The following is a 72,089-nucleotide window of genomic DNA, read 5'->3' on the forward strand; positions in this document are numbered from 1 at the left end:
TAACAGTGTGAACAGAGCCGAATCCCATCCCTAGTCCCAGTCTGGAGTTGCTGATTTGATGGGATATTTCTACAATACACGTCTGGGAGATGTTAGTTCCAATGTAACAAAACATAACGAATATCCTATAAATGAAGGCAAGAGCGTCCACCTCCGCCGCCCTCCTCCTTGCCCGCGGATACAGTCCCGGTACCGTAGTGTCCCCACACACCCCGTACTCTCCGCCATCTGGACGAGGTTACTTTGACAGATGGCTTTAAATGCAACCTCCCCGGCTGCCGCTAGGGGTCCCTGTCGTGTCTGCTAGTACAGCGCCGCTCTAGCCTGCCAGCTCCGGGCTCTGTGCTCATCTCCGGGCCGGGCTGTTGTTTAGATCGGTGTTTGTTGTTGCGGGTAACGTAGTTCCGCCGCCCGGGGATGGCGGAGGCCGGGGTGTCGGCTGCGGAGGTGCTGGCTGAGACGAGGCGAGCAGGCGGAGCGGAGGCCGAGCCCCGGAGCCCCGGCTGGAGTGAGTCTCAGTTACGGTCATATCAGTTTCAGACCCGTCAGATCCCTCGGCTCCACCATTCAGATCCCAGGGCGGAAGAGCTGATCGATAACGAGGTGAGGAGGAAGCTACACATGGAGCTGCTGCCGGTCATGGAGGCTTCTGTATTGTAGACAGGTGGGAATGACTGGTGGGTGGCTGGGGCAACCAGGTGATCAGGGGGCCACCTCCAGGTAACCATGGTAATCACTGCACCAGGTCCAGTTAACCATGGTAATCACTGCACCACGTCCAGGTAACCACGGTAATCACTGCACCACGTCCAGGTAATCAATGCACCACGTCCAGGTAACCACGGTAATCACTGCACCACGGCCAGGTCACCACGGTAATCACTGCGCCACGGCCAGGTCACCACGGTAATCACTGCACCACGGCCAGGTCACCACGGTAATCACTGCACCACGGTAATCACTGCACCACGGTAATCACAATCACGGTACTGCGCCACGGCCAGGTCACAACGGTAATCACTGCACCACGGTAATCACTGCGCCACGGCCAGGTCGCCATGGTAATCACTGCACCACGGCCAGGTCGCCACGGTAATCACTGCACCACGCCCAGGTCGCCACGGTAATCACTGCACCACGCCCAGGTCGCCACGGTAATCACTGCACCACGCCCAGGTCGCCACGGTAATCACTGCACCACGGCCAGGTCGCCACGGTAATCACTGCGCCACGGCCAGGTCGCCACGGTAATCACTGCGCCACGGCCAGGTCGCCACGGTAATCACTGCGCCATGTCCAGGTCATCAGGGCAAACTCTGCATTACATCCAGGTCACCCAGGTGATCACTGTGCCACACACAGATCAACCAGGTAAGACTTGCCTACATCCTCAGTGCCCCCTGCAGAAAGGAGATATATCAGCAGGTTAGGTTCGTCTGTAAAGTATTACCATGTGCCCGGCCAGACCCTATGCACTGGGCCGAGCCCGCCACCCCCAGTGCACTGAGCTGGGCTGGTGCACAGCAAAAACTATGCTGAGCGTGGGAAATGTGCAGCGTTTCACAAAAGACTGTGCAACCAGGATCCTTTTGTACAACAAATACGGTTACCTTTCCACTAAGCATAAAAGTAATAGAAAAAGCATCAGTTTCTATAGAGGAGAGGTTAATGCCGACTTGTCTGGTGGAGGTGATAATAGCACATTTCTTTCTGGTTGAGAGTAATGGATGTGGGAATGCCTGCTTCTCTGTTGGCCTAACAGTAACAAAGGTATTTCCTGCTTGCCTGATGGTCTAGAGTGGTAGTGATGGTAATGCCTGCTTCCCTGGTCTTCCAGAGGAGGAGTAGTGGTGGTGATGCCTGCTTCCCTGGTCTTCCAGAGGAGGAGTAGTAGTGGTGGTGATGCCTGCTTCCCTGGTCTTCCAGAGGAGTAGTGGTGCTGATGCATGCTTCTCTGGTCTTCCATAGTAGTGGTGGTAATACCTGCTTCCCTGGTCTTCCAGAGGAGTAGTGGTGGTGATGCCTGCTTCCCTGGTCTTCCATAGTAGTGGTGGTGATGCCTGCTTCCCTGGTCTTCCATAGTAGTGGTGGTGATGCCTGCTTCCCTGGTCTTCCATAGTAGTGGTGGTGATGCCTGCTTCCCTGGTCTTCCATAGTAGTGGTGGTGATGCCTGCTTCCATGGTCTTCCATAGTAGTGGTGGTGATGCCTGCTTCCCTGGTCTTCCATAGTAGTGGTGGTGATGCCTGCTTCCATAGTAGTGGTGGTAATACCTGCTTCCCTGGTCTTCCAGAGGAGTAGTGGTGGTAATACCTGCTTCCCTGGTCTTCCAGAGGAGTAGTGGTGGTGATGCCTGCTTCCCTGGTCTTCCAGAGGAGTAGTGGTGATGGTAATGCTTCTTCCCTGGTGGTGTTATGAACACTGATTCCAGCTCTCATTTTCCAGAACCTACTTAGAAAATTAAAGCCGCAACCTGATTTTTGCACTAGTTTTGCTATGTGTTATGCCAGGTGCAGGGCCTAAAGGAGCAATGCAGAACTCAGACCTTGCACTATGTATAACACAGCTTACTAGTTATGTTATGGAGTGCACCTTTTAAATCTTGTTCACTACATCACTCACCAATGTCATTGATCATGTATGGAAAACAGTTCTATATTTCCCAGTGTACCTTCAATGACTGAAGATCAGAGACGAGTCGGCACGTGACAGGTATGTATAGCGCACCACACTTCCGGGTACACGGGTGGGGGTGGTGGGACATGGGGAAGGGGGCTATTCACAGACATAACATACATTACAAAGTTGTATAACTTTGTAATGTGTGTTATTCTGTGAATAATTCTTTACCGCCCCACTACCCCTTTAAAGGTACACAGGGAAATATAGAACTGTTTTCCATACATGATCAATGACATTGGTGAGTGATGGTTACTTTAATGATCATTTTTTAAAGTATCAGCAAGTTAGACTAATGTAACCTGCAGATATCTCCCTATTGCACAGGAGGCGCAGAGGGTGAAGATAAGTCTCTTACCTTCATCCATGGTGCTGTTCCTGTGCACTTAAGGCCCTATTCCACAGAACGATTATCGTCCGTATTCGGCCGATATCGTCCACTACTGACGATAATCGTCCCGTGGAATAGAGTGCAACGATCAGCCGACATCCTTCATGTCGGCTGATCGTTGCATTCGCTTGTTTTTCAACATGTTGAAAAACAAGCGACTGATATAGCAGCGATCTGCTGCCGGCACTCCGTTGAATAGGAGCATCGGCAGCAGACGCTGCTATATCCTATGGGCTGCCCGGACAATCAGCGGTCACCCGGGCAGCCCCCCCGCAGCTCCCTGCCGCCCCCTCCCACACTCACCTGCTCGCTGCAGCCGCGTTGAATAGCTGAGAGCGCTCGTTTGCTCCACTTAACGACCCGTGTAATAGGCCCTTTAGTTGTTCACTCGATGTTTGGGTAAGACCATTTAGAGCACTGGGTCGCCCTATAACACCGATCCGCCCCCAGGATCATCCCCAAGTGGGGCGGGGTAGTGCTCCTAATGGTCGTACCGGACTAAACTATTAAGGGCACAGCAATGGCGCCAAGGATGAAGGTAAGAGACATATCTTCATCTTCGCGTACACTTACTGGATCCACAGCAGATTTGAAGCTGCAAATATCAATGCAACTAAATGACTGAACACAGCATCAAAGCTGCACAATCAAATACAGATCCTATACATGTGAACGCACCCTTAGGCCAACATCACACATAGTATAACTGACTAAAGGCCAGGCGGTGTTAGGCATGTTCCTGTGCCCAGCAGAGCTCTGACAGCCGAAGGAACATTATTTTCCATACAGCCCCATCCGGCCCAGTGTAAATGTTTGAGGTTCATTAGAAAGGTACACTTATTCACCGTACCTAAAGTCACAGTTTTTAAGTTGGCAAGTTCAGACAGTGGTTATATGGGGTGACACCTTGAAACCCCAGTATTCCCAGAATGAAGTGGCTACAAATAACATTAGTTACATTTACTCTGCTTTATGGCAAAGAAGTAACACTACACATAGTGTAGGTAGACACTGAAGTATACAGTGTATATGTATAGTATGTTTGTCAGTGGTAAATGTATAACAGACGGGTGGCGCTCCCTGTAGTAAGGCGATGGTGGTGTGGAGATCACGAGTGTGAGTCTAGTCTCTATACTTATCAGATAAGGTACATTCTTGGGTCCTGGTTAATGAACCACTACCTGTTTCATTTGTTTAGCAAGGCTTCTAGGTTAATGTGGGTGTTTGTTACCTGATCTCAGGCAGCGCTCTCCATGTCTCCATTATCATTCACTGCACATAGATGGGTGCCTAGGTGCCACATTTATAATGGCCATGCTCATAAACAAGCCCCAGGTTTGGTCAGCATCCTGTTCTGTTATTGGTCCACATGTGCACTCTGTTCTAATCTACTATAGGAGTACGTTGTAACTGTGACTAATGTTCACAATGGATGGGCAGTACTTGGTAAAAGTTGGATCCCACCCAGCCTTCTGTTCTGTTTTCAATCTAAATAGCTGTACAAGTTATTTTTAGTGTCCAGAAAAGCAGACTAATGTATATTTATGAGAAAATCTGACGAAAGCTCCCAAGACTTAAAGGGGTATTCACATCTCATCTAATATAGTTATACTTGTAGGACTCTTCAATTTAAAGGGGAACTATCTGCAGGTTAGACAAATCTAACCTGCTGATAGTCCCCTATTATGTACAAGGTGCTGAGTATGAAGGTATGTCTCTTACCTTCATCTTCAGTGCTGTTCCTGCGCAGACACAGGATTATATTAAAGCGACTCTGTACCCACAATCTGCCCCCCCCCCCCAACCACTTGTACATTCAGATAGCTGCTTTTAATTCAAGATCTGTCCAGGGTAGGGCTGGGCGATAATGGCCTAAATCAATATCGCGGTTTATCTTACATGTAGCCGCGGTAACGATAAATTGAACAATAATTATGACACGCCCCTTTTAAAAGCCACACCCCTTTTGAAAACCCCATTTTCCAATGGAAATACAAACGTGGATTTATTCCATATAACAATGTGCAGCAAACTTCACAAGTAGTACACAACATTTTGGCTTCTCCTACACCATTTTCAAGTGCCACTTGAAAATGGTATAGGAGATGCCAAAACGTTGTATATTACTTGTGAAGTTTGCTGCACATTGTTATATGGAATAAATTCACGTTTTCATGTTTGTATTACCATCAGAATATTTTTACTAGCTGACTTGATCTAAGGTCTGGGATTCATCTGCTGTCACCCACAGTTAGTTTATTGTGCTGCCTATATTTTATCTATCTATCTATCTATCTATCTATCTATCTATCTATCTATCTATCTATCTATCTATCTACTGTGGGGGAGATTTCTCAAACATGGTGTAAAGTGAAACTGGCTCAGTTGCCCCCGGCAACCAATCAGATTCCACCTTTCATTTTTCAAAGAGTCTGTGAGGGATGAAAGGTGGAATCTGATTGGTTGCCGGGGGCGACTGAGCCAGTTTCACTTTACAGCATGTTTGAGAAATCTCCCCCAGTATGTGTGTGTATAATATATATATATATATATATATATATATATATATATATATATATATATATATACAGACAGACAGACAGATAGATAGGAGATAGATAGATACAAAAAAAGAGAAAAAGCAGCACTGCTCAATTGGCGTTGGGTTGGTGCCAGCGGACCTAGGTCTTGACTCTTGACCGTATTCAAATAGTAAGTAGTAATAGTAAGTAGCCCACTGCACTCAAAGGGTTAACGGTGCAAAACGTAGATTTATATAAAAAAAAAAACCAATGTGCTGCACTATGTTTTTTTGAATAAATCTACATTACGCACGGTTAACCCTTTGAGTGCCGTGGGCTATCTACTTACTAGATAGATAGGGGATAGATAATAGATAGATAGATATCCTATCTATCTATCTATCTATCTATCTATCTATCTATCTATCTATCTATCTATCTCTATCTATTTATCTATCTATCTATCTATTATCTATCTCTATCTATTATCTATCATTACATCTATCATTTATCTATCTCCTATATCTCTCTATCTAATATCTGCCCCCAGTCACTGTCACATGCTGCCCTGCCCCCCCCCCCCCCCCCTCCCGCACATAGTTGGGGTCAGGTATAGGTCGGCACCTCCATGCTCCCACGCTCTCTCTCTCCTGCACAGGAATCCTCTGCCCCGTCACTCAGTGCTGTAGCACATATATCTGCCGGCAGCGTCCCGGGCAGATCGTCACACACGGCTGCTTCCAGCACTGCCAAAAGATAACTAGGCGCCGAGGATTCCTGTGCGGGAGAGAGTGCGGTGCCTGGTGGGGGGAGGATGTGCCGACATATACCTGACCCCTGCAGCCACTTTATGTACGGGAGAGAGGAGGCAGGGCACACCGTGCAGCTTCCAGAGCCGCCCAGAAGCAGCAGCAGCGCTGCACACAGCACGCCTGTGCGCAGCCTGTCACATCTCCAGCCTTCCTCTTCAGGAAGATTAACTGAGGGGAGCAGAGCATGGGGCCGCAGGGTGAGAAGGAGGAGGAGGAGGGAGGGGGGAAATACCGCAGATACCGTCCTGGCAGAGTTGAGGTCGGTTAACCGACGCCAGTGACGGTAACGGTATTTTGACGGTATACCGCCCAGCCCTAGTCCAGGGGTCCATTCGGCAGGTGATGCAGTTATTGTCCTAAAAAAACAACTTTTAAACTTGCAGCCCTGTGCCCAATGGCCGTGGCCTCAATTGTGTATGCATTAGGCTGGCACAACCTCTCTGTCCCTCATCCCTGCCCTCTTCATCATTAGGAATGCTCCAGGAAGATTTTCTCCTATTCATCACCTGTGTGACCACGGCACATGGGCTGGATCTTAAGGCGCCTATGCAGTGTTCAGACAGGAAAAAATGTTATAGGGGCATTCCTAATGACGATGAGGGTGGGGAGGAGGGACAGAGGAGTGGTGCAAAGTTAGGGCACAGATACTCCAAGCCACGGACGTTGGGCACAGGGCTGAAAGTTTAAAAGTTGTTTTTAAGGACAATAACTGCATCACCTGCCGAACGTACCCCAGAACAGATCTTGGATTAAAAGCAGCTATCCGAAGGTACAAGTGGTTTGGGGGGGACAGATTGTGGGTACAAAGTCGCTTTAAAACTGCACAGGAACGGTGCACTGAGGATGAAGGTAACATACATACCTTCATCCTCAGCGCCCCTTACGCAATAGGGGCTATCAGCAGGTTAGATTCATTCATAAATACGTTCATTCAGCAAACCTTTCTCCTTCTCTTGATACGCTGCTCTTTCCCTCCCATTGCTGACAACTTGTTGTCTAGGCTACCGATCACCACTCTGAAAGCAGTGGTCTGGCTTGTTTATGATTAGCTATAATGTAGATGTATAGAGATATATAGTACTACACTGTAATAGCTAAAGCATACATTTGTACATATGTATGCCCCCCAACCTTGTATATTTTAGCTTTCTGTAGATTTTTGCTATAAATGTTACACTGTAGGATAAAATCTACTGCAAAACCTGCATGTAATGCCAATGGACTGCTGCAGAAAAGACCTTGTCACAACTAGGCACACTCTAAGGCAGGGGTAGGGAACCTTTTTGGCTGAGAGAGCCATACAATATGTTTTATAACTAAATTAAAAGTAAGGGCCCTATTACATCAACAGATTATCTGGAGTAGACAGTATAAACAGAGAACAGGTCATAAAGGAGATTTCTCCTCTTTTTAAATCCATTCCTGGCTTTGGCTGAAAAAATCTGTCTGGTGTAATAGGGCCCTTAATGTGTGAATTTTATGTAAGACCAACACTTTTAAAGTACATTAAGTCTCTGAATCCTTTTTAATACTGTAGTCATGCTGCCTCTACCAATGAAGAATACTTGCTATACTTACCAGAAGTACTTCTTATTATTAATGTGACTTCTGGTGCTGATGGTTTTGTAGTCTCCACCCCCCCCCCCCCAAATCCCCCCTCCCCCCAGCGTTGCCCTTATACACATTATATGCAAAGCAACAGCAGCAAAATCAAACCTGGCCTTGTCTCGTGTACCAATGCCGGCTGACCACCTCCCCCAGCAGACCTCTGTAGCACCCGGCATGCTCCTACATGTACAAGTTGATTGGATGTGTGCGCCATGTTTGGCCGCAGCGGTGCCACGCTCCTGACCCGCCTCTGTAAGCAGGGAATTTCTCACAGGAGAATTACTTGTTTGCAAAGCGTGGGGCCGGCCATGGCGCATGCATACTGTCACTGCGGCCCCGGTGGGCTGTGGGCAGGCTACAAGCCAGATGCAACCATCAAAAGCTGTTCACGTGATGACTTTTACTGATCGAAAAAGCCATGGGTTCAGAAAAGAATGAACAACAGACTTTACTCTTCAGATTGCTGTATGCTTCCGGTTTCCATGCAAGTACAGATATATAATTGTGAACACCCAAATTTCTTAGGTGTAGCAATAAAAAAAAAAAAAAAAAAATATGGATTGAAATCCTAAATCTTTGCTGTTGAGTAGATTGGGGGAAATGCTATGGCCTATAAATATATGTGACTTAGCTGGGAGCTCTGTGTGTGCTGACAGTACTGTGCAGAGCATCTATGGACTGCTGTAAAATGTAGCCATGCTGGGGGGAGGAAAGCATGTAGTCTGAATACACAACATGACTGATGAGTGCCAGGGCTGTTCTGTCACGTAGTCATGAAATTACACCAACACTTCCTCAACTGTAAGGACTGTCAGCTGTGGTTGGCTCTGTGCTAGTTGTGGTCACATATGTGTAAGTAATATATCTGTAAGTATATAAACCACATAAACTTGTGATGCCACTATGGAGGATTCACACACAGGCTGCAAATTGCCATCTTAGATTTGGTCCTATTAAAAGAAGTGCTTTGGGTCATGTTCAATTCATTATGTTAGTAATGGCAGAACCAATAGCAATATAAGAGAATGTCATTAGGAAATGACCTATTATTTAAATCAGTTTTTCATGTTAACCCTCTCATATCAGTCATACATACATACATACATACATACAGGCATGCTCATATATCTATATATAAGTGTGTGTGTAATGGCTCCCACTGCAATTGTCAGGAGCAGAGCTGCAAACTCTTTAATGCTTTGGGCAACGTCCAGCATTGGTGACAGATGCAGGGGTCTCCCTCTGTTTTGTGGGGTGCTGATGATAGCCATAGTAACTGGAGCCCTGAGAATGGCCTCAAAGGGGTTATCCAGCGAACATCTTTTTCTTTCAAATCAACTGGTGTCAGAAAGTTATAGATTTGCAATTTACTTTTATTAAAAAAATTTCAAGTCTTCCCATACTTATTAGCTGCTGTATGTCATGCAGGACATGTTGTTTTATTTTCAGTCTGACACAGCGCTCTCTGCTTACTTTTCTGGCCGAGACAGGAACTGTCCAGAGCAGGAGAGGTTTTCTATGGAGATTTATAGAAAACAGAGACAGAGTTCCTGTCTCGGCCAGAGATGTCAGCAGAGAGCACGGTGTGAGACTGAAAATAAAGCTACATTTCCTGCATGACATACAGCAGCTAATAAGTACTGGAAGACTTGAGATTTTTAAATAAAAGTAAATTACAAATCTATATAACTTACTGACACCAGTTGATTTGAAAGAAAAAGATTTTTGCTGGACAACCCCTTAAAGTCTGCCTGCTACGGAAGGTGACCAGGCTCTCCTTGAGGCAGAGTATGAACGGCTTTACCTATTGGTGTAATAATGATGGCATAAAACCCTGCAGTACAGATCTGTACTACAATGTTTTATACCTGTCATCATCAGAGGACTGCACAGTTAAGCCCTCTAGTGAAACAATTTAAAAAAAAAAAATTGTCAATTTCATTTCCATAAAAATAAGCCACATATATCAACATCAGTCAGGCTATTGCTCAGCACAATGCATGTATGGATTGCTCGTAAATGCTAGATGATGGTACTAATTCTTTATTCCCCTTCTTTATTGGACCAGGAGCCGGTGGTTCTGACTGATACCAATCTTGTGCACCCAGCACTGAAGTGGGATTTGGATTATCTAAAAGAAAATATTGGAAATGGGGACTTTTCTGTGTACAGTGCCAATAGCCACAAATTTCTTTATTATGATGAGAAGAAAATTATTAACTTTAAGACTTTCAAGCCTAAGTCAATTAGACAAGAGATGAAATTTCCAGAATTTGTAGAGAAGCTTAGAGATATAGAGCAAAGAGGAGGTGACGAAAGGTAAGGAAGCTTTTTGTGACTGTCCATCCAAATATTTTTCAGGACTACACAGTACTGCACTTTATATTTCCCCTGATGATGTATTGCCATCTATTTTTACGCCCATTGATGGTTAAAAAACTCTGTTTGTAGAAATCCTCCATGAGAACACGACTGCAGTTTTCGTCCTACAACCCCCGACCCCTCAGAAGTTTCCAAAACCTAGGTGGTGCTGTCATGGAGGATTACTGGGGGAAATTCTTATAAATGGGCAACCTTACCATGATGGAGCTGTTTCCGCATTGGATGCACAATTTGAATCTCTATATATAGCAACATAAAGTCATTTATGGCCCCACCTGTTTAGTAGACAGAAACCTGCTAGAAATGTATGTTAGAAGCCTTGATATGTTTACTACCCTCGATTGCAGTCTATGAGAATAATGTACATGACTGAAGGTGGATAAATATGTAGGTGACACATTCCCCAATGTCGCCTGCTGCTTTGTTAGTGTGTACTACACATGTCTAGTACACCAGTAGAGTTCTATAGCAGCCATCTATTCAGCCTAGGAGGTAACTAGGTTAACATGCTATGGATTCCTGGTATCTGTCATTGCTGAGTCATGCTATTTGTCAGAGTGCAGTGTCATGACCAGTGCATGTGAAAAGAACCAATTGGGTAAGAAGAAGTCAAAATCAATTTCATATTGAAATATGTTTGATAAAAAAAACCCAACAGAACACCTTAGGTACGTTCACACGTACCGGATCCGCAGCGGATTTCACCCTGAGAGTTAGCAGCGAAATCCACTGCGGATCCGGTAGTGTGAAGCTGAATAGGTCCTATACACGCAGCGGATCCGCTGCGTGTATAGGACCGGGCCCCTTTAACCCCTGCAGTCCGCTGCCCCGAGCATACATTACCAGCTTGGCGCCGCGGCTCCCCTCGCCCCTCTTCAGTCAATCGGCGCTGCCGGGAGCCTCACAAAGCCGGCGCCGAGCTGGTAATGTATGCTCGGAGCCGGGGCTGTGGACTGCGGGTGGGATGGGGGGGTTTGAAGGGTCTGGGTCCCATAACGCAGCAGATTCGCTGCGTGTATAGGACCCATTCAGCTTCACACTACGGGATCCGCAGCTGATTTCCCTGCATACTCGCAGCGTGAAATCCGCTGCGGATCCGGTACGTGTGAACGTACCCTAAGGGTGCGTTCACACATACAGGATCTGCAGCAGATTTGATGGCGCAGATTTGAAGTTGCAGATTGAAAGCAAAGCAAATCTGGGCCATCAGATCTGCTGCAGATCCTGTACGTGGGAACGCACCCTTAGGCTATGTTCACACTAACCAAAAGTACGGCAGTTGTTGCCATCGGCAACAACGCCTGTACTTTGTACGGTGTGGAACACTGCCTTTACTGCTATGGGATCACGGCCAGAGCGTATACACATAGTATACGCTCCGGCCGGGATCCCATACGGCGCCGCAAAGAACTTTCTGCGGCCGCAATTCAGGCACGGAACGGCCGGTCTTTCACATAGTGGGAACGTAGCCTTAGGCTAGATTCACACGCACCAAAATCCATTGCGGATCCCTTGCCTGTCACTTTCATTGAGAATGCATACTCGCAGTGGGATTGACCTCCCACTGCAAGTATGTAGGTGACAGCCCCCTTAACCCCCCACCAGCTGGAGCATACATTACCGGCTCCACGGTCCGGCTTGCTTTGGGAGCTCCTGTCGTCTGGACCTCCCGCGCAGCACACTGATTGGCTGAGCAGGACGTCCAGTCGGGGACCCCCGAAGAAAGCCGCAGCGTGGACATCATTTTTTTCCAAGGATAGACTGTCAGGTGCCAGTTGTTTCTAGTAAAGTAATTGTTCAGTGTATTATCTGGACTGGTCTGGATTGCAACTGGCATGATGTCCAGGGCACGTGTTCTGGTTATCTCTGGTTTGACTAACCCTACTACTTTTCGATCATATGAGAACTACTAACACTGGCTCCCATCACCTAACAGTTGGATGTCATGGCCAGATTCCCAATGGCACAGATTGTAAATGGTTATTTTTCTGTTTCCCTTATGTAGGTTGTATCTGCAGCAGACGCTTAATGATACAGTAGGTCGTAAAATTGTGGTGGATTTCTTGGGATTTAACTGGAATTGGATTAACAAACAACAGGCGAAACATGGCTGGGGCCAGTTAACATCCAACCTCCTGCTGATTGGCATGGAAGGTAAAGAATTGGCAATGTCCTAGAGTCTGCCTGTATATGATATTGGTAAAACTGTCCTGTGGAAAGTCTACCTTCTCCAGTCATGCTTTCACTATAATAATGTGTGATTTGTGAGCCAGAAAACATATGGCCGGACCTATCCATTGCCATCACTTGGAAAAATGTAGTGTAAAATTGCATACTTTTGGTTGTTTCGCCTTCTCTACATGTGTAAACATGTTATAATTTTTTTGAGGCAGGATAGAAATGCTTTTCTATCGAAAAAAAAAACATGCTAACAATATTCATAGATATATACCTATAGCACCAGCTTATTCTACACAGCTTTACATAGTTTGTCATCATTCAGATCAGTTCCTGTCCCCATTAGGGCTCCCCATCTAAATTACAAATTCAACTACATGTATGTCTTTGGCTTATAGAAATGATAAGCTTAATGAGGGAGATTTATCAAAGGGTGTAAAATATATAGTGGTATAAACTGGCCATAGCAACTGCACAGCTCCGCTTACAGCTCTGGTAAAATGAAAGCTGAGCTGTGATTGGTTGCTGTGGGCAGTTTATACCAGTCTATATTTTACACCCTTCGATAAATCTGGGCCTATGTTATATATGATAAAAAAGAGAAAAATTGGCAGCACATCTATGACTCTGTTCACACTGCAGGTTGCATGCTGCTTGTGGCTTAAGTACAGACAAAAAAATGTTTCTATTTGATAAAGTAAAATTGTCCCCCCCCCCCCCCCCCCATACTCTAAGTGTAGTTCTTCACACCATCCACAAGCTTAGATGCTGCACATTCAATATATACCTGTATTAAACTTGTGTGGGGCGTCTTTCTGCTCTAAAAGCTGCACAGTTCACTCTGTATTGTACAGGGGTTTCAAACTCGAATACACAGGAGGCCAAAATTAAAATATTGGGACAAAGTTGCGGGCCAACCTTGATATTTATTAAAGCATGTGTGCTGTGTTCTTGACACTGTCAGGGAGGCGTCCACGTCACTGCCGCATATACTGCCCCTGATGCATCGGGAGTGCTTGGGAGGGGTAGGATGAAAGAAGTAACATGCTCTCACCTCCCGCTCTCCAGCACTCTGCCAAAAATTGCCCCAACCCCTTGTTCTCCTGAGTAAAACAGGCGGAAATCTTGCCTGCATCAGTGTACCAATGGGATGATTTGCACGCCTCTGCTTCTGCCACTCTCCGCTTAAATAAATGACGTGTCATTTCTTTGAGTGGAAATCGGCGGAAGCGGAGGCGTGCAAGCCTTCCAATTGACACACTAAGGGTACTCTAAGGCAGTGATTTTCAACCTTTTTTGAGCCGCGGCACACTTTTTATACTTAAAAAATCCCGGGGCCCACCACCAACCAAAATGGCACAAAATGACACTAAAACAGTACATATTATACATATAGTTAAAAATATAGATTCTAAATGTATTTATACTCACTCAGTGTGAAACCTGGGCCTGTTTTCTTCTCCCCCCTGTGCTTCTCTCCACCATACTTCTCCCCCCCTGTGCTTCTCTCCTGTGCTTCTCTCTACCATACTTCTCCCCCCTACTTCTCTCCTGTGCTTCTGTCCACCATACTTCTCTCCCCCCTGCTTCTCTCCACCATACTTCTCCCCCCTGCTTCTCTCCTGTGCTTCTATCCACCATACTTCTCCCCCCTACTTCTCTCCTGTGCTTCTGTCCACCATACTTCTCTCCCCCTGCTTCTGTCCACCATACTTCTCCCCCCTGCTTCTCTCCCCTGTGCTTCTCTCCACCAAACTTCTCTCCCCCATGCTTCTCTCCACCAAACTTCTCTCCCCCCTGCTTCTCTCCGCTGTTTCTCTCCCCCATCCCCATGTTTCTCCCCCCCCTGCTTCTCTCCCCTGTTTCTCCCCCATCCCCAGGTTTCTCTCCCCCATTGTTTTCTCCTGTTTCACAGGGGCACCATAGTTTGGGGAACTTTCCCCGCGGCACACCCGACCATGTGTCGCGGCACACTAGTGTGCCACGGCACACTGGTTGAAAATCACTGCTCTAAGGGTACTATTACACCAACAGATTATCTGACAGATTTTTGTAAGCCAAAGCCAGTAGTGAATTTGAAAAGACGAGGAATCTCAGTCTTTCCTTTATGACCTGTTCTCTGTTTATAGTCCATTCCTGGCTTTGGCTTAAAAAAATCTGTCAGATAATCTTTTGGTATAATAGTACCCTAAGGCAGACAAGATTCTGCGAGGGAGAGCTCTGCCACGGAATTCCGTCTGTTTTACTCAGTGTGAACATACCCTTAAAGTAGTTGTCCCAACACAGCAGTTACTCAATTATTCACCCCGCTCCCCAATAGTGTCCCATACGGTTGTTAAAGCGAGTGTACCATTTCATAAGTTACAAAAAAAAAATGTTTCCACTACCTTTTCAGCGTCGTCTGCGCGGAGATCCAGGTGGCATGTTCCATTTTTCAAAATGCAGCTTGGTTCCCGCACTTGGCGATGGTATCCTTATGTGCACCACTGGCCCACTTTATGCACTGGTGGGCTGGACACCCCTATTGTAACGATTTCCCCAGTGGTAGCAGCATGTGTGATGATGTCACCATGCTGCCTGTGCCAGGATGTAGCGTTCTATTACAGCTCACTTCTAGGCCACAGGCAGCATTAAACCTTCAGCCTAGAAGTAAGTTGTAATAAAAGCCGGTGCCACATCCTGGCACAGGCAGCGTGGTGACATAATGACACAGAACATTACAATATGGGCAGTGCAGACTACCTATATTACATTTAGCTGCGCAGTCCTGTCAGCGGGCCAGCTCTAAGAAATTAATTGATTTCCTTTGGGCCAAAAATAGTGGCACCGTGGGCCGGAGCTTGACATGCCTGGTATAGAAGAATATACAGTACACAGAAGGAATGGGATCCTCCTCTGTATAACACTGCTCAACAGCACTAGAGCAGGGGAGGTCATCGGGAACTGCAGGGATTATAACCATGTAGTTCCCAACCCAAACAGTGGTTGCAGCAGATGGGGCCGAAATATGTAACTACTTTTTTTTAAATGTATTATTTTGCTCATTTACAAAGTAATATAAATTAAAGCATTGTATTTAAAAATGTAGTACCCCTTTAACCATTATCAGGTTAAAAAAAAAAAAAAAAAAGATATTAGCAATAAAGTGATTAACAGTGACACCTTTTGTGTCTGAATATTTATTTTGTAAATCATGAATAGTTGTCATTGGATTCAGGTAGGCGAGGGGAGCACTTTCTCCAGATTTCTATTATGAGAGTGTTGGGATGTCTTAGTCTTCTGTGTACGTGTTTAACCTCATGTCACTGTTTCTGTGCAGGGAATGTGACTCCGGCGCACTATGACGAGCAGCAAAACTTCTTTGCCCAGATTAAGGGATACAAACGCTGTATCCTCTTTCCCCCCGAACAGTTTGAATGCCTCTATCCTTATCCTGTTCACCATCCCTGTGACAGACAGAGCCAGGTGAGAATCATATTCTGGTCATCCTGCCAGCATACCACACCGCAAGAGCCTGATGCCTATGTGAACATACCGTATGTTCTAGTAATCATGGGCAGAAACTTCCAAAGCTGCTTTTTCTATCTGTGTTATGTCATTAACCCCTTCCATCGTTGTTTCACATGTTTCATCCATGAAACGCTTTGGGGGAGACTTATCAAAGGGTGTAAAATTTAGACTGGTGCAAACTGTCCCCAGCAACCAATCACAGCTCCTCTTTTATTTTACCAGAGCTGAAATCTGAGTTGTGATTGGTTGCTGGGGGCTGTTTGAACCAGTCTAAATTTTACACCCTTTGATAAATCTGGGCCTTTGTGTTCCTTCTACAAACATGTAAGCAGACATATTTGTTGTGGGACAAGTTATATCTATTTAAAGGGGTTCTGCAGAGGTAAAATAAAAGTTTTTTTATTTAAAGGAGAAGTCCGGTGAAAATTTTTATTAAAGTATTGTATTGCCCCCCAAAAGTCATACAAATTACTAACATACACTTATTTACGGGAAATACTTATAAAGTGCTTTTTCGCTGCACTTCGACTGCATCAAGGCTTCACTTTTTGGATAACATGGTGATGTCACGACCCGACTCCCAGAGCTGTGGCTGCTGGAGAGGATGGTAGCAGGGGGACACTGAGGGACACAGGGCACTGGAGGGACACTGAGCATCCCCCTGTCGGGTCGTGACATCACCATTTTATCCAGGAAGTGAAGCCTTGATGCAGTAGTAATTGCAGGGAAGAAAAGCACTTTATAAGCATTTCCCAGAATAAGTGTTTATTGGGGATTTGTATAACTTTTGGGGGGCAATACAATACTTTAATAAAAATTTTCACCGGACTTCTCCTTTAACTGCTATCAGAATGTTATTCAGATTTGTAAATTGCTTCTATTTAAATGTTCAAGCCTTCCAGTACTTATCGGCTGCTGTATGCCCTGCAGGAAGTGGTGTATTCTTTCCAATCTGACACAGTGTTCTCTGCTGCCACCTTTCTCCATGTCGGGAACAAATCACTATAGAAAACCTCTCCTACCCTGAACAGTTCCAGACATAGGGGAGATAGCAGGAGAGCACTTTGTCAGACTCGAAAGAATATACCAAGGTTCCCCTTTAAGGGTTTTTGTCCCTCGAGTTACAGTATTAAAACATACAGTGGTCTTTCCTGGACCATTGTAACCTGAGACCATGATCAACACACAGTGCTGCAGACAGTCTGAATCTGTGACGTGTGTATGGCTAGATGATCAAAACTGGATTGTTTTTCATTTGTTACTTACTAATTTGTTTTTAGAGGATGCACTCACACATATGCACGCTAAGTGCATTCTCTATGTAGCTCTATGTAGCTATTCTCTATGCTGATGTCCCATAACTGAGTGTAAAAGCCCTATTACACAGAGATTATCTGCCAAATCGGGCCGATATCTGCCTGTGTAATAGAGCCAGCAATCAACAGCCTAGCATGCAAAAATTCTAGGTATAATTTAGAATTATGGCCAAGAGGAATTTAATTCCTAACTCTCTTAAGTAAGGATTTACATTGACCAGCTGCAGTACTATTGCATTACCTTATGCAAACACTGGGTTACCGCTTGAACACCAAAACAAACCTGTGCATTAAAATAGCTGTATCATGGTAAGGGAGTTCTTTTTCCTTGCAGCCATGTCAGTCCGTGGCTTCCCTTCAGTTAGCAGGGCCAGGAATTCTACCATTCTACAAATGCAGTTGTTATACTTTGTGGCGGCTGTTTTTTTTACTAAGGGCACGTTCCATTATTTAATATCTTTACATTTTTCTGCTCTGTCATAGGTGGACTTTGAGAACCCTGATCTAGAGCGATTTCCTAACTTCAGAAATGTGCATGGTTACGAGACCGTTGTTGGGCCTGGTGATGTTCTCTATATTCCAATGTATTGGTAAGAGGTTTTCCTTTAAGCCCTTTGCTAATAATTTTGTCCTTTCAGCTGTAATGTTACTCATGTGTTGTTTATAAAACAGTTTCTCAGTGTGTCTCAAGAAACCAAATGCATAAGCAGGATATCTTTACTGACAATAAGAAAAAAACTGTTCCTATTGATTTAATAAAAAGAGCTCAAACAGTAATTTAGCTTCTCTGCAAAACCTTGGCCTGGCGGTGAGTCAGCTGGAGAGTGTTTCTCTGTAAACAGTGCGCATGTATGTATGTATGTATGTATGTGTGTGTTCCTTGTGACCTCACTGTGTACTGCCATACACACAATACCTGACAGTAGGCCCCCCATGTGTCAGTGTATAACCGTACAGCTATACATATTTTACAACTTGGCCCCAGTATTAGAAAGCAAAATATACAGCATGCTAACAGTTACCAGCTTATCAGAGCCCCAAATGACCATCTTCTGCCCTCTGTCTGGGGAATTGGGGCCTGGTCGCTTATGTGCCAACAGCAGTAAATAATGTGCTTTGTCAGTGCATACCATACAAGAATAGGACAGCAGGCTTTACCCAGTAGCAGGCATGACACGCTATGTCATTGATCTCAAGGACTACCTGATGCATACAGAAACGTTGATGAATCATTAAAATTTTGCTCACTTAATAAAAATAAAGTATTTTGTGTGGCAACCACTTACTATTATAACCACTTTATTACTATTACAGGTGGCACCACATAGAGTCACTTATGGATGGAGGGACAACAATTACAGTCAATTTCTGGTACAAGGTATGTTTTATAAATGTGTAATTTGCTGATCAGCACTAAATGGTTTACCTGTGTATAGGGGCAGCAGTCTGCTGTATTGCTTGGCTGGACTGGTGTCTGTAAGATGTGCCTCACTGGACCTCTACCATAGACCCCTTCAGCCAGGCACTATCTGGTTACCATCTTCAGAAGTATATTAAACCTATTGACCTACCAGCAGCTAAACAGGTGGAAAAATATGCCCCTGACTAGACAACTGTCAAAATTCCAGACATACTTTTTTTCTATAGTCCTTACAGAACCAAGATACCAAAATAAATGAAATTAAAATAAAGCTCACCTGCCCAGGGGTTGTTTCCCATCGCTGGCAGAGCTCATAGGTACCCAACCCACTTGCATTTACCCCCTTGTATTGACATGCAGGAAGGCAGGGAATAAGGGGGACAGACAAGCTAACTCTGGACCCTCTTCCTGCTGGGAACGCCTCATTTACATAATTAGAATTATATGTTGATGGGCAAAAAAAAGATGAGAAGCCCTATCTAGCCATGGGCTTATTCACCCATGTTTCGCTGCTGACAGATCTGCGATAAGATTATTGTCCAAGCTAATAGTGTACCACTTCCATAAACATTATGAAGATTGTCTCATCAGGACAGCCCATGTCTACATGTGATATTAGTGCATATAGATGGGGTTTCCCTACTCACAACTTCCCTCTGGGAGCAGCTGTGTGTTAGCTGCTTCACACACTAGTGGGTCCAGACCTTTCATGTATCATATTAGATGGTCTTTTATTTCATTTATCAGGGAGTTTATAATATTGCTGGTTGCGGTACATACTGACTGTTTGCTAGGGGCCTTGAGAGCTTGACCTTTTGCGGTAAGCCGATTGCTTCAGTAGACAAGGCCATTATTGTAGTTTTTTGATTAGATATGCCATCAGTGTCTAACAGGGTTGTCATCACCTGATGCCTGGAAGAAGGGTCTTTTTGGCTTTCAGTATTCATGAATTTTGCCTTCGCCCTCTGTCTTTATACTGGAGGATAACATCTCCAGATGACATTTCTTTATGCAATAGTATTTTCTTAGCTTTTTAACTATGGTTTAAATTTAAATAGGGTGCACCAACTCCAAAAAGAATAGAATACCCACTTAAAGCACACCAAAAAGTGGCGATAATGAGAAACATTGAAAAGATGCTGGGGGAAGCTCTCGGAAACCCACAGGAGGTAAGTGACATACTTTCCTCTGGCTTTTTTTTCCTTTTACAACTGAATGTCAAGAAGCTTTACATACAGTGACACTAGGATAAGTGTCTGCCATCTTCCCTTACAATAATCTAAAGTGTGACTTTTAGTGATAAGTGGCAAGACTAAGTGATAAGACAAAGTGGCACTGTGCCCCCATAGTCCCTCTAGTTCAATAGTTACTGATGGGAGTAGGAAAGGCACAATGCAGAGTACTATGAAAAGATGCTCTAGTATTTAATAGGAATAAAAATATTTTTTACAAGGACAAGTCATCTTGAAAGAGTTGAGGGGCTAATCCATCCCATGTTACTTCCTGAGCAGCTCCTGTGCTGGAAGTGTGACGACGCGGCTGCGTTCCAGCGCTGCCATTCTGTGCCGTGACATCAGCTGGAGTGGGTGCCTCTTCCTCAATGTGCCCTTCTCATCTTCAGACACCATACTCTCGCTTCAGATAATTGTGTGCCGCCCTCATCTTCAAATGCCTGTTTATCACCACAGTACGACACACAAATTGTCTGAAGATAGTGAGGCCCAGAATGACGGCGCTGGAATTCAGCCGCGCAGTGATGTCACACTTCCATTGGCACAGCTGCTCAGGAATTAAGATGGACCAGAGTACCCATTGTAACTGTAAATTATCCAGTGTAAAAGTTTGGAGAAAAGTACTACTTGGTTCTGTAAACTCGCCTCAAACAATCCCTACTAGTAAGTTAGTGACTCTGCATAGTGAAAAGCATTATGCAACGCTCAAAATGCTCGAAATGGGTGATAAAGGGTTTATCCAGGATTAGAAAAAAGGCTGTGTTTCCACTGTGTAATAATATCAGGAAAGGCGGCTGCCTTGTAATATGAACGGACAATGATCATTGGATGGCCGCCTTCTGCCGATATTATTACGCAGTGGGAACATAGCCAATTAGCCACTTTCTCACAAAAACAGCGCCAGTCTTTAGGTTGTGTGTGGTATTACAATTCCATACCCAAACTGAGGACAGGAGTGATGCGGTTTCTGGAAGAAAGTAGCTATGTTTTTCTAAGCCTGGGTAACTCCTTTAGGGCTTTATCCTTTTTAGAGCTAACCAAGAGGGATCATGTGATATACCCTGTGACTGTACATGGAGACAAGTCAGGATTTTTACAGCTGTTTATGGCAGAACAGGAATATTCTCTATACACAGTGGAGGGGGGGGGGGAAATCACAGACATTGCCGCACATCCACCTGGGTCACACTGACCATCTGCTTCTCAGCACTATTTAATACCAACATCAAGAGTTAGTTACAATTTGATCAAAGTGTATAAGCCCACACAGCACTGCAAGGTTGCTGATTCATGTTGGTCTCCACTCTGACCACCTTCGCCACAACAACAGTGCCTGAGGTGGGAGTGACCCAGGGATCAAGCAGACCCACTGCCACCAGAACTAACCCCCTGGGCCTCTCCACCCCACTGACACTAGGCAGAAGAAACAATGGCCACTTCACAGAACCACACATAAGCAGATAGACTAGCTCACTATATGCTTTCAGCCAAAGGACTGTGCTAAGTACAGACCCTATATAGAATCTCTGATTAAAAACACCTGGTTATAGGAGGAGTGCTGGCCAGGGCCAGTGTTTCCTCAGCGCGGTGTCTGTGGAGTGGTAGGGCCCAGAGGGTTGAGGCTGGCGGCAGTGTGGATCACTGGGTCGCTCCCTTCTCAGGCCCTGTTGATGTGGTGATGGTGCCATATTTAGGTTAGGAAACCTTAAAGCGCTGTGTGGGCTTATACATCTGGATCAAATTGTAACTAACTCCTAATGATCGTGTTAAATATTGCTGAGCAGCCTATGGTCAGTGTGATTTCGCCCCCCCCGATTTCGCTGAATTCCATAGATTGCTAATACGAGCAGAGCTATCGGCGGGGATGTCATCAGCCGGACCCCGACTGATATACACTTCTGACATGTAGCTATGAACGGCCAATAATCGCTTCATGTAATAGTACCCTAAGAGTTTCTTTGCTTTTTGTGTAATTTATATTTATTTTCTCTTTTAGGTTGGTCCTTTGTTAAACACCATGATAAAAGGTCGCTATGACTAGTGCTGGCTTATTGAGCAGTGACAATGTATGTATAAGACTGCTGCCACTTTCTTGATTCACTTCCGAGATGACTGACAAGAAATAATGCAGATTGGAAGCACTTAACTGGCCAACTGTTCCCTTGTACTTTGGTTTACACCACTCACTACTGTGTTTATAGTAATTTTTACCAGTTTTTCTTTACAATGCTTTGGTCAGCAAAGAGGAGGAAAATCAACGAAACAATGCAACATCTTAGGTTGTTTTTTTGCACTCTGTACAGGTAGTGGACATTAGGGTTGGAGTGTGTGACCCAGCCTGTCTGCGGACAAAAAGTGTTTACTTCATCCTTTCACTGCATCAAGTACAGTATCCAAAGACCTGGATATGATGACCTTTTGCTTTAACCAAGGCATTCTTCATAGACTTTTTTTTTTTGGTGTTATGTTTATAAAGCAATCCACGAACATTTGTTTTTTCTTTTTTGGAGTGCGCCATACAGACTTCATGAAAAGTAAACGGTTTTAAAGAAGGCAAAGATGACTACTCAGGCAATTATTTTTCTGCTACCAACTTGTTACCTTCACCATTTGCAAGCACACATTTAAAGTTTCATGGCTTCGGCTGCTTTACTGATTCCTAGGACCTTTCATTTCGAGTCTTCGATGGAGTCAGAATTTTTCAAAATTGGGTGTTTGTCAGGTTGCAAAGCACTTGCCGAGTGCTAACAAAATCCTTGTTTATACCTCTCATTGCTGCTTTGAGGTGTTTGTATATCAGAATACAGTGTGAATGGGTATAGGCTTTTCTATGAGAGCAAATCCTCCTCAAAACACAAGACAGATCACTATACCCATAACCCCACAGGAGTTAATAGGGAGACACTATGCTTGGTTAGGCCCCCTTCACATGTCAGAAAACTTTGTCCATTTTTCTTATCAGGAATTCCTGTCAGGATTTCCTGGCCCATAGAGTTGCATTGAACACTGACACCCATCAGGATTTTTCCTGAAGGGTGTCTGTTCAGGAAAATAGGTCAGGAAATCCTGATGAAAATAGAACAGGTTCTATAATTTCTTGAACGGTTGCCCCCATAGAAGCCTATGGGAACTCACAAAACCCTGATGCTTTCCTGATTCTTTCCTGATGCGCTTTCGGAAATCCTGAAGACACTGATGGTTTCCTGAACATAAAAACTAATCAGAATTTCCTGACAGGAAAAACTGACACTGACGTGTTAATGGGGCCTTATGGTTGTGAAGGTTTTTAATGCAAAGTAATGTAGTCAACCAGCGGGAAGACTTTGTATAGTAAAACATCGCTGTTGGCTTTTACAGAAACTTGGGGAAGCCATTTTTGTTGGAGCAAGTACTCATGGGAACATATGAACCGGTTACAACCCATAGCCTCATGGATTCCAGTCCAGCTCTACGAATGTTCGTTGTAAAGTGCCTCATTGGTGTCAGTAGTGATTTGGAAGGAAGTTTTCCCATAAGTATTGGTCCATTCCATAAAATGGCAACTGTTTGCTGAAATGAAAAGAAGCACAGCACCTACAAATGTTTAATTTTGCAGTGAGATAGATAAGGTAATTGTATCTTGCCAACTCGGCTTGCCTCTCTCTGTCCATTGGATATGTTAGACAAAGACTGGTTGCTAGGGAAATGCTGTCTGACATATACGTAGTAGAGATGAGCGAACCTGGAGCATGCTCGAGTCTATCTGAACCCGAACTTTCGGCATTTGATTAGCGGTGGCTGCTGAAGTTGGATAAAGCCCTGAGGCTATGTGGAAAACATGGATATAGTCATTGGCTGTATCCATGTTTTCCAGACAACCTTAGAGCTTTATCCAAGTTCATCAGCCACCGCTAATCAAATGCCGAACGTTCGGGTTCAGATTGACTCGAACCTGAACCCGGTTCGCTCATCTTCTAATATTTAGGGGATCTGGTTGCTAGGCAGTGTTTCTCTAACAAATTGACTATTTGACTGAGCAGGAATGGGGGCAGACAGGCAGCAATCAAATCCCATTTAAAACTGCAGATTATTCCAAGATTTCTAAAACTATAGTATATCTTCTGCCAAATCTTTTTAACTCAATGTGCCCAAGCCACACCTTGTGCTAGTCTTCCTATACATTGTTGTTTTGTACTTTGCAGATTCTTCTTATTTTTTGTAACCACACGTTTGCATTCAGTGCATATTGAAAGGTATTCTGATGTCATTTACTGTGAAATAATGGGGGCTTTAGTTCGCTGTGCAAATGTATTTCTCTTTTGGTGACTGTTGATGGAATCTTGGCTATAACCCTCTTAGGAATGTGCGTGAGTCTCTGTTGTGTGAAAAGCCACCACCAATGCATCAATAAAATTCTCTGTTTTTTTAGCGATTGAACAATTAATGTTGTGAATGCTTTGCTAAATGAATCATTAGTTCATCACTATGTATATTTTATCATTGAAGCTTTTCTGCCGCATACAGATATAGTGGTATATAGAACCTGAAGTGATAAGCTGGTTGACAATGCAGAAGTCAAAAATGAATGTTTTACTATCCTCTCCACAAATATTACATGAGAAACTCCATCAGCCTGTGTATGTAGGTAGTTTTCTAATCAGTAGTCAGATGTATTAAGGATAGACGGTAGATGGGTAGGAATCCTGTAAAAGGAGACTTCCACCCCTAAAATGCTCTTCTCATAAGCCATATGTATAGGAGTCAATAAAACTAATATAGAAAGTATCGCTTTTGTTGATTTTTGGACTTGCAGATCTATAGTTTTATTAAAAAAAACAACGAAGTAACTGCAGTGTAGATGCAGAGATAGCAAGTACCCCTCAACCATAGTTTTGTAGGGGTTTGGTGATCCTACACATACCCTTTGGTATAGACGCAACCTTGGCAGTCAGCTAGTCAATGCGCAGGTTCGTCTCTTGATGATTTTGCCAGGGGAAGTCACAGCTTTCACAGGGAAGTGTAGTACTATATGGCAGCCATTTATATGAATTTTCTATCCATTTAATACATGGACTGCCCAGAGCAAGAAATGTTGCTTTCTGGAGGCTCTCTGCTCTGACCCATTGAGGGTGGTTTTTAGCAGGGGTGCCTCTCAATGGTGACCACTGTTTACATTATCATTGGGACATATAAACGTCCTATTGGGACAAACACTTTCAAGTGCAGTGAAGCCTGATTTTCCAGGTATGACTGGAGGTGTTTGCCATGGACCCTACCACTGAGGCTACACTGTGAGCTCCTCCATGTGGCTTCCATTTGCACTGGGCTACACGGTTACCCAGGTCTAGAGACAGTATCTACGTGACTTTACCCTGTATTCTTAACTATAAATATGCTCACTGCTAGCATTGATTCCTGGCAGCAGTGCATCAGGTACTTGTTTTTACGATACTTACGGTAATTGCCTTGAGAGATATCATATAGAGTAAGTAACGCAGGTACAAAATAAAAAAAAAAAAAAAAGCTATCTTCCAGTGTACAGTTGCTCTAGAATACTGCCCTGATCACTGCAGCTCTGTGTCAGTGCTTGCTCTCATTGACTTTGGGCTCCCAATTACATTGGTTTAATGTGCACATTTATTTAATGTACTTTTTGTATTAGATTTTCAGCCCTCAATGTTAGCAGCTTTTTAATGTATTTTTGATTATTAAATAATTAAAAAAATTACCCGGACTCTTTGTAACTGGAGGGAAACGTTTTGTTGCCTTTTATATCTACATGTGTTTGGAATGCATTTCTACCTCCTATAATAAAATGTTTGCAATGTATATTCACATTTTAACGCATTTGATTTTTGTCTGAAACACTGGTACTGGTACAGATGTGTCGCACTACAAATTCAACATATCACATGCTAGCCAAACATGCTGAAATTCACATTACATCCATTGGGTGACCTATGGAAAAATATATGAAGCATACATGTTTTCTCTAACAATCCCTCAAATATGGTGGTCATACACCAATAATCTTAAGATATTTGGAGCCAAGCGGAAAGGTGAGGAAGGAAATGTCTATACTTTTTATACATACCAAATTGTTAATGATACTAATGCCATGGTTCTTAATCCATCTAAGATAACCTTTTTACACCGGACTAAATAATAAAGCAAGAATTTTTTGGGGGGTTTATAGTTTTAAGTAAAGTAATGGTGGTTGCACAGATCGATCTATTGGAGTTAAAGGGAACCATTTACCTAATACATCCCCTAACACACTTTTCAATCATATATCTATAGCGCCATCCATCTCTACCCACTAAGCCCCAAAAATATACTTTGATCTTTACAGGGTGTTTGTGAATAGATTGTTCTGTAAAGCACAGTCCGAGGCTATTTTGGACATATGCAGTACAGCGGGGATAGGATGCTGCCGTACTGCACATGTCGGCCAGAACGAAGATGTTGGAGCGGCTATGCATTGCCAGGCCAGTTTTCTGATTCTGTGAGACGGCTGAGAATCACACTTATAGAGCTGTGATAACAGAGAAACCCAGTCCAGAGACTGTGACTAGTTGCCCTTGAAAAAACACCCGAATGACTAGATGATATCAATAAGCATACAGCACAGGAATAGATTAAAATATGTTTTGGGGTATACTGGGCAGGGACAGACACTATACATATATGTATAAATTGTGAGTGAGCTCACTCCCCCTAGATAAAAAAAAAATTCCACACATGAACGGTCTTGGGATGCTTTTTTGTTGACATAGTACACATGATAGCACTTAGCTTTTCTTCTACAGATGATCATTCTTCAAAATGTACCAAACAGTCTGAAGGGGGCTTCTTGAAAGAACCTTCAGTCCAGTTCCTACTGGGCCTTAACCTAGTAAGGCAAGCCATACCAAACCTAAACTAGAAAGAAACACGTCTTTGTATATCACATAAGGCTATGCATTTAACTTGTCATTTAAATAGGTACCATCACATTACACCATTGTCAGCTACGTAAGGCACCATTATTCCACTGCTTATGACAATGCCGGCAGTTCAATCATTGTGGACATGAGTGAAAGCGTACATTCTGAATCTATGAAACCTAAAGGTATTCTTAGATTAATATTCTATGTATGCCAAAAAGTGGTTATATGCATTTGATAGACTGATCAAGCATTCACTACTTTATCTGAATTTAAAAAAAAAACATGCCTCTGAAAGTGGCAACTATTGTCTATATCAGGGGTCCTCAACTGGCGGACCGCAGAGGCCAGCTGTCCGAACCCCTGCTGCAGCTCAGTATACCTGTATACTAAGCTGCGCTCTGCACTGTAACTAGGAGAGCTCGTAACAAGCGCTCATAGTTACCATGCAGCAGCACTGACAGAGAGAGCCATTGGCTCCTTCCCTGTTAGTCACCCCTCACTGGCCGCAGCGGTCACAAGAGGCTGCTCTCTCAGGGGAAGGGGAGAACAAGGGAGAGAGCGCACAGGGGGTCTATATGGGAGGGGGAGAGTGCACAGGGGGCTATATACTATACTACTGGGAAAAAGCACACAGGGGGCTATATACTACCGGGGGAGAGCGCACAGGGGGGCTTTATGCTACTGGGGGAGAGTGTACAGGGGGGCTTTATACTACAGGGGGAGAGCGCACAGGGGGGCTTTATACTACAGGGGGAGAGCGCACAGGGGGGCTATATACTACAGGGGGAGAGCGCACAGGGGGGCTATATACTACAGGGGGAGAGCGCACAGGGGGGCTAAATACTACTGGGGGAGAGAGTACAGGGGGGGCTATATACTACTGGGGGAGCGCACAGAGGGGTTACATACAACTGGGGCAGTCACCTCCTTTTGTACCTCATTTAAAATGGCTGGTGAGAGAGGAAAAATGCCAGTTTTCCCACTAATAAGCATCAATTCTGTTTGTAAATAATTCAACAACGTTTGTGAAAAGTAACAAAACACGTTTACTACTGATGTTAAGCTCGGACCTTCACCTGACAAAAGACCCCGGTAAGTGGACCTTCACTAAAAGTTGTTGAGTACCCCTGGTCTATATGCACCATGAAAATAGAAGCCACAACAATATATGGTTATTTTATTTAAGAATTTGTGTACAACACACATACTGTACAGTACCTTAGTTTACCATTAGAGGGCAGAAACAGCAAGCTCTCAATGCTTCTAGTAGAGTAGACAGATCTTGCTTCTTAAAGTAAAAACATTTCATGCCATGAAGCCATGACTATACAATTTAGCCAGAATAATAATGGCAGATACTAGAAGCTTCTTGAATGTTAGAACATTGTAAAATATTTTCTGTTGCTAGACCCTATTTTTTTTTTTTTTTTAAATACTGCATATAAGCTAGTTATCCAACGATTTGATGGGGCTTTTGCACAGTTACATCACTTCCCCTTAAAAATCATTTGTCACACTTGTATTTTTCAAATCGGACAAAAAACAAAGCAGAAACGTCACATCATACAGAGAAGCAGAGTGGTGATATCTAGGTTGTATATACAGTAACAGCTACATGCTGGAAATTATATCAATTTATAAACAAAACAATGGTTTGTTATGTATATTGGTTACCAAAAAGTGCAACGTTCTAAATAGTAGCTAAACCATGTTCTTATTCTATCTACAAATGGACAAATAAACCCAAACAAGATTTCTTCAATCAGTGAAGCAGCTATATACATACCATACAGAACGCCATACCAACCAGGAGCTCATAACCATTAACCCCATAACAACTCATGATGTTTATTTCCATTATGGAGCCATTAAAGGGCTATGGAGAAGGTGGCTTCTGGCTATAACTTGGGGCTGCTGCTAATGGCCAGCATGGAACAATTGTTTTGCCACCTATTCAGTCATTTAGATATAACTGTCAACGTTGACAACATTTAAATGGCCCTAAAGGATGTCATTGGTGTTGCAGTAGAATGATGTCAAGACAGATTGAGGTCACTGCTAGACTTTCCATGGCTGTCAGTTAGGGCCCTATTCCACGGGACGATTATCGTTTGCATAATCATTAACGATCTCAAACAACCGCTATTGCGAAAGACCTGAAAACGTCCACTCATTTCCATGGAACGATAATCGTTACTTATGATCGTAATTGCGATCGTTTTTCTTTGCTATTTATTCACTGTTGCGTTCGTATCTATTGCGAACAACCGAACGATGTCTTATTCAATGCGAACTATTTGCGAACGTTTTGCAAGCGAGCAACGATAAAAATAGGTCCAGGTCTTATAAACCGATCAACGATTTCTCGTTTGGTCGTTAATCGTTAGCTGCATTTTAACCGACTGATTATCGTTTAGATTTGAACGATTTAACGATAATCCGAACGATAATCGTCCGGTGGAATAGGGCCCTTAGGCTGTATCAATAAAGCACTGATCTAATAGATCAATACAGTAGATTAGTACAATGCAGTAGATTTGAGTGACTGCTCATCAAGTGTAAAAAAACAAACAAATAATACGTTTTTAAAAATATAACATTCTCTAATAAATGTTTAATCCCCCCCCCCCCCCCCCCCCATTTCCCATTTTTTTTTTATTTTAAATTAAAAAAATACGAACATAAATATAAATGTTTGGCATCACTGAGTGCAGAATTGTCCAAACCATTAAATTATAACATCTCTGTTAAACTCTAAATTATTCATTTTTCATTACATCACATAAAAAGTTATAACAAATTGGTACTAACATACAGATCAGAAATGAGCCCTCATACAGTCCCATAAACAAAAAAATTGAAATGTTATAGGGGTCAGAATAGAGTAATTGTAATCAAACACATTTTTTTAAAAAAAAAGGGAAAACTTTTTAAAGTAAAAATATAACTAAAGTTATATGATTGGAAATTGTTGTAATTGTACTGATCCACAGAATACAGATAACATGTCATTAAAGTTAAGCAAGTACTAAAATGCTCAAGTGCACATTACTCGAGTCAAGTAATTTTCATTGTTTAAGTGCTCAACTTGAGTAACGAACCTCACTAAAATATATAGGACACTGGAGCATTTAACCAGTTACTCCCTGCTCAGCAGAGTGGAGAGTGCCCGTCTTAGTTATTGCATTTTAAGTTTTAATTTTTATAAATTTGGTGGATGGTGGTTATTGGGGGTTGGTGAGGGGTGGTGGTGGCTTTTGTTGGCCAGTTGTCTGTGGTTGGTAGGGGTGTGGTGGTGGTTGGTGGGGGTGAGGGCAGGTTGATGGCTAGTTTGCAGATGTTGGTAGGGGGCTGGTGGCAGTTGTGGGGAGGGAACTTGATGGCTCCTTGGCAGTGTTTGGTAGAGCATGGTTGTTTTGGGGAAGGGGGTATGGGATGGGTGGTGTTTGGTAGGTGGTGGGCAATGGTGGGTAGCAATGTGGTGGGAGCTGTGATCTCACTTAAACAGTCTGTTAAACACACCAAGGGTCTTGTGTCAGGCTGTGTTAAAAATCCATCCACCACATTCAAGAGGCATGTTTGGCATCTTAACATTTGTTTGGGAGGAACACTTTTCATGGCATTTAGCAAAGTTCTTGAAAGATATTCCTCAGGCCCCAATGTTGTTTTGTTTTGCTGGAAATCCAATACCTGTAGGTGAAATTACACAATTTACTTAAACTCTCAAAAAAATGGAATACACTTTTTTTTAAACAACTAATTTACTTTGTTTTACAGCTTACCCTGGCTTCTATCTGGCTACCCAACTCTGGAGGTGTGGTAGTTTTTTGACGTCTTTGCTGAGTTGGTGTCACATCAGATGTGTCATCTGGCGGGGATAGCATCTCTCTCCTAGGCTCTGTTGCTACTGTACCTCACTGGGTGTGGGAGGCTTACTGGAAAGAATGGACTCCTCATCTGCCTCCTTTCAGATCCTGAAGCATCTCCACCAAGATTATCAGAAGTTCTGTAAAAAATGTAAATATAATAAATAAAATGTAAAAATAATAGTTAAATTGACTGATGGAGGTATGGTAGGCTGCAAGTAATAGGTAACACGGAAGACACCAAAATCATTAACCCCACTGTGTGGTACATCATATTAGATTACTTACGTGACAAAGTCCATAACATCCGGGTTGTCCGAGTTTTTTTTTTTTTTTTTTAAATAGCACTGTTTTGCTCTCTGTGGGCGTTGTATATTCTATACACAGTTTTTACATTTTTTATTTCGAGCTCTTATTGTGATTTCAGTCTCAGGCTAAGTTACATGATCACTCTGCCCGTGTTTCCTTCACTTCCTGGGATGTCATGTTCCCTTTCTTTTCCTGTTCCTTCCAGTGAGGGAACAGCGAGTCATCAGGAGGGTATGTGGTTATGCCCCTACTTTAATTTAGCCCCACCCCTGTAGGAGGAGCTACCATCTGAGGCCAGTAGAAACTACAGCAGTAAGTAAAGGCTCTCTGGTTGTGCCACGCTCTGTCATGCCTCCTTCTTGGTTCCCCCACCTCTTTCCTCTTTTGTAAATAATAACTTCATATGGGCCCTTCAGTTCCCACTATGACACATTTTCGCCAACATGGACAAAAGAGTTACAGGTACCATGTTAAATAGAGTGCTGTGACCTATATAACACTTGGTCAGCAACTTGGGTCGGGTCCGAGTGCCACAGATTCCCTTTCACAAAAGAAGGTAGGGGGTGTTGTGAGAATACTGATCCATGTACATACACAGTTGCCAGGGGGTGGTGTGGGAATACTGCTCCATGTACATGCAAAATGTGGAGGGAGAGGTGTGGGAATACTGCTCCATGTACATACCAATCCTTATATTCTCCACTCATTTGTCCCAAAGACATCTAAGCTCCTGGATCAGCAGGATCAGCTTTTCCACATCCATTGTGGAATCCTGGAGCATATGTGCAGCTATTTCCTGCTTAAAATGTCTACCAGGTGGAGCTTGGTGATGTCAGAAAAATGCAGAACACAATTGGGGATGCTTTTGCGAATTGCAACGTGCTCTCTGCAAAATGCGCAGTTTACCACAGACTTCTGTAGGAGTGTCCATAATGCAACTGCGGACCGCATTACAACTAGTCCTTTTTTTTACATTGCGGTTTTCGGTATGATTTACACCATTGAAAATAATGGGTTGCAAAGGAATCAGTGTTTGCTAATAGCAAATACGGATAAATTATACTGATGTGTAAATGATGCCTAAAAAGGAAAGTGTCACCTTGGAGAGCTGATGCTTTGTAACCTTGTATTGAGGCCTAATATGTCTGTGTCATTAGAGAATATGTATATAACAAGAATGTTCGGTGAAGTCTACCAGGACATTTGTGTACAATAAAAATAGCAAGCATTGTAAAAAACAAATCAATATATCATATGTATATTAACTAGCTGAAGTCCCTTTCCCAATATTGAATTCTTTTGATATAATTCCTTGATTGTGGGCTTTTCTTTTTGACAATTCATCTCCTTGTTATAGCCAGGAATATAAACTTGAGTTGCCATCAACGTCTGCTCATTTTCCAGAGTGAAAACCGAACTCAGCAGTTTCTCCGCCTCACTGCTTCTGTTGTCCTATTGCTACTGCCATGGAGCACAGATGTGCATTGCTATGCAGATCCAATTTACACAAAATAAATCACGTGTCCACAGATCCACAGGTTTCTAAAAAATGCATCTTTATTTTCCTTGGAAAACTTGTTTAATATGATCCAAAAAAGTTCAGACCTGGGTTTTATCTTTAGATAAATCATCTTGGGCTTTATTTTAGTTTAAGGGAAAATGAATGATTCCTCACTGGTTAATACCATCCTTTAGTTAAATACTGTGCTTAAGTTGTCCTCTTTAGCTGAAAAATAATAAAAAAAAACCTTTTACATTTTATTATATCGGGGAAATCCGGTAAAATTTGGTCCAAAAAAAGCTATTTTATGTATGTCTACACTTAAGATATCCCACGGATTCCACGCAGAAAATTTAGCTACCTATTGAGTTTATTGGGTAGAAAAACTTTACACTTCATGAGTTGGCCCATGAAATTTAAGGAGTTAAACGGTGATGCTGTGCCTCACCACTTACCTCCACAAGACATGTGTTGCAGTGCATAGCACACTGCTGTTAAGGCAGTCAGGAATTCATCCAGAAAGTTTTATGTGGTGACGCTGTGCATTACCTTTTAACTCTATTGGGGCTGTATTTACCCATGCAGCAGCACCCCCAACACCTACCCACCTACATACACACTCTCATTGGGGTGAGTACATTGTAATTGGCCCAGTGAGGAAGTGCAACCTGCATAGTGTGAACAAAGCTAATGGAGTGGTGGCCATTTTTGTTTTTATTTTAGTATTGTTAATATTATCACCATAAAAAATGCACTGGCCACTTAGCCCCAGATAACTGTTAAAAATACACTTACTTTTTCCACTCCTGTCAGGCCCAGACTGACCGTTTAGTAATCTATAAAGTGCCACTGGGTTTTCCCTCTGTAGCCTCTAGTGATCACTAAATGGTCACTAGAGGGCACACAGGAAGGCTGGGTTCACTTTGCATTTTTGCAATCTGTTTTTTTTTCATCCATTTTATGCAAAAAAGGGATGATCCGTCGTTCCATTGACTTCCATTTAAAAAAAAACCTGATCTAAAAGCATCTTTTTTTTTTTGTTTACTGTACATAAAACCGTGTTTGACCACATTTTTGTGTACATTAAAAAAAAGGATGCATTTTGACCCATTTTTGTTCCTTTTTTTTATATAATAAAAGTCAATAGAAAAACAGATCAAAATGAATGTACACAAAGGCATTTGGTGTATAATCCTTTGCACCCTAAGCACTGCTGACTTATTTATAAGTATTAGTACTTATTCATTAGGAGTGCAGAGCATCTGGCCCAACAAATCTAACAGTACTACAGGAACACATAAAACATTGCTCATTTACTGTTTATAAGTGGAGCAGGGGACTCTTGTCACAGCCTCTACTCTTAGGGCCTGTTTACACTGCAATGGAATCCCTCCTGCCTCAGTGTCAGATGGTGTCTCTGTGTGATGGCTCGCGTGCCTCCACTTCCATCGTTCTCTGCTCAAAGAATTGACGTTTTAATTCTTTAAGCAGGAAGTGGAGGCATACCAGCCATGCCATAGAGACACTGTGTGACACTGAGGCAAGCGGGATTCCACTGCAGGAGGCTCCGCCATGAAATTCTTCCTGTTTTTATCAGTGTGAACATACCCTAAGGGCCGTTCATACTACGGAATCAGTGCCGAATCCAGCCTTCTGTCTGTTTGAATGTCAATTCTTTGAGCGAGAAGTGTGGAGAGCTGAGGTGCACAAGCCCTCCCATTCAGATAGATAGAAGGCTGGATCCGGCGCTGAGTCCACGCGGACAGGTTCCACGCTGAATTTGTGCACCGATTCCATGGTGTGAACGGGTCTTAACACAGTAAACAATGATGCACTATGCATGGCTGTTTACTGTATGGGCCACAGAGGTTAGTGGCAATGAACCTGGCCCAAGGAGGGTAGAGTTTGCTGCTTGCTTTTTGACAGTCTCTATAAAATTTTCTAACTTACAGGAGTCACCACTGTATTCTTTCCTCCAATTCTGTGCTTGTTGCTGCCCTAACTGCCTCTGTGCCAGCAATGTAGCTACCATAGAGGCAGGCCAGGCAGCTGCTATGGGGTCCATGCCGGAGGGGGACCCAGGGATGCACTGAGGAAATAAGTACCAGCCTGTGTCCTCCTGCTTAACTCCTTATGTACTGCTGTGTGTGACCCAAAGTTCAGCACAAAAAAGGGCTAAAAAGAAGAATACAAGGAGATTTTTGCTTCACTGCTCTGATAACCCCTGGCCTCTGCAGAAGCTCCTAGAACAGAGGTCAGGGGTTATCAGGGAACAGCAGTGAAGCAGAAATCTCCTTATCTTTGACTTTTTAACCCTTTTTTGTGCTGCAGCATGTAAGTGAATGTTGGGTCACTTACACACAGTGGTACATAAGAGGTTAAGCAGAAGGTAGTCTGCTCCTGCACCTAATTATATAACCATAAGGGCTCCTAATAGGACCTTATAGTTAAATACAGTCGACTGAAAGAGCAAGCAGCCATTGGCTCTCTTCTCTGCTAGTCACTCTTGTGGCTGTAGGCAGGATTCTGCCTTTGGCCAAAAGATATATAAATATAGTGCTTTGTGTTGTGCATAGGGGGGCCCCGTACAGTTTGCTATGGGGCACTATGAATCTTAGCTACGCCCCTGTTCTATGCCATGTTACACAACACAACACAATTATGTAGCTCAGAAATAATGGTCCAGAATAATGCTTCCTCCTCACAGACATCTATTTATGTTCCCTCTCACAAACTGCTTTCTCACACAGGTTGTTCCTTAAAGGGGAACCCCAAGTAGAGGTAAAAAAAATCTGTCTAACCCAGGTTTGAAACTACCAAAAATCCATTTTTTGGGGGGTGGGGGGCTGTTCTGTATTGTGTGGCTGTACTGCCTGGTTGAGCAGTTGTACCTAGTACTTTAGGTTCCAGAATGCATTGCTTTCCCTCAGCTGTTCATCACAGTCCTCCACCCTGCCCATTCCCCGCCCAAATCTGTTGCAGAACATCTAGGCTGTGTTCACACATTGCAGTTTCATTGTGTTACTGAATTAATTGCAGTACTTTGTCTTTTCATTGTCTTCCCACCCACACCGGTGGCGCCAGTGGGTGGAAACCCCCGCCCCTCCAAGTGATTTTAATGAAGCTGCGTCATAGAGGGGTGGGGATTTCCTCACACTGGGGGTGTGGCGGCCTACCTTAGGGAGTCTTACCCAAGTCTTGGGGAAGAGAAGACGCAAAACAAGACAGTCCCTGCTGTGGTCCAGCTGGGCCTTGGCTTTGCCAGGTCCACCTCTCCGGTCAGTCAAGTGTAGTCTAGTCTAGTGTAAGGTAGTGGTTAGATTCACATGGGAGACACAGAGACTTTTTCTTCAAAAGCTACACCTATTCCTAGTATGCAGTGCTAAGCCACTCAGGAGAGGACAAGTCAGAGAACACTCCAACCCACACCGTGAACACTTCTAAAAGGGCAGGACAGTATCCTGAAACAAGAGGAACTGATCCGGATAGAGCCAAATTGCTACTAGCCTACATACTCACAGCGCAGGTGTAACCAGGTAATTTGGCCACCTTGCTCAAATCAGGTAACAAGGTCTGAGGCTTGTGTCAATCTAATAAGACGGGTCACCCGACACTATAGGGCAAGAGGGGTATCACAATAGCAAAGGTCGAATCAGGGGCACAAGTATACTTCTACTTTCAAGTATTCTTCAGTAGAGATGAGCGAACCTCGAGCATGCTCGAGTCGATCCGAACCCGAACTTTCGGCATTTGATTAGCGGTGGCTGCTGAAGTTGGATAAAGCCCTAAGGCTATGTGAAAATCATGGATATAGTCATTGGCTGTATCCATGTTTTCCAGACAACCTTAGAGCTTTATCCAAGTTCAGCAGCCCCAGCTAATCAAATGCCAAACGTTCGGGTTCGGATCGACTCGAACCCGAACCCGGTTCGCTCATCTCTATTCTTCAGTAATCTACTTCTAAAGTTCCGGCAGAGCACTCTTCTACCCTGGGTTGGGACTCTCCGCACAGACTCCTCTCCACTACTCTGAACTTGCAGCACAAACTCTTCTTTACTGTTCTCAGCTCACTCTACTTCTCAGCACGTAACCAAGTCACATCAGCTCTTTTACTCCAAAGGCTCTTAGCGCAGATTCTGTTCTGTCACGTCGACAGTCTATGATCAGCTATTGTACAAAGTAATCTCACAGTAAAGAAGATTTTATTTATGGACTAGAAAATGTACCCGGCGCTGCCCGGGTATAAAGTGTCAGTGTGTTAATTAGATTTGTTCTAAGGTGCCCAGGAGGCCAAGCTAAAGGTATTGTTTCATCTGAGTTAATCAGTGGAATTAGTGTATACCTGTAGTGCATAGTTGGAGGGGTTCTGTATACCCACAATGTATAGTTTTTAGGGGTCTCGCATATCTGTAGTGCATAGTTGGGGGGGCTGTATACCTATAGTGTATAGTTGAGGGAGGTCCTGTATACCTGCAGTGTACAGTTGGTGAAGGTCCTGTATACCTGTACTGTATAGTTCGGGGGTCCTGTATACCTGTAGTATATAGTTGGTGCTGTATACCTGTAATGTATAGTTGGTGAAGGTCTTGTATACCTGTAGTTTATAGTTTGAGGGTCCTGGATACCTGTAGTGTATAATTGGTGGAGGTCTTGTATACCTGTAGTATATAGTTCGGGGGTCCTGTATACCTGTAGTAAATAGTTTGAGGGTCCTGTATAACTATAGTATAGAGTTGGTGGAGGTCCTGTATACCTGTAGTGTATAGTTTGGGGTCCTATATACCTGTAGTATATAGCTGGTGGAGTTCCTGTATACCTGTAGTATATTTGGGGTCCTGTATACTTGTAGTATAGAGTTGGTGAAGGTGCTGTATACCTGTATTATAGAGTTGGTGTAGGTCCTGTATACCTGTAGTGTATGGTTTTGAGGTGCTGTATACCTGTAGTGTATAGTTTGGGGTCCTATATACCTGTAGTATATAGTTGATGGAGTTCCTGTATACCTGTAGTGTATAGTTTTGGGGTCCTGTATACCTGTAGTGTATAGTTTGGGGTCCTGTATACCTGTAGTATATAGTTGGTGGAGGTCCTGTATACCTGAAGTATATAGTTGGTGGAGGTCCTGTATACCTGTAGTATATAGTTGGTGGAGGTCCTGTATACCTGTAGTATATAGTTTTGGGGTCCTGTATCCCTGTAGTGTAAAGTTTGGGGTCCTGTATACCTGTAGTATATAGTTTTGTGGAGGTCCCGTGCACTTGTAGTGTATAGTTTTGGGGTCCTGTATACCTGTAGTGTCCTGTATACCTGCAGTGTTGTATTTACCTGTATTTACCCGTGTTATTCAGTCACAGTGTGTCGGTATTGGTCATGTCTGGTATGGGGGTGTTATCCAGTCACAGTATGGCGGTATTGGTCTGGTATAGCGGTGTTATCCAGTCACAGTATGGCAGTATTGGTCAGGTCTGATATGATGGTGTTATCCAGTCACAGTATGGTGGTATTGGTCAGGACTGGTGTGGCGGTGTTACCCAGTCACAGTTTGCCGGTATTGGTCAGGTCTGGTATGGCAGTGTTATCCAGTCACAGTATGGCGGTATTGGTCAGGTCTGGTGTGGCAGTGTTATCCAGTCCCAGTATGGCAGTATTGGTCAGGTCTGGTGTGGCGGTGTTACCCAGTGACAGTATGGCGGTATTGGTCAGGTCTGGTATGGAGGTGTTATCCAGTCACAGTATGGCGGTATTGGTCAGGTCTGGTATGGAGGTGTTATCCAGTCACAGTATGGCGGTATTGGTCAGGTCCGGCAGTGTTATCCAGTCACAGTATGGCGGTATTGGTCAGGTCTGGTATGACAGTGTTATCCAGCACAGTATGGCGGTATTGGTCAGGGCTGGTGTAGCAGTGTTACCCAGTCACAGTTTGGTATACCTGTTGTGCCCTGTATATACATGTACTGTATAGATGGAGTAGGGGGTCCTGTATATACATGTACTGTATAGATGGAGTAGGGGGTCCTGTATATACATGTACTGTATGGATGGAGTAGGGGGTCCTGTATATACATGTACTGTATAGATGGAGTAGGGGGTCCTGTATATACATGTACTGTATAGATGGAGTAGGGGGTCCTGTATATACATGTACTGTATGGATGGAGTAGGGGGTCCTGTATATATATGTACTGTATAGATGGAGTAGGGGCTCCTGTATATACATGTACTGTATAGATGGAGTAGGGGCTCCTGTATATACATGTAGTGTATAGTTGGAGTAGGGGGTCCTGTATATACATGTACTGTATAGATGGAGTAGGGGGCCCTGTATATATATGTACAGTATAGATGGAGTAGGGGGCCTTGTATATACATGTCCTGTATAGATGGAGTAGGGGGTCCTGTATATACATGTACTGTATGGATGGAGTAGGGGGTCCTGTATATACATGTACTGTATAGAAGGAGTAGGGGGCCCTGTATATACATGTACTGTATAGAAGGAGTAGGGGGCCCTGTATATACATGTACTGTATAGATGGAGTAGGGGGTCCTGTATATACATGTACTGTATAGATGGAGTAGGGGGTCCTGTATATACATGTACTGTATAGATGGAGTAGGTAGTCCTGTATATACATGTACTGTATGGATGGAGTAGGGGGTCCTGTATATATATGTACTGTATAGATGGAGTAGGGGCTCCTGTATATACATGTACTGTATGGATGGAGTAGGGGGTCCTGTATATATATATACTGTATAGATGGAGTAGGGGGTCCTGTATATACATGTACTGTATAGATGGAGTAGGGGGTCCTGTATATACATGTACTGTATAGATGGAGTAGGGGGTCCTGTATATACATGTACTGTATAGATGGAGTAGGGGGCCCTGTATATACATGTACTGTATAGATGGAGTAGGGGGTCCTGTATATACATGTACTGTATAGATGGAGTAGGGGGCCCTGTATATACATGTACTGTATAGATGGAGTAGGGGGTCCTGTATATACATGTACTGTATAGATGGAGTAGGGGGTCCTGTATATACATGTACTGTATAGATGGAGTAGGGGGTCTACCAGTTATTACTGTGGATGTTGTGAGGCAGCTTCCCTAGCAACCATTGCTCCCTGTGAAAATGAAAGCAGTAATCCTATTGGTTGCTAAGGCTCCAACTGCCGTGTCTGCTGCAGCTAATTATATCACCTGTGTTTGCAGTGAGGAGATTTTCCCATTTATCTCTATGGGGCGCCTCTCTTTCCCCTCCCCCTCCCCTCCTGTACATCTGGCGGGGACGGGACCTTCGCAATAACCTTCCCGGACACCCTATGTATCTGTGTGCCAAATTTGGGGTCAAACGGTTCAGGCGTTTGGAAGTCTATAGAGGACAGACAGACAGACAGACAGAAGGACAGACAGACAGACTTTGATTTTTATGATATAGATAACAGGACTCAGTGATTATTGTTCCGGCACCTACACATTCACTACTCCATCCCCGGGTCATCTCCCCTTTCTGTGGGTGGCGGTACCAATAGTCTCCCTCACAGCCCGGCAGGTCACCGACCACAGGGGAAAGGATATTGCCAGCTCCCTCAAACTAAAAACAGGTGTGCCTCCATACCTGTGTGTTCCACTGGCACTGGCGTCATGACAATCTACCATCTGGCTGAGCTATATCCCGACCAACCACTGCATTAGTGGCGTCACACATCACCATCTGGCAAGTGACCGGTCATCCATAACCAGGCTATACCACCACACTATGAGCTGTGTGCAGGCCCGGACTGGTAATCTGGCAAGCCGGGCAAATGCCTGCTGGGCTGGCCGAATTACCAGTCCGTGGGCCACCCGGACTACCTAATAAAAAAAAAATCACTATTATAACTAAAAAGCACAACCGCGGCCCTCCGCTGCTGCGCCGCCGGAGGTAAAAAGAAACAAAACAAACAACTCACCTGTCACCGGCTCCATGCAGCTCCTTTCCTGGCAGCGCGCGTCTTCTCTCATCTTCCGGCGCAAGCAGCAGGGTACAGGAAACTCTGCGTGCGCCGGACGTCCCCATAGCCCTGTGTGTGTGTGCCTTGACGCTGGTGACTGATAGCGGCTGCGGGAACGTCCCACGCACGCAGAGTCTCCTGTACCCTGCTGCTTGCGCCGGAAGATGAGAGAAGACACGCGCTGCCAGGAGAGGAGCTGCATGGCGCCAGTGACAGAGTCTGCTGTACCCTGGAGGAGCTGCATAGAGCCGGTGACAGGTGAGTTAATTGTTTGTTTTTTTCACTGGTGGGGGCACTGCACGGGGGGAATAATTGGAGCATAAAGGGGACAAATGTATGGGGTACAGATTAAAGATATGGGGTAAACAGGGGCAGAGGGGGTACCCAGGGGGCATAGACAAACTTATTGGGGTACAGAGGGGGTACAAAATATGGGGCACAGAGGGGACATACAAAAAGTATTTGGGGCAAAGAGGGGGCATGATAAAACTATATATGGGCACAGAGGGTATAGAACACTATGGGGCACAGAGGGACATACTAAAAACTAAGAGGCACACAGGAGTCCTTTATACATTGTAGGAGCCATATAAACACTATATGGGGCACAGAGGGGGTATATAACACTATATGGGTGCACAGTGGGGGTATATATACACTATATGGGGCTTAGAGGGGGCATATAACACTATATGGTGCACAGAGGGGGCATATAACACTATATGGGTGCACAGTGGGGGTATATATACACTATGGTGCACAGAGGGGGCATATAACACTATATGGTGCACAGAGGGGGCATATAACACTATATGGTGCACAGAGGGGGCATATAACACTATATGGTGCACAGAGGGGGCGTATAACACTATATGGGGCACACAGGGGGCGTATAACACTATATGGGGCACAGAGGGTGCATACAACACTATATGGGTGCACAGTGGGGGTATATATACACTATATGGGGCACAGAGGGGGTATATAACACTATATGGGGCACAGAGGGGGCATATAAACACTATATGGGTGCACAGTGGGGGTATATATACACTGTATAAGTGCACAGTGGGGGTATATATATATATATACACTATATGGGGGCAAAGTGGGTGTATATATACTTTATGAGGTCACAAAGGAGCTATGAATACTATATGGGGGCACAGAGGGGGCCTATTATATAGGCACATACACTATATTACAGTGTGGGGCAATACATGGGGACTGTGTATAGCGGTGAGGATGGTGCTAATGCCAGGAGCCTAAAATGTTTGTCTGGCAGATTCTGTGGAGACGAATTGTGCACGGGAGAATCGTCATGATGGCCGGGCCAGATGGGAAAGAAAAAAGAAAGTGGGCAACTCAGATCAGAGAAGACATCACCCAGGGGCGTAACTAGAAATGGCTGGGCCCCACAGCAAACTTTTGATTGGGGCCCCCCCCCCTCCTCGACCAACCACTATGCCATCAACACACCCAGCTCTACACAGGTTCTATACACCATATAAATTACACTGCAGTTATATTAAGTGACTCACAGGGGACGTCTTCTCTCATTAGAGTTGTTTCCTTTTCATTTTCTTCTCCATCTGTCCCGGGCCATTATAAGAACTCCGAGCCACGAATCCACAGAATCTGCCAGACAGACAAATTAGGCTCTGTGTAGACAGCTTATAGATTGCCCCTTGTTCAGTCCTCCATATAGATGGCCCCATGTGCATCTACTATAGTAGAGATCCCCCTCTGTGTAATCCATTTATAGTAAATGACACCCTCTGTGCATCACCTATATCAGAGGTAGGGAATCTCTGCTCTCCAGCTTCTGCAAAACTACAACTCCCATCATGTATGGACAGTCAAAAATAAAGCTGTAGTTTTGCAATAGCTGGAGAGCCAAGGTTCCCTATCCCTGCCCTACAGTATATGGTCCCCTCTGTGTAGTCCTCTTAGATGACCCCTCTGTGTCAACCCCCCCAGTGTAGTTCCCCTTATAGATGCCCCCTAGTCCCCTTCATAAATGGCCCCTCTGTGTAGTTCCCCTTTTAGATGGCCCACATTCCCCATAAAAGTAGCCCCCAGTGTTGTCCATCCCCGTCCCGCATATAGGTAGCTCCCAGTGTTGTCCATCCCCGTCCCGCATATAGGTAGCCCCCAGTGTTGTCCATCCCCCATATAGGTAGCCCCCAGTGTTGTGCATTCCCATCCCCCATATAGCCCCCAGTATTGTGCATCCCCCCATATAGCCCCCAGTATTGTGCATCCCCCATATAGCCCCCAGTGTTGTCTATCCTTAGCCCCCAGTATTGTGCATCCCCTTCCCCACATAGCCCCCAGTATTGTGCATCCCCTTCCCCACATAGCCCCCAGTATTGTGCATCCCCTTCCCCACATAGCCCCCAGTATTGTGCATCCCCTTCCCCACATAGCCCCCAGTATTGTGCATCCCCTCCCCCACATAGCCCCCAGTATTGTGCATCCCCTCCCCCACATAGCCCCCAGTATTGTGCATCCCCTTCCCCACATAGCCCCCAGTATTGCGCATCCCCTCCCCCACATAGCCCCCAGTATTGTGCATCCCCTTCCCCACATAGCCCCCAGTATTGTGCATCCCCTTCCCCACATAGCCCCCAGTATTGTGCATCCCCTTCCCCACATAGCCCCCAGTATTGTGCATCCCCTTCCCCACATAGCCCCCAGTATTGTGCATCCCCTTCCCCACATAGCCCCCAGTATTGTGCATCCCCTTCCCCACATAGCCCCCAGTATTGTGCATCCCTTTCCCCACATAGCCCGCAGTGTTGCCCCTCTGATTAAAAAAACAAACACATAACTCACCTAACCCCACGCTCCCCCGTCGGTCGCCGGTCTCCTCTTCTCTCTGCCTCCGCCCGATGAGCAGCCCTCTGGTGAAGTCCCGGCAGCGTCATCGCTGAGCGCTCAGTGTGCGCCGCGGCGGCTGGGACTTCCGGTTTGTGTTCTTAGTACCGGAAGTCCCAGCCGCGGCGGCGCACACTGAGTGCTCAGCGATGACGCTGCCAGGACTTCACCAAAGAGCTGCTCATTGGGTGGGACACTCTTGTGATCGCAAGCAGAATGCTTGCTTGCGGTCACAAGAATGATTGACAGGGCGGGAAGCCTATGGCTTCTCGCGCTGTCAGTCAGAACACTGAACACCCGGGAGGCCCGCTCGGCCGCCGGGTGTTGCAAGCGGTCATCTTCGGGGGGCCAAGGCCACGGGCCCCCTGATGTTAGGGGCCCCGTAGCAGCCGCTACGGCTGCTACGGCGGTAGTTCCGCCCCTGACATCACCTGTGAGTATCTGGCTGTAACTACAGTGTAATAACTTATATGGGGAAAGAGAGTCGGGGGACACTTAGGTTATGGGGGGGTCAAGCACATCCTTGCACAGGGGTCCTCTGCTGTCTGTGTCCACAGCTGAAGTTACATGTTGGGGTATGAATTTATTTTGGGTCTGCGGCATAAATTTATTTGGGGGTCCAGGTTTTGAATTTATTTCAGGGTCTGGGAGGGGAACAGCACAATGACAGGAGAGCGGACAGATCCTCTGTAATTGTTCTGTATTCTGCCTGTGACTGTGTCTAATTACTGCTGTATACTCTTCTATAGTCTGCGGCGTGTAATACTCTGCAGCATCTGTGTACACCTAGTATCTGATATCACTGTTGTATTCTCTTCTATAGTCTGCGGGGTGTAATACTCTGCAGCATCTGTATACACCTAGTATCTGATATCACTGCTTTATTCTCTTCTATAGTCTGCAGGGTGTAATACTCTGCAGCATCTGTGTACACCTGGTATGTGATATCACTGCTGTATTCTATTATCTAGTCTGCAGGGTGTAATATTCTGCAGCATCTGTGTAGACCTGGAATATGGTGGCTATATGGTGAGTGTATGGCGGTATTAGTGATTATATTGGTAGTGTACACTTAGTTTTCTCTCTGATATTTCTGGGTTTTATGTATGTAAGAAAATGATGTGACATACTGGAGATAAAAATTCTTCTTCTTGACATAGTTGGCGAAATGGGTGTGTGTAGGGGGGAAGGGGGACGGGAATATATATGTGGGCTGGTGGGGTTTGTGTGCCAGGGCTGCTTTTGAGCCCCAGTCCGGCCCTAGCTGTGTTGAAGTTGGCGGTCTGCACGATGTACCTGCCCTCCAGAGCAATTAAGCCCAATGGCGATACTTTTGGTTTCTGGCGCACCTCATTCCACATTGCCTGGAGTGGTGGCGTTTTCTAGCGAGGTCTCAACCTCTTTAGGCTATACTAGACCCCTTCAGTATCCTGAGGTGGATGCGCCATATTGTGATACTGTCACCATTCTATGGTTTCTTTCATTAACACATAATTTTATCATGCAAAGGACCTACTCTTCATAATCCTTCCAGGGTTCGTGGCGCTATTGTTACTGCAGTTCAGCTTGGTATCATTAAACGCCACTCAGTCACCAATTTAAATGCTCACTTTTCCATAAATGTATATGTGGATGTACCTACAATAACCAACTTTGCTTGCAATATAGGAAACAGTTTTGTTTGACCAGACCTGCTGTGTAAGTAATCTTAGATAGTGTAGTCATAGATGGTGGTAGTATGAGTGGCTTCCATAGGGAACATAAATCACCTCTTTGGATGAAGTTGATTTTGGATCCTATGTAAAGTGGAAATCAGTTTACCAATAACACACCAAACTTTGTGATTAATGAACCCTCCACCTTAATATGGGTAAAGGGAGATGATGATTCGGAAAACATCTGATCCTACCATGATAAACACATGCCAAGTAAGTTCTAATTACTGCTTTGCAAAGTCAAATATTTGTTGCAAGCAGAGGAATAATTGGCAATGGCAGTGACGGGGTTGAAAGGAAGAAGAAAGGAAGTGCATGGTGTCGTTGTGTATGTGGAACAGATGCCTACACGCCTTGGGGAAACACAGCTTTCTTTTTACAAATCAAAGCTTTAAATTACAAGGTTTTTACCAAAGAGAACAGTTGTGGCAAGGCGTCTGCTCTCATTTGCGTAATGGTTTCTGTCACTGGTGATTAGACACAGGATGAAGTAAAAGAAATTTGACAATTAGGAATGAGGGATCATTAATCTGAATCTTTGTTAAGAGGACGGAAGTATTAGAAAAAAAGGAGAACTCCAAAAATTAATTAAAGACATATAAAAAGATAAGCAGAAGGTGCAAAACTACAAGTACATTACTAAGCGGAGGAACTGAGATAAGAGTAGTAGTTTTAACATAAAGACAAGTGGATTTTAAGATACTTACGTTAAAGGACTTCTATGTCTTTAGAGCAACTCTTCCTGTTTGTGCTTCGGCCTTGTTTAGCCCCAAAACAGAACTTAATATTTTGTTCAGAAACCTTTGTTTGCAGTTACAGAGGTCAGATGTTTCCTGTAGTTCTTGACCAAGTTTGCACACACTGCAGCAGGGATTTTGTCCCACTCCTCTATCCAGATCTTCTCCAGAACTTTCAGGTTTCAATGTTATCACTGGGCAACATTGAGTTTCAGCTCCCTCCAAAGATTCTCTATTGGGTTCAGGTCTGGAGACTGTCTAGGCCACTCTTTGACCTTGAAATGCTTTTTACGGAGCAAAAGCAAGTTTTTATGGTGAGTGCACTCTTGTTTTTCTTCTATTACAAGGATTGGATGGACTGTATTTCTCTAGAGTAGTTTGCATTACCAGAACTCTAATCACCCCCTCTTTCCCCACCAATTTGCCGATCCCATGGGAGTGTTGCTCCCCATTACTCTGTAGTGCCGACCGCTATATCTCTTTTTTCTAGTACAGAAAAAAACAACTCAAACCAGTAAACCAGTATAATACTCTGGACAATAGCAGGGGAGAGGAAAAGAAACACTACTTCTCATTACTTCTCCACTAAGCATTGCTTACTCAGGAAGTATTATGGGTTGTAGATTGTGCATTAGACACCGACTCTCCAAAACCTCTAGCCCACAGAGACCATATGGCTTGGAACCTATGTCTTGTATATGTGTGTTTCTTATTATGAGATCTCTTCCATTCTGTATAGTTGATCCACGTTCAACTACTGTTCCTCCAGTGAGGGATGTTCCATAGATAACCAATAAGTTGGGACCAGCAGTTGTGCCGCTGAAACAAGTTGCCCGAAATGAAGCACCTGATGTTGCCTACATCCCCTCAGACGTGTCCCTAATAGAGCTATGTCAGGTGCAGGGACAACATGGGTTGCACACCCTGAATTGCTACTTTGAAAAATGTGTTGCGACTAAATAAGAAGTTTAGGACAGGTCAACCTACATATCATAAAATCCTTTTCACAACTCCAACATATGGAGGGGTTTTCAAACCTATAAAGGGAGGTAATGTCTGGCGTCTTATACCAGCACTGAAGTACTTTAAAACTATTGTCCTGAGTACACATCTGGAGGACCTGTGTTGGACTAACAATAGATATTTGCTTTCCTCCTCTGAGAACATTCTCCCCAAATCCCTTTCCCTTAGTTTTAGTAAAAGACAGGGCAAGCAACATGATCTCTCTTGGGTACAAACTCCTGCAACTCCCCAAACCAGGAGAGTGGTCGAGTGGTGAAATCATAACACTTACAGGTTTCAAGTAAGGGCGTCCTCAGGTACGAAAGCAATGGTATGTGACTCCACGGTATGTTGAGTGATGTCGAGAGACTAAAACAAAAAGCATAGGGGATAGAGGGAATCCTTGCCGCGTGCCATTGGAGATAGTAAAAGGGGAAGAGAAAATACCATTTACGAAGAGAGAGGTCGGCGGGGTATTATACATTGAGAATATAGCTGCAATGTATTTCAATGGAAAGCAAAACAGTTCAAGGACCTTAGCAATAGTGACAAACAGATTTTACTTTCTGCGCATGTGACGTTGGCAAGGGCCGCGCCAACTTGCCAGTTTGTGTCTGCACCGCCATGCTCTCAGTTGTGTCCTGATAACGAAAACAGCGATCACACATGCCCTGGAAGAGCGCTCCTCTGGCGCATGTGCAATCGCAGTTATCAGGAGCATGCAACCAAGAGCTCGGCGACGCAGGGGCGAACTGGCAAGTCGGTGCATGCACTTGCCAGCAATGGGGCATGCACAGAAGAAGGTAATGCCAGGGTGGAGTGGGAAGCCGGACACTGGAAAATATGCAGCAGATTAAGGGAGGAGGAAGTAGCGGTGAGGTGTGCCGAAGTGTGGCACAAAGCCAAGCCACTACTCCTCTTTGACAATTGGTTTGCAACTGTGGGACAAGAAAGTGGAAAATCTACAGAACGGATGGCTTCAAGAAAGGTATCATACACAAAAGGACACCCACACCTACACTACACCTTAGTTCCAGTCTAGGTGCTGACAGATTCCCTTTAAGGAGGGCCCTGGGGGTAATGAGGTACTATCATTCCACTATGAGCCCCCTCATCACTGGAAGTGTGGAGTGTGAAGGGTCTGGAAAAAGCATCTCTGGCAATGTTACTGCAGGGAACCACACTATGAACTAAATTTTGACCCAAACCATGACAACCCTCATCATCCACTTATGGATGACAACCCAATGACAACCCTCATCATTCACCCCACTGCATTGCTGCATATTTATTTGTGGTGTACCCCCCCCCGGGGGTGTTATATCGGAGGGACGTCCAGTCACTTGCTAGGTGTTGTAGCGTGACACCACTCCTGTGGTGGATGGCCGAGATGCAGCGGACCTTATGTTGTCACGTGACGCCAGTGCCTGGTGGGTACACAGGTGTGATGGCACGCCTGCTTTTAGTGGGTAAGGCTGATTGTACCCTTTTCGCCTGTGGTCAGTGTCCTGCCAGGTGACTGCCGGGTCGGTGTCCATGCGGGATGCTGGCTAAGACTGACTTTTGGGGACCTGGCAAAGGGCCAGGGCCCGGACAAGACCGCTGTGGAGGGCTATCTAGCTTGCATCCTTTCTCCACACCGTCCCAAAAGGAAAGCTCTTGCTCCTCCCCTACCCATAGGACTGACTTCCTCAACAGCGTGTAGGGTGCGCTGTGATTGGGTGAACAGAGTGCAATAGAAGAACAGAGAGGAAAGATGATAGGAAAGAAGAAAGCAGAAACCCTACTGGTCTCCAGATTCTGGTACACACAAACACAATAACCCTTTGTGATCCTTCAGCTGTGCAGCTTTCACATACCAATACATAATATAGCAACATCTAGTGGTCAACTCTTAATACTACTTTCACCATAATAAGACCACAAAAAGTACAGACTTTTGCGAAGGGTGAATGTAATAGTAACAGCCCTAGTGGGACACCACATATTAACATTTCTTTTAGGTAACTTAAAGAGGACCTGTCACCCCCCGTGCTGGGGTGACAGGCTCCCGACCCCCCGTTACAGCCCCCTATACTCACCTGCTCCCGCTGGGTCCCGCTTCCTGATCCGGTTGGGTCACGGAGATATGAGTGCCCGAAGTCCGGCGCGCGCGCTCACAGAGTCCGACGCTCATAGAGAATGAATGGGAAGTCCGATGCTCCGTCATTCTCTATGGGCATCGGACTCTCCTGTGAGCACGCGCGCCGGGCTTCGGGCGCTCATATCCCCGTGACCCGACCGGATCAGGAAGCGGGACCCGGCGGGATCAGGTGAGTATAGGGGGCTGTAACGGGGGGTCGGGAGCCTGTCACCCCGGCACGGGGAGTGACAGGTCTCCTTTAAGATTTTTCAGTGCAAAGGATGCATTGTTTCTAACCGAAAAATGGCCTGAATATCAGAACAAATGCTGCACAGTCTGGACCCATTTCTGGTTTAATGAACACTAATAATCTCCGTAATAAAATGCTACATAAGGTAGCTATGACACATCTACTCTACAAGTACGCTACATGCAAAGTGAATAAAAATCTACTGCAGCAATTTAGTGTGGATCTGCAACATATTTATCCAATAGATCATTGTGCTGTGTACACGCCCTAACAATAATAATAATAATAATAATATAAAATGCTTATGGTCCTAGGGGACAGCAGAAAACTTCTGGTATCTATCAACAGGTGCCATGTTGCTTGCTAACAGGCAAAAAACTGTGCATGCCAGCTGTGGATGTCAGGAATAAGAGAGTGATCGCTGGCACTATGAGGTGTGCAGGGACTCTGCTGCAAAATGGTGCATGTAATAGCCTATAATGATTGGTTGAATCTGGATATCTGACACATTTTAGCTAGGGTTGTGGCTATGTAAGTAAATACTGTACAACAGGTTATCTAAAGGGCCATAATTAAAATGTGCTTGTGCTCCATTGTAGTAAACATAGCTTATACCTTGTACCAAATTATACTTTACATTTTTTTATATATAAATTTACACTTATGTTCCTTACATGTACATGTTCCGTACATGTACGTTACACTTAAGGTGCGTTTACACGGAGAGATTTTTCTGACAGATTTTTAAAGCCAAAGCCAGGAATGGATTTGAAAAGAGGATAGATCCCTCTTTCTTTATGACCTGGTCTCAGTTTATAGTCTGTCCCTGGCCTTGGCTTTAAAGGTCTGTCAGATAAATCTCTCTGTGTAAATGCACCATAATGGTGCGTTTACACAGACAGATTTATCTGACAGATTTTTAAAACCAAAACCAGGAACAGACTATAAAGAAAGAACAGGTAATAAAGGAAACACTGAGATTTCTCCTCTTTTCTAATCCATTCCTGGCTTTGGCTTCAAAAATCTGTCAGATAAATCTGTCTGTGTAAACGCAGCATTAGAGTCCGTTTACACACACAGATTATCTGACAGATATCTGACAGATTTTTGCATCCAAAGCCAGGAATGGACTATAAACAGGGAACAGGTCATAAAGCAAAGACTGAGATGTCTCTTTTTTTCAAAACTATTTCTGGTTTTGGCTGCAAAAATCTGGCAGATATCTGTCAGATAATCTGTGTGTGTAAACGGACCCTAATGCTAAGTTTACACGGAGCGATAATTGGCCCGATCGCACGATTAACGATTTCGAAGTAACAATTTTTTTTTTATAACGATCAGCCTTTAGACGGTACGATATATCGTACGAAAAAATCGTGTTGCGATCGTGCGCCCGCAGCCCGGCCCGCCCGCAGCCCGCCCCCGCTCAATCGCAGCCCCCTGCGCCGCCCTGATCGCCGCTGCCGCCGCTCCAATTGCCACCCCCGCCGCCACTTCGATCGCCACCCCCGCCGCTCCGATCGCCACCTCCGCCGCCAAGGCGATCGCCAATGCACTGCAGCACTGATTGGCTGAAGAGGGGCCGTTTGAATTTCCCGGCTCCCCTCTTCAGCCAATCAGTGCTGCCGTGCATTGAGTGGCTGAAGAGGGGAGCCGGGAATTTCAAACGGCTCCCCTTCAGCCAATCAGTGCTGAAGAGGAGCACTGATTGGCTGAAGAGGAGCCGTTTGAAATTCCCGGCTCACCTCTTTAGCCAATTAATGCGCTGAAGAGGGGAGCCGGGGATTTTGAAGACCTGCAACGCGGAGCAGGTAACGTATGTTCTTTGCTGCGGCGGCGGGGGCGATCGGAGTGGCGGCGGCGGACGCGCGGGGGGTGGCGCTCGGAGCGGCGGGGGTGGTGATCGGAGCGGCGGCAGGGGTGGTGATCGGAGCGGCGGCGGGGGTGGCGATCGGAGCAGCGGGGTGCCGATCGAGCCGGTGGGGTGCCGATCGAGCCGACGCAGGGGGCTGCGGATGAGCGGGGGGCCGGGCTGCGAGCAGGTGGCGGGACTTTGCGCAACGACTGTTTACACGGAACGATCAGCAAATGTTTTGCGAACGACGAACGACGATTTAAGAACAAGTTAAGAGATCAAAATGAACGATTTCTCACTCGTCGTTTGATCGTTCGCTGCGTTTACACGTACGACTATCGTTCGAATTCGATCGTTATCGTGCAAATTCGCACGATAATCGTTCCGTGTAAACCCAGCATTATGCTGCGTTTACACATAACGATTATTGTGCGAATTTGCGTGATAATTCGAACGATAATCGTACTTGTAAACGCAGCGAACAATCAAACGACGAACGAGAAATCGTTCATTTTGATCTTTCAACATGTTATCAAATCGTCGTTCGCAAAAAATTCGCCGATCGTTCCGTGTAAACAGTCGTCGCGCGATAGTCCAGCCGCCCGGCCCCCCCCCGCTCATCCGCAGCCCCCTGCACCGGCTCGATCGCCACCCACGCCGCCGCTGCCGCTCTGATCGCCCCCCCCGCCGCCGCTCCGGTCGCCCACCGCCACGTTTGAAATTCCCGACTCCCCTCTTCAGCCAATCAATGCACGGCAGCACTGATTGGCTGAAGAGGAGCCGTTTGAAATTCCCGGCTCCCCTTTTCAGCCAATCAGTGCTGCCTTGCATTGATTGGCTGAAGAGGGGAGCCGGAAATTTCAAATGGCTCCTCTTCAGCCAATCAGTGCTGCCTTGCATTGATTGGCTGAAGAAGGGAGCCGGGAATTTCAAACGGCTCCTCTTCAGCCAATCATTGCTGAAGAGGAGCACTGGTTGGCTGAAGAGGAGGCGTTTGAAATTCCCGGCTCCCCTCTTCAGCCAATCAGTGCACTGATCTGAGCGGCGGCGGGGGAGCGATCGGAGCGGCGGCAGGGGGGCCATCGGAGCGGCGGCGGGGGCGGCGATCAGAGCGGCGGCGGGGGCGGCGATCAGAGCGGCAGCGGGGGTGGCGATCAGAGCGGCGGCGGGACGGGCTGCAGATGAGTGGGGGACCGGGCTGCAAGCGGAGGGCCGGGCTGCGGGCGGAGGGTCGGGCTGCGGGTGGGCCGGGCTGCGGGCGCGCGATCACAAAACGATCGCAAAACGATTTTTCCGTACGATATATCGTACCGTCTAAACGCTGATCGTTATGACAAAAAAATCGTTACTCTGACATCGTTAATCGTACGATCGGGCCAATTATCGTTTCGTGTAAACGCAGCATTATACATGTCCCTCACTGTTTACAATAGTTTTCAATCTGCTATCCCACATTTCCCATTACATTTTATATTTCACAACACATTGTAAGCAGGTGTCAAAGGGTGCCAATTTTATTTAAAATTACATGAGAAAATGGCAGAACCCCGACTCACAAAGAGTCACCCTCCAGCACTCAGGCGAGGAAAAACCCCCTGTGGGGGAAACCTCGAGGGAGCCATGGCTGGGGAGTTGCCCCTGGGCATAGAGGGTAATACTATACTATAAATATAATAAACTGGATGTAAGAGAAATCTGGATGCAATATTTGTCACCTCATTGATGGGTAGGTGGATGTATCTCTTCTCCCTCACAGATCCAGGTCCACTTCTCAAGATGGTGGAGACTTGATGAAGGGGTAATCTAAATCAGCCCACCCCTTTTCCCCTGCTACAACCTCCAAATTACATCAAGCATCGGGGGCAGTAAAGTAGTCAAGCTCAAAGTCCTCTGGCACATCCAAGATGGCACTGATCAGGGTGCGGTGCATTGCTTTATGGAACCTTCTTTATGACATAAGCGCTTGTCATCACAGTGCAGGGTTGCCATGGTTACTGCAGGTAAACACATCTGATGCATTAACCCATTAATGACTGGTGATGCGCTTTACTGCAGAGTTCACTAAACACACTTGTGACCAAGCAAACAGCTTATGGTTAGGCCACACTAAGAACACTAAATAATAGGATATGATGTGGCCAATAGCAACCAATCACAGCTCAGCTTTTGTTTCTCAAATTACTCTGGTAAAATAAAAGCTGAACTGTGATTCGTTGCTATGCGCAACTTAGACAGTGTAACCTTCCCAATGCAACCAACCAAAACTCAGCTTATATTTTATAAGAGCTTGTTAAGATAAGAAATGTGAGCTGTGATTGGTTGCTATGGGAAAATCAGACTGTGTTTTGTCTCTGGCAGGTTGATAAAGCTGCTCTATTGCTGTCGATATCGACTGAAAACACATGACATCAAGCTTTCCCATAATGCTTTGCAGTCAGACCTTCCTCCGTACCTCCCAACTTTTTGGAGGGACACCTGTGGTTCACAGACATTTCTATACACTGCACTCAGTTTATAATCCACTGGTATACGGATATATATGGCGGATTTATTAACATCAAGGAGACTGCTGACAATCTGATGGAATTGTATGCTGAAAGGGCTGCCGAAGAGTATTATAAATACAGCTGTTGAAATGAATAGAGGAGGGTATCCCTACCTGGAAAGACAAGCAGTATGAGTGGCATGAAAAACCACATTTCCCAGACCTTCATAGGAAAGACTTATCGGTAACTGGAGAAACTGCATTGATTGTACAAAAGGGGTTGTCTAGTTGTTCAAAAGTAAAACAGTCCTCAGTATTAAAGGGGTACTCCAGCAAAAAAAAAAAAAAAAATCTTTAAAATGAACTGGTGACAGAAACTTGTAATTTACTTCTGTTAAAATATCTCCAGTCTTCCAGTACTTATCAGCTGCTGCATGTCCTGCAGGAAGTGGTGTATTCTTTCCAGTCTGACACAATGATCTCTGCTGCCACCTCTGTTTATGTCAGGAACTGTCCAGAGTAAGTTCCTGACATGGAGAGAGGTGGCAGCATAGAGCACTGTGTCAGACTGAAAAAAATACACCACATCCTGCAAGGCATACAGCAGCTCATAAGTAGTGGGAGACAAAGGTTTTTAATAGAGGTAAAAAAAATAAAAAATTCCCAGCTGGAGTACCCATTTAGGCTATGTTCACACTACATAAAAGTACGTCCGTTGTTGCCGATGGCAACAACGGCCGTACTTTTGGCGCGGTAGGAACAATGCCTTACTTTCAATGGGATCCCAGCCAGAGTTTATACACATTGTACAGTGAATTCCGGCCACAGGAAGCCCTGTCAGTTCACACAGTGAAGCGAGCGGCTCCGGAGGCTTGCTTCACTGTGTGCTATGGGAAGCTCTCATGCGGGCGCGCGCTGATGCGCCCGCATCAGAGCTCTGCGGCCGGAAAAGTATTCCGGCCAGAGACCAGCCATTCCGTGACACGGCCGGGGTCACGGGACGGCTGGTCTCTAACGTAGTGTGAACATAGCCCTAAGCTTTGAACGAGTTCTCTACAAATAAAATAAAAAATGTTAAGAGCAGCAAATGTTATAAAATATATACTAGAAGAAAAAAATTTGAAAAATATAGGAATGTATACAATACACGCCACAGTTCACACTGCATATTTTTATATTCATTATATAAGTAAGCTGAAATCACATATTCCAAGCGTATTGCTGAGGAGTTGTTTTGAGCGGATCTGTCAAAATGTTTGGATTCAGCAATGTTATTCGAACCCAAACACTCAGCGGTTGGCTCCCCATGGCAACATGATCAGACTTGGCAGCTTTTGGCTGGGTTCACACTGTGCGTTTATGATGCCATTTGGTTGAAGAACTCCTAAATCTCTCAATAAGTTTACCAATTAAAATTCATGTTAAAAATGCAACAGATATACTCATTGCGTGAACACAGCTTTCTCCCAGAAACAGCTCCACTCCTGTCTGTAGGGTAGCTCTTCCTTAATGATATCCAATAGCCATTGGCCTCCTGCAGCTCCTCCAGCTGCAATGTCACATACTTGTCTGATGGATCGCCCACTCAGCCAATCACTGACTGAGGATGCACACCGCTGTAGTCTTTGACTGGCTGAGCAGGCAATCCATCATCTGAGTATGTGACTGTAGTATACCAGAGCATGGTTCCTGTGGCTGGGCTGAAGATGGCACCTGTCAACAAGTGTTATTATATATTTTTAGGAGTTAACATGTTTTATGTGCAACTATTCTGTGTATTTCTCTGTACCTGTAACTGGCAGGCAGAGATGGGTTACATGCTTTACACTGCACACCACACAACAGCGACATCTACTGATCGTAGTGGGAACTGCTCTAGGTAGTGTGGTAAGCTTAGGAAGTTGCTAAAAGGGGGTGTGGTTATGCAGATAGGCCCCCTATATAAGGCTGGCTGTTGCAGTGCTTAGCTGAGACAGGAGACAAGAGGAGACAGGAGACAAGAGACTAGTGAGACAAGTGACCAGCTGTAGAGGGGATAACATCACCTCAGGAGATCACCACAGAGAGAGAAGCTGCTGAGGGAAACAAGGAGAAAGATCTTACACAGAGCAGCAAGAGAACAAACAGCTGGAGGTGAGAGAAAGAGAGACCTTGAGAGACAGTTTGTCAGGTGCCCGCACATATACAGTCAGTGGGAATCCTAAAGACAGACACCCTAAGTGGAGAGACTTGGCTGTAGGAGGGAGCCGAGTTAACGTAGGCCTCGGCACCCATCTTCCTGACATTCAGGGGGTAGGATTGACTAGGACCCCTGGATCCTCTGGGACCCGAAAGTTGTGGCCTAAGGCCCGGCCCAGTAATTTTGCAGGAAGCTCCCTGGCAGATAGGGAGGGGAAAAGCAGACTCAAGCGCCATTGGGGAGAAGTCCACAGGATCACAGTGCTCACCAGCGTCCCACACGTACTGGCAGACCAGAACCTAAGGCAGGTCGTCTCTCTACACACCACCAGGCTCTCCATCAGTACAGTAACCCAGTCAAAGCCGCCAGTAGTCACCGCTGTGTACCAAAGGACTGTATAACATCTGCAAGACTAACAGTAAAGGAGTTGTTGTTACACTGCCTCTCTCCTTGTCTCCCTGTTGTCTGGTCCACCTGCACCACACCACCATCAAGGGCCATATTACCAGGCAGCAGTATTTTGGGGTTGGCCCCGGGGGAACTACAGGTCCACACCACCGACCACCTTACACACGGGTGCAGCCCCCCTACAGAAACCGCTGCAGCAGCCACAGAGGAGAGAGTGATACCCGGGAAGCGCCAGAGAGTCCCCCTGTACCTGCAGAAGCCCTCGTGCCCACCTGTGACCGTGACAAAGTTCCAGCCATCCTGCAGGTATAGCACACTCTCCCCCTGCAGCCCTCAGTGCATCCCCTCACAGAGGAGCTCAGCGCCACACTCAGGAGAGACTACCATCACCATCATCCACTCCTCATTCCCCTCACTCTCTTCCCATTACCCCGGCTCGCTGCATGACATTGCAGCTTAATGAGCTGGGGCCGTGACATACACGGAACCCAGTGTAGAAGACCAGATTAACCTCTGTCCAGATTATACCCGGGTACAGTTTGGCCTAGGCCAGAGTATACCCCGGGGTATATAAAATAGCCTTAGCCAGAGTATACCCTGGGGTATAAAATAGCCTAGGCCAAACTATACCCCACTGTCTAAAAAAGCCTGGGCCAAACTGTACCCATCCAGGCCAGAATATAGCCATCTAATGTCGAATCAGGCCACACAGTATGCCCCATAGTTGCCAACAGTCCCGTTTTTGCCAGGACTGTCCTGTGATCGAACATTCCTAACAGCGCTGATAGTGCCCACACAACAATCCCCTCCCCACCTCCAAGGCAGTCCACTCTGGATCCAGCAGATCCTCCAATATCCAGCTATTCCCGCCTGTGCCCTGCCCTGTCTCCAGCTGCCTGTCATGTGTGAGAATGTAAGCAGCATGAAGGGAGACAGCAAGGAGCGGGATGAGGAGGCAGTGAGACTGGTACACAGGGCAGCTGACAGGAGCTGTGTGGAGGCATGGGGGATGTAACCAGCAATTGGAGCATCTGCCGGGACACAGAGCTCCTGTCAGCTGCTCATTGTAAGCCACTTCCTATCTGTGTGAGGCAGCATTAGAACAAGTAATAATTCACACGTAGGTCTCCTATGTCTTCTGTGAGCAGTGTGGCACGGGTTATCAGCAGGTCAGGGAGAGAGTGACCTGTGAGCCGCTGAGGAGCATTGTAAGGACCCATTCACACGTCCGTATCAGTTTTTACTGTCAGGAAATCCTGATCAGGAGACCTCAAAAGCCATCAGGAAAGTATCAGGATTTCCTGACAGTAATCCGTTTTTACCTTCAGGAAACCATCAGGAAAAGCCTTCAGGATTTCCTGATGAGAAAAAAAAGAAAAGAAGTGATTTCAATATGGTCTAGTATGCCAACATACATCACACATACCCACATCGCCCCTCGTGTACCCTGCCACTGCGTCCCCCTCGTGTACCCTGCCACTGCATCCCCCTCGTGTACCCTGCCACTGCATCCCCCTCGTGTTCCCTGCCACTGCGTCTACCTCGTGTTCCCTGCCACTGCGTCCCCCTCGTGTTTCCTGCCACTGCGTCCCCCTCGTGTTTCCTGCCACTGCGTCCCCCTCGTGTACCCTGCCACTGCGTCCCCCTCGTGTACCCTGCCACTGCGTCCCCCTCGTGTTCCCTGCCACTGCGTCCCCCTCGTGTTTCCTGCCACTGCGTCCCCCTCGTGTACCCTGCCACTGCGTCCCCCTCGTGTTCCCTGCCACTGCGTCCCCCTCGTGTTTCCTGCCACTGCGTCCCCCTCGTGTACCCTGCCACTGCGTCCCCTTCGTGTTCCCTGCCACTGCGTCCCCCTCGTGTTTCCTGCCACTGCGTCCCCCTCACGTACTCTGCCACTGCATCCCCCTCATGTTCCCTGCCACTGCATCCGTGTACCCTGCCACTGCGTCCCCCTCATGTTCCCTGCCACTGCGTCCCCCTCACGTACTCTGCCACTGCATCCCCCTCATGTTCCCAGCCACCGCGTCCATGTACCCTGCCACTGCGTCCCCCTCGTGTACCCTGCTACTGTGTCCGTGTACTCTGCCACTGCGTCCCCCTCGTGTACCCTGCCACTGCGTCCCCCTCGTGTACCCTGCCACTGCGCCCCCCTCGTGTACCCTGCCACTGCGTCCCCCTCGTGTTCCCTGCCACTGCGTCCCCCTCGTGTTTCCTGCCACTGCGTCCCCCTCGTGTACCCTGCCACTGCGTCCCCCTCGTGTTCCCTGCCACTGCGTCCCCCTCGTGTTTCCTGCCACTGCGTCCCCCTCGTGTACCCTGCCACTGCGTCCCCTTCGTGTTCCCTGCCACTGCGTCCCCCTCGTGTTTCCTGCCACTGCGTCCCCCTCACGTACTCTGCCACTGCATCCCCCTCATGTTCCCTGCCACTGCATCCGTGTACCCTGCCACTGCGTCCCCCTCATGTTCCCTGCCACTGCGTCCCCCTCACGTACTCTGCCACTGCATCCCCCTCATGTTCCCAGCCACCGCGTCCATGTACCCTGCCACTGCGTCCCCCTCGTGTACCCTGCTACTGTGTCCGTGTACTCTGCCACTGCGTCCCCCTCGTGTACCCTGCCACTGCGTCCCCCTCGTGTACCCTGCCACTGCGCCCCCCTCGTGTACCCTGCCACTGCGTCCCCCTCATGTACCCTGTCACTGCGTCCCCCCGTGTACCCTGCCACTGCGTCCCCCTCACGTACTCTGCCACTGCATCCCCCTCATGTTCCCTGCTACTGCGTCCGTGTACCCTGCCACTGCGTCCCCCTCATGTTCCCTGCCACTGCGTCCCCCTAACGTACTCTGCCACTGCATCTCCCTCATGTTCCCAGCCACCGCGTCCATGTAACCTGCCACTGCGTCCCCCTCGTGTACCCTGCTACTGCGTCCGTGTACTCTGCCACTGCGTCCCCCTCATGTACCCTGTCACTGCGTCCCCCCCGTGTACCCTGCCACTGCGTCCCCCTCACGTACTCTGCCACTGCATCCCCCTCATGTTCCCTGCTACTGCGTCCGTGTACCCTGCCACTGCGTCCCCCTCATGTTCCCTGCCACTGCGTCCCCCTCACATACTCTGCCACTGCATATCCCTCATGTTCTCTGCCACCGCGTCCATGTACCCTGCCACTGCGTCCCCCTCGTGTACCCTGCTACTGCGTCCGTGTACTCTGCCACTGCGTTCCCCTCGTGTACCCTGCCACTGCGTCCCCCTCGTGTACCCTGCCACTGCGCCCCCCTCGTGTACCCTGCCACTGCGTCCCCCTCATGTACCCTGTCACTGCGTCCCCCCGTGTACCCTGCCACTGCGTCCCCCTCACGTACTCTGCCACTGCATCCCCCTCATGTTCCCTGCTACTGCGTCCGTGTACCCTGCCACTGCGTCCCCCTCATGTTCCCTGCCACTGCGTCCCCCTCACGTACTCTGCCACTGCATCTCCCTCATGTTCCCAGCCACCGCGTCCATGTAACCTGCCACTGCGTCCCCCTCGTGTACCCTGCTACTGCGTCCGTGTACTCTGCCACTGCGTCCCCCTCATGTACCCTGTCACTGCGCCCCCCCCTTGTACCCTGCCACTGCGTCCCCCTCACGTACTCTGCCACTGCATCCCCCTCATGTTCCCTGCTACTGCGTCCGTGTACCCTGCCACTGCGTCCCCCTCATGTTCCCTGCCACTGCGTCCCCCTCACATACTCTGCCACTGCATCTCCCTCATGTTCTCTGCCACCGCGTCCATGTACCCTGCCACTGCGTCCCCCTCGTGTACCCTGCTACTGCGTCCGTGTACCCTGCCACTGCGTCCCCCTTGTGTACCCTGCCACTGCGTCCCCCTCGTGTACCCTGCCACTGCACCCCCCTCGTGTACCCTGCCACTGCGTCCCCCTCGTGTACCCTGCCACTGCGTCCCCCTCGTGTACCCTGCCACTGCGTCCCCCTCGTGTACCCTGCCACTGACGTCATATTTAATGCGAACGATTTGCAAACGAGCAACGATAAATATAGATCCAGGTCTTATTAAGCGATCAACGATTTCTCGTTCGGTCGTTAATCGTTAACTGCTATTCAACCGAATGACTTAACAATAATCTGAATGATAATTGTCCCGTGGAATAGGGCCCTTACTGTGTCCCCCAGGGGGGCTTCCAGTAAGTGTGTGTAAAAAAAATTAAAAAATAAAATTCCATTCCCTAATAAAAGTTTGAATCACCCCCATTTCCCCATTTTATAAATAAAAATAAATAAATAAACATGTTTGGTATCTCCGCATGCGCAATTGCCCAAACTATTAATTTATTTCATTCCCGATCTCTCACGATAAATGGCGTAAGCGCTAAAAAAATACAAAGTGCAAAATTGTGCATTTTTGGTAGCATCAAATCCAGAAAAATTGCGATCAAAAAGTCGCATATATGAAATCAAGGTACTGATAGAAAACACAGATCATGGCGCAAAAAATGACACCTCACACAGCTCCATAGACCAAAGGATAAAAGCATTATAAGCATGGGAATGGAGCGATTTTAAAGGAACATTCATTTTTTTAAAAAGGTTTTAATTTTTTAAAAGCCATCAAATAAAATAAAAGTTACACAAGTTGCATATCGTTGTAATCAAACCAACTTGAGGAACATGCATAACAAGTCAGTTTTACCCTAGGGCAAACGGCGTAAATACAAATACTCCCCAAATGGTTTTTTTTTCTGATTTCATCACACATTTAATTCTTTTCTGGTTTCGCAGTGTACTTTATGCAAAAATTAAGCCTGCCATTGCAAAGTAATATTAGTGGCGCAAAAAATAAGGGCTCATGTGTGTCTGTAGGGGAAAAAATGCAAGCGCTATGGCCTTTGAATACAAGGAGGAAAAAACGAAAACGCAACACCGAAAATGTGTCCGGTCCTGAAGGGGTTAATTCAAGGATGCAATGACACATACAGGATCTGCTACAGATTGATGCAATCACACATCTAGGACCTGCTACAGATTGATGCAATCACACATCCAGGATCTGCTTCAGATTGATGCAATCGCACATCCGGGATCTGCTGCAGATTGATTCAATCACACATCCAGGATCTGCTGCAGGTTGATGCAATCACATATCCAGGATCTGCTTCAGATTGATGCCATCACACATCCAGGACCTGCTACTGATTGATGCAATCACACATCCAGGATCTGCTTCAGATTGATGCAGTCACACATCCAGGATCTGCTGCAGGTTGATGCAATCACACATCCAGGATCTGCTTCAGATTGATGCAGTCACACATCCAGGATCTGCTGCAGGTTGATGCAATCACACATCCAGGATCTGCTTTAGATTGATGCAATCACACATCCAGGATCTGCTTCAGATTGATGCAATCACACATCCAGGATCTGCTGCAGATTGATGCAATCACACATCCAGGATCTGCTGCAGGTTGATGCAATCACACATCCAGGATCTGCTGCAGATTGATGCAATCACACATCCAGGATCTGCTGCAGGTTGATGCAATCACACTTCCAGGATCTACTGCAGGTTGATGCATAAATGCAAATCTGCAGCTGATCCTGTATGTGTGAATATATCTTCAGGTCCCATTCACACATCAGTAACCCTGATTGTAATTGTGGACCCGCAACTGTAGACAGGATTACAAATGTGTTTCAGTAATTGACCGTTATTTGCGGGGACCCACTGTCAGATAGGTGACACGGACGCACAATGGCTTCATCAGGGTTTTTTTTGTGGCTCATGTCCCCAAAACGGATCTGCAAGAACTACAGTGTATGGGGCCAAATGAACTGCATGTGTGATATGATGTGTAACAGCAGCCATAATGTCACATAATCCATCTGACTATAACAATTTTAAAGGGGTAGTGCGGCGGTAAAGAATTATTGACAGAATAACACACATTACAAAGTTATACAACTTTGTAATGTATGTTATGTCTGTGAATGGCCCCCTTCCCCGTGTCCCACCACCCCCACCCGTGTACCCGGAAGTGTGGTGCGCTATACATACCTGTCACGTGCCGACTCGTCTCCGGGTGGGGGTGGTGGGACACGGGGAAGGGGGCCATTCACAGACATAACATACATTACAAAGTTGTATAACTTTGTAATGTGTGTTATTCTGTCAATAATTCTTTACCACCGCACTACCCCTTTAAGGATCCAACTTGCACCTTATGATGAAATAATGTGCAAGTATGGGTCTATTATACAGTAAAAAACTGACACTTTCTAGAGCAACACATAGAAGGTTTATTAATGCCAATCTAACTTTTAGGTCAAAAAGAGAGACATGTAAGGGGACAGAGGGACTTGGGTCAAAAGTAGGGACTTTCCCTCCAAAAGAGGGACACTTGGGAGGTATGCAAACCTTTTATTCAGGACAATTCAGAACACATGCAAGTTCAGCTGACTGATGTGTGCAAATGTCTAGGAGAGAAACAACAGTCTGAATAAAAGCTACAAATTAGAACAAAAATACAGAAATGTGGGATTATTTTGAAGGATAGAATATTTGGATATTTTGACAACGTATCGTTTGCAGGTATATAATGATTCTATTTTTAGGAGTACTTCCCTGGGTCTACGTGTGGAACATGTATTATTGTCATTTTAAAACAGTGAAATTCTGTAGACTGATTTGTCTAATGAAAATTATATCAAAGAAACTCCAGAATGACTTACTTTTAAGCGAATGTCCTATGAGGTACATCACTTTTACATTACCTGGTTGGCACTGGTGCGGGGATCACAGTAACTTTTTTTTCAAAACGTCACCCGATTCCAGTGCTTTGTGCTGTTCTCTTCCAGGCTCTATGCACTGGAGACGGACTCTGCGCTCCCCAGTTTAACAATATTAGATCTAATACTAGTATACAGGGCTTTGGCTTAAGGGAGTCATAGAATGGGGTTATACCATACGCGGACGACCTACTCTTATTTGTTAGCGACCCAGCCTGAACATTGCTGCATATCCTGGAAACATTCCAGCAATACGGTCAAATGTCTGGTTTTGAAATTAATCGGTCTAAATCTCTTTTGATGGATTTACAGGGACCTCAGCGACAGGATACTAATAACTTTGGACTTCAACTGGCAGACGGTAGTTTGGAATACTTAGGGGTCATCATACCTAGAGAGATTAATAAATATTATGAATATAATTTAACCCCTAGGTGACCAAGGACGTACTGGTACACCATTGGTTTCTGTCCCCAGATGACCCTGAGCGTACCGGTATGTCCTGCGCTATGAAACTCGCTCCTCTCCGAAACGCGCTTCATAGGAGGTGGGGGCCGGCTGTGGTGAGCAGCCCGGCCCTCACCATTAATGACAGGCTGCAGCGATCGCGCTGCAGCGTGTCATTAACCCCTTAAATGACTGCAGCGTTTAAGTCCCCTGTCACTTACCGATCGGACTGCTGTATATCGGACTGCCGGAGGTCTCTTACCTTCCTCCGTGTGGTCCGATCAGCTTTCTGCTCATTGAGTCTGCCACAGACAGGCTCAATGAGCAGAACGCCTATTACACTGATCAATGCTATGCCTATGGCATAGCATTGTACAGTGTCTGCAATCTATTGATTGCAGATAAAAGTCCCCCAGGAAGACTTATAATGTTTTAAAAAAAATGTAATTTTTCTTTTATAAGTACCCCAAAGCCACTTCCCCAATAAAAGTTAAAATCACCCCCCTTTCCCTTTATAGCAATAAAACATATAAAAATAAACATATTATATACCGTAGCGTGCGTAATTGTTATCTATTATCTATTAAAAATCTATTAAAATATAACAATCGTCAGCGCGAAGGACGTAAACGAAAAGAGGGAAAAAAGCTCTAGGATTACCGTTTTTTTTTACATTATATATAAAAAAAAATGTGTTAAAAAGTGATCAAAATGTCCGAGCTACACAAATATGGTATTAATAAAAGAGATCATGGCGCAAAAAAATTGCACCCCATACAGCCCCGTAGGTGAAAAACTAAGCGTCACAATAGGCCATTTTATTAATTAATTTAATTAGCTAACCATATAGTGCATTAGGTAGACACAGGAACCCAACAAAAGTTATCATATTGCATTTTTACGATTTCACAAATTTATATCTTCATAAATAATATTTTTGGGGTTCCAGCATACATGTTATGGTAGAATGAAAGACGCAATTACAAAGTACACCTGTTCCTGAAAAAAACAAGCCCCCACATGGCCCTGTAGATAGAAAACTGAAAGTGCTAGAGCTCTTAGAAGGGGAGGAGGAAAAAAACACAAAAATGAAAATTTGCACGGTCCACTGGGTCATTTTGGGCTTGGTGCTCAAAGGGTTAAAGCCACTATTAGCTAAAATAAATAAGAAGTGTGGTCCAGGCTCCCCCTAACAATGGCTGATAGAGCAGCCTTGATCAAAATGGTTGTACAACCTCAGATTCTGTTTTTTCATACGGCCAGCCACGACTTGGATCACGGACGTTTTTTTTTTCCACTCATTGGAGAGAGTACTAAATAACTTGCTGTGGGGAAGGAAAAGACCCCGGACACAATATGCTACATTTAGCATGCCCAAGCAGAAGGGGGGACTGGGTCTTCCTGATTTCAGGTTGCATTTTTATGCTATTTATTTATATCAGATATCCAGGAATGTGTACTCACCATTAGGGAAATTCTTATTAGAAGACTTTCCAGATAGCTCGGAGTCTTTCCTTGTATATATGGATGCACATAGGTCACAGTTTAGAATCAGCAACACTTTTTCAAAGCAAAAAGTTTGGGATACAATATGGATTTACACTTATAAAATGTTGAGGGTTACCTCTAGTACGATATTCCCATTGGTATGGGATAATCATCATTTTTTGGTTTTTCAGAAGTTAGGATATTCTAAAGTATGGAAAAGGAAAGGTGTTAGGAAAACTTCACAGTTATTTGAAGATGGTACGATTAGACCATTTACAGACTTAGAAGAATTTTCACTTTCTAATAGCTATAAGTTTTATTACTTACAGTTAGCACACGCTGCTGCCACAACAGACCGAGAGAGCCTCCGGGTATGTGACTGCGATCTCTTTCATATTTTAAGTGATGTGAATGAATATAGGAAAGGGGAGATGAGAAACATATACAAGACACTGAGATATTAAAGATCATAGTGTATTGAGGGTTAAGAAACTTTCCTGGGAAAAGGAGATTGGTCCTATCTCTGAGGAAGAATGGGAGAACATCTTGGCCAGTGGGGGGAGAGCATCAATTAATAGGAATCATCCATTGGTACATTTAAAGATTATCAATAGGCTACACTACCCCCCAACTATTATATGGAAAATGGGCAGGGCATTGGATGACGCTTGCCAAAGGTGTGGTCAATTAAGTGCAAACTATATATACATGCTTTGGTGTTGCGGGAAAATACTCTCTTTTTGGGAGGAAATAGTGGCATATATAAGATCTGATATTAATCTGACTATTCCATTTAATGCACTATATACTATTTTGGGCTGTACAATACAAGTCAAAATAGGGATACTTCTTCTCTTTAGACTCTTGTTCATAGCCAGACTGGTGATCTTGCTAAATTGAATCTCTTCCTCTTCTCCAACAAAGGAACATTGGGTGCAAGTGGTAGAGAAGATAAAAAATTATGAAAAGATCTATTATCAGAACAGAAAGAAGGGTCTTAGGTTGTATAAAGCAATGTGGGAGCTTTGGCCCACTGGATGAGAGTATTGGAGAAGTTGGTGGAGAGTTGAAGATATAACATATATTGGTATATAAGGATTATGGTGCACTTCTTTTCATTTTTTAAATGTATTTATTTATTTACTTATTTTAAAATTTTTTATTGTCCTCTCTCTTGGGGTGGGGGGCGAGGGGTGTGTGTTGGGGTGGGTTATGGTAGGATGGGGGTTAGTTCTATTGTGGATTATGTGGAAATGTATTAATTTTTTACTCCTGAAACATTATTTGTGATGGAAAATGTAAATAATAATAAAATAAAACAAACAATTTCTGCTTCCCTCTCTGACGCGCCTTCATGATGGCACAACAGGTCACACCTGCACCATTTCTATCTCCCTCCCTCCCTGCCAATGTTCACATCTACAATAAATTGAACAGATTTTGCAAGCATCAGTGAGTGTTGGCTTCTGTTTTTCTTCATTTGATTAATTTAGATTTTTTTAAACTCAGATAATAAAAGTTATGTTTTTGTTGTCCCTTTTGCAGTGATATTTGACTTGTTGGGCTGACTATACATATGAGTGGCAGTGATATTTGTTTTCTGTGTATAATTGAAAGTTATAACATTGGCCTCTAGGTGTCACTGTTTCTGCTCCTTAGCCTGTTGTCAATACATGTTTGTCTGTGAAACTGCAAGGTTCAGACAAAATACAGGAAGGGTGAGTGAAGGCCCTATTACACAAGATGAAGATACTGTACGAATTAACGTTATATCCTTCAAATGTAACCTATGATTGTTTTGTGTAAATGCAGGCAACGATCGAACAACCAGCGAGAAATCATTCTCTTATAGTTTGCTAGAATTCCGCATTCGTTCACTAATTATTTAATGTAATTCCACATCGTTCCTTAATTTGCATGGATCGGGGGGGGGGGGGGGGGGGGTAATTGATTTCAGGTACTAACTTACCTCTACCCGTCCCTGCAGTGGGCGGCGGGACTGGCCACGGGACCCCCGCTGGGCTCCTGAATCTCCTGAGCTGACATATCACAACCCGGCTGATGGACTAGCCACTCAGCCAGTCTTTCTCTATAGTGAAACACCGCTTTAGTCACTGATTGGCTGAGTGGTCAGTCCATCAGCCCTTTCCCCCCGTCATGACATCATCACCACTCGGGGCAAAATGCCTTGTTGTTACAATGGCCGTGATTTCTGCGGTACCTACGTAGTGCTGCAGGCTGAGGGAATCCCAGACAGATGTATACTCATAGGGGGAGATTTATCAAAGGGTGAAAAATTTAGACTGGTGCAAACTGCCCACAGCAACCAATCACAGCTCAGCTTTAGGCAGTGATGAAAGAAAAGCTGAGCGGTGATTGGTTGCTATGGGCAGTTTGCACCAGTCTAAATTTGACACCCTTTGATAAATCTTCCCCATAGTATACACTCCGGCCAGGATCCCTAGCAGCGTCGTAGAAAACTGACATGTCAGTTTTCTGCGGCCGCTATTCAGTGAATACATCTTTGACCCTGTCAGTTTGCACAATGGAGCATGCGGCTCCATTGTGTGCTGTGGGGAGTTCTGTGCATCAGAACTCAGCGGCGCTAAAGATAATCCGGCCGGTACTGCAGTACCGGACGGGATGATCTTTTCTGAGATCGTCCGCTACGTAAGCCGGCCGAGTCACGAAACGGCCGGTCTCATACTACATGGGACCATAGCCCAAAGATGTATAGGCACCTTAAGGGTATGTTTTTTGTATTTTTTTTGCCTTATTTTTGAACGGCCGTCATTTTAAGGTAAAAGTAAAGCTGTATTTTCATCATTTCGGGTGTGAATAATGATCAGGTTCTTTATTTATGGCCATATTTTTTTACGCCAAAATTATGGCCGTCAAAAAATATAGCAAAAAAACAAAAAAAGACGTTGAGTGAACATGTCCAAAAACTGAACATTGTTTTGGCCATCACTGAAAACTATGTGTGGCACAAACGTAGCACTTTCTACCACCTAAAGAACATTATTCCTACAATGAAGCATGGTGGCAGCATCACTCAGTTAGGCTATGTTCACACAATGTTAAAAATAGAAAAAAGGCAGCCGATTTTCATATTTAAAATAACGTCTGTTTTTGCCGCAATTTAACTGACTGCAATGGCAATGCATTGAAGTCAAAGGGAAGACGGACGTCCAATGCACACAATGTATTGAATAACGAACGTTTTACACATGGACGTCAAAATAATAGTTTTTTATTAGTTGTTCACACTTAGTTTCTCTTTTTCCACCGTTCTTTCTCCATTTTTACTATTAAATTCAATTCAATACACTTCAATACAAATTCAATACTGCCAAAGACTGGGAGACTGGGACAGAGATTCACTTTCCAGCAGGACAATCACCCTAAACATTTGGCTGCTACTCTTTAGCTTTAAAGGGGTTGCCCAATATATATATATATATATATATATATATCTATATCTATCTAGGAGTGGCTTAGAAATAGAAAAGAAAATCCAATGTGGCATGTTAGCCAAAAAAGGGTGTTTAATTGTAGGGGACAGTGTCACAGAGGCGGGTCTGTCAGACTCTGTGCCCATGCTCTGAGACGAGCCCTCCATCATCTTACCGCCCCCACTTTCTCTGAGGATGATTGACATGGCATCTCTTCCTGAGTAAGTTATAAACTTCCTCTCCTTCCCCAGCTGACACTGACAGGCCAAATGCTGTTGAATGCTGAAGTCCACTGAAAACTGACAGCACTGATAGATACAGATATGTGCTGTCCAGTGGCGTAGCCACCGTGGTCACAGCGGTCGCGGCTGCGACCTGGCCCGGCGTCGAGGGGGGCCGGCACCCCACAAATTGTCCCCTGCCTCCGCCCTCCGCCGCCGATTCCCGTCGCATTGATCACTCTTGTGACCGCAAGCAGTGTTTGCTTGCGGTCACAAGAGTCAGTGTCGGACGGGATTCGCGTCGCTCCCTGACCCGGAAGTAACAGCCCCAGAGCACACAGCTCCCTGGTGCGTGTGCTGCCCGGGAATTCCGGGGACACCACCAGGAAGCTGAGCATCACCGGGGGCCCGTCCGACACCACAGAAGAATAGATGAGAAGGGAACTGCGACGGGGGAGCGAGGTGTTAGGTGAGTTGTTCGCCCCCCCTCCTTTGTTTCTATCTACTTTACAGGGGCAAATATAAGAGGACAACACAGTGGGGGCATCTACAAGGGGGGGAATGTATAAGAGGACAACACGGGGGGCATGTATAAGGGGGCATCTACATGGGGGGCAGTATAAGGGGGACATCACAGAGGGGCCATCTTTAAGGGGGGCATCAATATGGGGGACAACATAAGGGGGCAACACAGAGGGGTCATCTATAAGGGGGGCAACACAAAGGAGCCATCTATAAGGGTGACAACACAGAGGGGCCATCTATAAGAGGGGACAACACAGGGGGGGCCATCTACAAGGGGGGCAACACAGGGGGCCATCTATAAGGGAGGCAACATAAGTGGACCATCTACAAGGGGGACAACACAGGGGAACATCTATAAGGGAGGGGGCAACAGAAGGGGGGCATCTATAAGGGGTAGCAACATAAGGGGGCCATCTATAAGGGGAGGCAACGTAATGGGGGCATCTATAAGGGAGGCCATCTATAAGGGGGACAACACAGGAGGCATCTGTAAGGGGGACTACACAGAGGAGCCATCTATAAGGGGGAATACACAGAGGAGCCATCTATAAGGGGGCATACACAGAGGAGCCATCTATAAAAGGGAATACACAGAAATGGGCCATCTGAAAGGGGGACTGCACAGAGGAGACCGTGTACTATAGGGGATACACAGAGGGGACCATCTATAAGGGGGTCATTAAAGGGGCCATCTAAAAGGGGGGACTACACGGGGTGGCATCTATTATAGGGGGACTACACAGAGAGGGGCTCTCAAGGAGATGCACATGGGGCCATCTATATGGAAGACTGAGCAAGGGACCATCTACACAGAGGGGGCATATACTATCATGGGGATCACATAGAGTCAGCCTACCCACTGAATGAGGGTGTAAAGGAGCCAATACAGATGTGCCAGATGAGGATGGTGCCAAAGTGAGGAGCCTAGTATGTTTGTGTGGCAGATTCTTGGAGAAGTTCTCATAACGGCCCAGGACAGATAGAGAAGAAAATGAAAAGGGAAGAACTCCGATCAGAGAAGACGTCCCCTGTTAGTAACCTGATATAACTGCACTGGAATTTATATGGAGTATAGAACCTGTGTAGAGCTGGGGCGACTTCTATATGACTGGATGAGGTGATAGTGATCTGTGTACAGTGGATGTTATTCAGTAGCAGTGGTGGTGTTAGTATGTGGCGGTGTTAGTCAGTATGTGGTGGTATTAGTCAGTATGTGTTGGTGTTAGTCAGTATGTGGCAGTGTTAGTCAGTATGTGGTGGTATTATTTGTTACTTGTAATCTGGTACTGTGTTTTATTGGATTTAGTATACAGGATTTGGTCAGTAACAATTTGGTGGTGATGGTTGTGGTGGTAATAATTTCCCCTTGTACACTGGTATTATTGGTAATATTGGTCTCAGTATACAAGATTTGGTCAGTAACACTATGGCGGTAATAGGTATGGTGACAATATCTCTTATATACTGGTAATATTGGTAGTATCGGTATATATCTATGTATCTATCTATTTATCACATTGCTTGGTCGAGGAAGGGGGGGGGCAAGTTGAACTCTTGCCCCAGGGCCCAAGGGACATTAGCTACGCCCCTGGTGCTGTCAGTTTTATGGATAAGCACAACTTGAGCATGCTCTAGTCCAATTGTTTGGCATTTAAATACCGTTGGCTGAAGAAGTTGGATGCAGCCCTAGGAAGTCCAGGAAACATGGGCTCCCTAGGGATCCATGTTTTCCCGACACCTGAGGGCCACACCCATTTTCTTCAGCCACCGGTATTCAAATGCAGAGTGATCATCTCTAGTCAGTTTCCCTTTAAGGGTGAGTTCACACTACCGTATCAGCAGTGGATTCCACGATGCAAATTCGCAGTGAAATCTGCTGCAGATTTGCTGCTGTCATTTTCAATCAGATGACATACCTGCAGTCCCGCGATCCCGCTCAGTTAATCAGTGCATGGCCCCGCCACAGTCACTGATTTGATGGCCAGGACCTTCAGGAGTCGGGAGCCTCAGATGCAGCTAGACCGTGGAGCAGGTACAGTATGGTCCGGGCAGTGGGGGGTTAAGGGGGCTGGCATTTACATATGTTATCTCATTGAAAATGACAAGGATCGTATCCACAGCGGATTTCACTGCAAACTCGCATAGCTAATCAGAAACTGATCAGTAGGGAGCCAACACCCATCACTTACCAATCAGCTGTTCGGCGCTGCAATAGACTATCCTGTGAAAAAACTCATCAGTAAATTTTCCCCAGAATATCCCTTTAACTTAAGGAAGCGGGAGCAGTTTTACTTGAAGAATGAACAAAAGTCCCAGTATCTGGATATGCTAAGACAAACATACCCCAAGAGTAACTGCAGGAAAAAGTGTCTCCAGAAAGTATTGACATGCAATGACTGGACTGATGTAAAGCCTTCTTTGATTGAATGTGTGCCAATATGGTACTGTATAACTCTTAGCACCACCTATAGCACGCTACAACTGACAGGGATATGCACGTGTCCATTTTTCATTGGCAGTGGGTAAGATTCTGTTCTTGTAATGTTATTCAGTCAGCAAGGGTCAGCACCTTCTCTGACTGTGCTAACTGCAATGTTCTCAATTCTTGCATTGCTTCTGCATTAAACTTGATTTCCATCACTTATAATAACTTATAAATGTGCTTGCCAAGCTATTTTAACTTCATGTTCTTATTCCCATTTTCGCCCAGTGAAAAGATACTATACAGGGTTATCCCTATCTCCTATTTTTGGAGGCACAATATATAGCAGGGCATGCTCTTAGATTGACCTTGCACTGTGAATGTTCAGCCCAGCATCATACAGTGAAGGGACAGTCTTGATTTCATGGTGGTGTTTTCATTTTCTCCACTCTTCTACCAAGTCATAGTAAGAAGGAGG

The 72,089-nt window shown here is 45.5% G+C and overlaps 1 protein-coding gene and 1 long non-coding RNA gene across 4 annotated transcripts; one reads left to right on the plus strand and one right to left on the minus strand.

Annotated features, from left to right (window-relative positions):
- Positions 1-302: 302 nt before the first annotated feature.
- Positions 303-23,833, plus strand: HIF1AN (hypoxia inducible factor 1 subunit alpha inhibitor). The gene is made up of 8 exons (XM_069979154.1): positions 303-603; positions 10,080-10,330; positions 12,399-12,547; positions 15,891-16,036; positions 17,881-17,987; positions 18,712-18,775; positions 19,876-19,986; positions 22,046-23,833. Exons 1-8 carry the CDS (start codon positions 418-420, stop codon positions 22,088-22,090), a joined length of 1,059 nt encoding a protein of 352 aa, XP_069835255.1. The 5' UTR covers positions 303-417; the 3' UTR covers positions 22,091-23,833.
- Positions 23,834-29,950: 6,117 nt separating this feature from the next.
- On the minus strand, positions 29,951-53,022 carry LOC138798620 (uncharacterized). Of its 3 annotated transcripts, none has more exons than XR_011364114.1 (3): positions 52,913-53,022; positions 30,740-30,963; positions 29,951-30,647 (listed from the first exon to the last, which is right to left on the minus strand). It is a non-coding gene; the product is annotated as an uncharacterized lncRNA (long non-coding RNA). The 3 variants fall into 3 exon arrangements; XR_011364112.1 differs by lacking the exon at positions 52,913-53,022 and adding an exon at positions 47,263-47,341; XR_011364113.1 differs by lacking the exon at positions 52,913-53,022 and adding an exon at positions 40,261-40,348.
- Between the last annotated feature and the right edge of the window lie 19,067 nt (positions 53,023-72,089).

The sequence above is a fragment of the Dendropsophus ebraccatus genome, chromosome 8 (genome assembly GCF_027789765.1).
Source record: "Dendropsophus ebraccatus isolate aDenEbr1 chromosome 8, aDenEbr1.pat, whole genome shotgun sequence".
NCBI lineage: Eukaryota > Metazoa > Chordata > Amphibia > Anura > Hylidae > Dendropsophus > Dendropsophus ebraccatus.

Bases quoted from the DNA above. Each gene is read 5' to 3' on its own strand.
- HIF1AN (XM_069979154.1), top strand. From the start codon at position 418: ATGGCGGAGGCCGGGGTGTCGGCTGCGGAGGTGCTGGCTGAGACGAGG. The intron at 10,331-12,398 runs GTAAGGAAGCTT...TCCCTTATGTAG, and splicing joins CAAAGAGGAGGTGACGAAAG to GTTGTATCTGCAGCAGACGC. The intron at 19,987-22,045 runs GTAAGTGACATA...TTTCTCTTTTAG, and splicing joins CTCTCGGAAACCCACAGGAG to GTTGGTCCTTTGTTAAACAC.